The 72,089-nt window shown below is 38.5% G+C and overlaps 1 protein-coding gene and 3 long non-coding RNA genes across 5 annotated transcripts in view; 2 read left to right on the top strand and 2 right to left on the bottom strand.

Annotated features, from left to right (window-relative positions):
* LOC111923809 (uncharacterized) overlaps window positions 1–7,580 on the top strand; it is an 11,979-nt gene extending 4,399 nt beyond the window's left edge. Inside the window, exons 1-2 of one of the 2 annotated variants that reach the window (XR_015290338.1) lie at window positions 1–2,036; window positions 4,815–7,580. The exon at window positions 1–2,036 is cut by the window's left edge and continues 4,399 nt beyond it. Coding sequence is in view for 1 of the 2 variants with exons in the window: in XM_086901515.1 (XP_086757641.1) it covers window positions 1,035–1,799 (765 nt within the window). In the remaining variant the exon portion in view is untranslated. Of the gene's footprint in view, window positions 4,773–4,814 lie in introns of those variants that run through there. The other variant, XM_086901515.1, reaches the window with a different exon arrangement.
* A 34,179-nt stretch (window positions 7,581–41,759) lies between these two features.
* On the bottom strand, window positions 41,760–47,974 carry LOC111923977 (uncharacterized). Its single transcript, XR_002861385.2, has 4 exons — window positions 47,824–47,974; window positions 47,624–47,731; window positions 42,754–42,849; window positions 41,760–42,135 (listed from the first exon to the last, which is right to left on the bottom strand). It is a non-coding gene; the product is annotated as an uncharacterized LOC111923977 (long non-coding RNA).
* A 12,142-nt stretch (window positions 47,975–60,116) lies between these two features.
* On the top strand, window positions 60,117–64,432 carry LOC147655712 (uncharacterized). Its single transcript, XR_015290336.1, has 2 exons — window positions 60,117–60,325; window positions 60,762–64,432. It is a non-coding gene; the product is annotated as an uncharacterized LOC147655712 (long non-coding RNA).
* On the bottom strand, window positions 62,286–67,281 carry LOC111923978 (uncharacterized). The gene is made up of 2 exons (XR_002861386.2): window positions 66,695–67,281; window positions 62,286–64,814 (listed from the first exon to the last, which is right to left on the bottom strand). It is a non-coding gene; the product is annotated as an uncharacterized LOC111923978 (long non-coding RNA).
* Window positions 67,282–72,089: the final 4,808 nt, after the last annotated feature.

Below are 72,089 nucleotides of genomic sequence, written 5' to 3'. Positions count from 1 at the left end.
AAGGAAAACAAACCTGGAGTCCAGAATACCTCATCCTCCTTTAGTGCTGTGCTACCTCCCTGCTGACTGTCAGGGATGGGAAGGGCAATAGGTATTGCCCCCTGTAAAATGGGTGAATGGGTATGTTTGGTTTTGAGGTGGGAAAAAAATGCCATCCAATCCTGATATTCATTTTGAAGCTCAAAGATGACATAGAAACTGCACGCCAGGGAGGAATGCCCACTGAGGAGGAAGAAAGCAGCCCTGCACTCCTCTGTGATTGGGACTGACTGTGTTGTTGCTGGGTGGAACAGCGTAATGCTGTTGCTGCTCCTGCTCCAGCACGGTGATGTTTCTGTTCCAGATTGTGCTGACTCACATTCAAGAAAATATGATACACAGACACAATGCACTGTAACTCTTTTCCTTCCCCTCTGTAACCTCGGTAAGTGTTTGGTTTCTTTTTCCTCTCTTTGGCTAGTGTGGTGCTAATATAGCTTTACTGTTAGAATTAATAGGAAGGGGAAAGGCAACCTTGTAAACAAACTGGTAGCAGACAGATTAATCTTGGAGAGGGCATTTAAATGCAACCTGCTGTTTGTGGTACCTCCACCTCCCTTTAAAGCTGATCAATCCCGATAACTCACCCATCTCTACAAACTACACTTGTTAGAGCTGTGTTCTTAAATGGGAGAAGTGCTTACAATGCCCATTTACAACTGTATTCTCTTTAATTAGTCAGCACAGCCAGTGCTGCAGGGATAGATCACTTGCCTTTAAAGATTTGAGAATGTTAATAGTACAGTAAATCATTTTAATTATTATTGGATTAATGTTGTGTCTCGAAGAACATCTAATGCAAATCACAAGAAATGGCCTGAAGTGACCCAAGGGTTGTGCTTTATTAGAAAAGTAATAGGTCCATTGCTTAAATATAAAAAGAGGTTCTTTCTTCAAATGTCACTCGGCACTGGGCTTTTCCATGTGTGTATGTGGAAATGAAATCCTTTTACTTCCACTTTGTCCACAGAAAGTTTCTGTAGCTCATGCATTAAATGGCTGAGACAGCAGCTATAATATCAAGAGATGAAGAGGAGATCCAAAACAGCAGTGATGATGAAGACCTATTTCCGACTCATGATGCTGTATCAGCATCCCCTGGTTGCTCTGCCAGCCCTTCTCTAGACAGCCTTGATGAAGACAAGGGAAGCTCAGCAGTGCCAGAAAGACTGTCTGTCCTCTCCAGCAGGGCAGTGGCCCAGCTAAAAGCCCTGACTGGCCCAGAGATGGGTAGTGGTGGCCAGGCACAGAGGACAGCCCCGGGGCTGGCTGAGCGTCCTCTGGCAGCCGTAGATGCATTGTTAGGTTCCTCCTCGTGCCCTGCAGCAGCTGATAACCTGCTGCCTGTGGACCTTGCCTCCCTGCATGCCAAAAGCGGAGGCAAATTGCATTCCGAGGCGCTGCAGGCCCCAAGGGTGCCCGGTGAGGCCGGCGAGGCCGTGCAGGCTGGGACTGACACACAGCAGGCAGCGAGCGGCATCGAGGGCAACGCGGCCTCTTGCGGTTTGGGCCGTGTGGTTTGGATGAAGGCCACAACAGTATTGGAGACCTTAGAAAATAAGAAAAAGGAGGAAAAGGAGAAGTACCGGCTCCAGCTAGCTATGTACCGACGGCTGCTGCTGCTGCGCTCCATCAGGAGTTTGCACAGACAGCTGGAGCAGCAGCAGGCCAGGCTGCAGGAATGCTATGGCACCGTGATAAATACAAAGAAAGAAGTGTTGAAACACATTTGCTCAACCTCGCCCTCACCTTTGCCATAATCGTGTTGTTGCCTGCAGAAATGAGCTTTGCAATGCCACCAGAACCCCCAGTAAGCTTGCATGCCATAGGGGTGGTGTCCTCCTGTGCGCCAAGCAGAGAGGAAACAGCAGCAACAGATCAACAAGAGAGGAGACAAGGCACAGCATTGGCCACTGAATTTATCTGGAGGAAAAGAAAAGAAGGGTGAACTTGTGCAAGAAGCTGAGTCCTGATGCCCGCCCATTCAAAGCCTCAAGGTGAAAAAGGATTTTTTTCAGCCAATAGGTTTGTAAAAAGAAAAAATCACTGCAAACTGGGAACATACTCTGTCACCTGATGCATAAAGGTGGCTGGATGCAAGGCTGCTGCCTGCTGAATATGTGATGTGGTACATCTCCCTTCTACTTTCAGAGCCAACAAAATTTGAACAGAATTACGGTTTATTTGTCTGCAAGAATACCTGAATTTTTAAAAAAACAGGATATTTGAAACACTTAGGCTCAGGTTTGATTATATCTACCTAACTCCCTGTTTTTCACAAAACTGCTAAGGACACTGTATGTTTGCAACATCTACTTTCCTTTAAATTTTTTGTCAGATTAATCAGAAATTATTGTGGGAAGGTAGGGCAGCCAAACACACACAGGGAAAGAGTGCAAATGCCTAAGCCTGATTTCCTCAGGAAAGTAAGCTAAAAACAAAGGCCTTGTAGTCTGATGTTGCACTGGAAACTCAGGCTGGCAGTGCCAGGGGAATGTTCAAGGTCTGCACAATTATTAATCTGCTGCTAATTCCCAGTGGCACTAGCATCTGCAAATCAAGCATATTTTGTGCCTTACTGCTGTCATTTAATGGAAGTTGGTGACAATTAGCACTTTTTATCCAGGTGTATTAGACATGTGGAAAACCCTGGAGCACTGTTTCTCCAATTGCAAGGTTAGGATGCCTGCAGGGAATTTGATGTCAGTATGCAACAAACATGCAGGGAAAAAAGAAAACAAAAAGATGCAACTTTTTTGTATGCATTTAAAAGGCAATGTGTGTCACTGTTACTGAACAGCAAATTAAATAGTTTAATGTCCTGTTTTAGGATCAGATTCTAGAAGAAAAGATACAGAAAAGTTTACTATTCTAGGATTCCAAGGGATATGGAAAAATCATATTTTTTTCAGATATTTATTTCTGATCATACCGGCTTTCCTTTCCCCATTGTTTTTTATTGTTTTTTTTAAAATATAATAGATTAACTAGATGGACAATCCAACAGCTTCAGGTGTGGGGTTTTTTTCTGCATAAAAATACATCCTATCTGCATGAGAATAACGTGCTATATATAGGAAAATTTTTATTCTCACCTTTTTTCGGTGCATATACGGAGCGGGGTATGTGTGTGTTGGTATATGCACACACACACAACTCCCTGTATTCAAGAGGTTGTGAAAGGCTGGTGCTTCTTTTTCTCTAGCAGAAGCAGGAATAATCTCTCAAAATAATCTCTGCTGTCTACGAGGAGTTTGGTTGATTAGATTCACATGCACACATCTGTGAGCAAGGTATTGAAGTAATTCAACAAATGAAGTGCAGCACAACATTGTCATTATTCCGTCTTTGTATTTCTGCGCACCCAAAATTATGGAAGCCCCCTGGGTATGCACAACCTTAGATAGGTTCATTCATTTCCTTGGGCCCTTGTGTAGCCTCTCATGCAGCACAAACCAGTAACTTTGAATGCAGAATTACCATAGAAACATCCTTGGAATCAAGGAGATATTTGAAGGAGCATCCTCTACTGCCTCATTTGGGGAATTCAGGTTGCCAGAGGCCTTTAGTGGGCTACAGAAGAGAGCTGGTGGCCGCATGTGACTGGGAAACATTACTCCTGAGCTCTGATCCTGTCTAGCTCCCTGCTCAGCCTTGGGAAAGCTGTTCTCTCAGCAATGCAGGTTTCCTAAAGAAAATATGCTTAAATACTAAACTTGCCTCTAAGGTAATCTGTTCTTTCTTCACGTGCCTCTCAAGAAGGATTCAAGGAGTTGATCATGGCCAATAGGGCCATGTAAAGATTTTTATATCCCCTCTCTGTACTTCTTGAACTGGAAAAGCCATTTTGTCATTGGTTAAGAGTAACTGTTATGTGATGAGCAAACCACTACGATGTCACATCCTTTGGGGAAAAATGTCTTAGAGAAGGGTCACATCTTAAAAATATGGCTGCATTTTGAAACCAAATGTCAAATGGTTTCCATTAGAAAGAGAGTCAAAATGGATATTGCTGTTAATGTTAGCCGACTTTTGCAGTGAAAAAGAATTATATTTTGAAATGTATTCAGGTTGACTAATACTATCATGTAACTTTCCACTGAAATAAAATAGATCAATGAATATACAATATTCCTCCCCCACAAACTACTAAAAATTCCTGTTAAAACAAAGTAACTGTTTTTCCTCTGTGGCTGCTGAAGTACAGCATTGTCCTGCATTTGCTGCAAGAGTGCCCTGCATTACTGCATAGAGCTACCTATATTGTCATATTTGCATTAAAGAGTGACTAGAATAAGATTAAGAAATACTTTTCACATAACAACCAGTGCAGAAATAGTTAGTCTGTCAATCTGTCCAACTGTAAATTCTTTGTGGCAGAATGGTGATAATATTTGTTTTCTACAACATCTCATAAAATTCCTTGATCCTAACTGGGATTAGTAGATGCTTCTGCATTATGAATATTAAATACCAAAAGATTTGTGCATGAGCAATGCTGTCTGATAGCTGGCAGGAAAATGAAGCTGAGAGTTATTCTGTGTGTGCACACTCTTGCCATGTAGTACTTCTATGGATACATGAAAAATAAATATTAACTGAGGAAATAACATCAGATTTTGCAAGAATTTTTTTAGCTGGCGTTTCTGGTGTGATTACTAATAAGTGCAGTTAGACAAACCAGTTAAAAGCAATATGATTTTTAAAATAAATTATTTTAGAACCTTGGAAAATGTGGCTTAACAGCTATGTTTTTTTTTCCTTGTATGTTTCAGTGTATTTTGGGACTCGAAAGCCAGTGAGAAAGTTCCAGAATGCCATGGGTAACTCTTGGAGGTGTTTTCAAGCATATCAGATTGAGCAGCAGTCTGAGGTTGAATTAAAGTGTTTCCTCTCATATTGTTTGACCTCCGCATGTTCTTAAGAAGTTTGGTCATTTGGGTGAGGTCCAAAGAAATTTCTTAAAATTTGTATTTTTATCTGAATTCAACTCATGGCCCTCAAAGGAACTGGGCTGATGATGACAAAATGAGGAGTTTCAGTAGGGCCTTTCTCCTCGTTATCTTTACTGGCTGCCAGAGATTGCCAAACTAATGAATTCTATGAGAAATTTTTCCTGCAACCCAACAACTTGTGTACTTTTACAGCAAAGGTTGAAGATAAATGATATTGCCTGAGTCATAAGATCCTGCTGCTCACCTATTTCTGAAATGGCAGAAAATAAGAATGGGTTTACTGTGAAAGAGTGGAATATTTAAAAGCTGTCAGCCCTCTTGGAATGGAAACACTAAAAAAGTTGTAGCTTGTGCCAACCTAAACCCAAGAAACATTCAAGAACAGAATGGAGTTATACATACATACATACATACATACATACATATATGTATATATGTGCACATATATATATACACACACACTTGAGTGACAGAATACATTACTGAGATGTTCTTTAACACAAATGCTTTTCTTCTGCATCTCCAGCATTTCAGTTAGCTAATCTGCTGTCCTGGAGTTCACAGTCAGATCTGTGGTTTTGCTGTTTCTGTCCTTGATGGTCATGAGTCAGCTAAGATAAACAGCCCACCTTAACATGTTTGCTTATTACCTTTTGTGATGTAGCTGTGTGAGGGATTTGTTCAGTTCATCCTTCCTGAGATTTTCCTATGTGTCTAACACATTTTTTAATTAGGATAGTGACAATTTTATGTATTTAAATTAGTAAATTAGTGATGTTTTGGCAAACTTATGAGCCATGTACTACTAAATGCAGATCACCCTGCACTGTTCTTGAAACTGTGAAAATTGTGGGCTCTGGTCATGACATAAGCATACAAAACATAGATTTAAAGATCAGGTTGCTTAAATCTTTCCTGGATGATGAGTAGACTAGGAGAAACCCTTTAGAATCCTTGTTGCAGTCTATTTCTATAAATGTTATGAATCTAGGATATAAATGAATCCAATTTTCTCTAGAATTGGAGAGGCCTTTTGCTTATAACTGTTGAAAGCAGCGCAGTAATACAAAGTTAGTTTTGGGATACACTTGAGTTGGACTGTACTCCAAAAGCATTCAGCAAGGAGTTAGTTTTAAAACTCAGAGATTCAGAGTGTGATATCCAAAACCCTGGATGGTGGATGGAGGAGTGGAACTACAAGGATGAGAGGTTTCAGGGTCTGATTTTTAATGCAGCATGCAGAATGCCACACTGGAGTGTTCCGTTTCTCAGTTAAAGATAACCTTTTACTTCTTCTCACCCCTGAAAAACCCTTTTGGATCATTAGGCTAGAAGCCTTCTAACAGTTGATTGTGCAATATGCAAGTTGATACCCATCTCTGAATCTGAGTGGCCAAAATTTATACGTATAACTTACTCCCCTAAACCTGGCTGCCAGCTAAATTGTAATATATTAAAGTTGAGTGTCCTACTGATTTTCAATGTCATTTGAATCTGTGCCAGGACTTTGAGGTATGCCTTATGCATGTTCCTTCTTTATTTTGATGCATTTCTATCTCCTGGTGTCTTAAAACAACTACAAATGTCTCGTGTGGAAATAATCTTTGTCTTTCTGGATTTTCTGCTTTTGGAGAAGGCTTTCCCATAAGTCCCTTGTGCAATTGAAGAAAGAGGAGTTAGTTGTTTTTTATTTAAAAATGTAATTTAGTGAAAACTTGAATCAGGGGAGAGGGTTCTGTGAAAACATTTTTAGAGGTTTTGCTTAAATGTTGAAAATAACAGAGGTTCTTACAGCTGCAGATAAGTTTCCCTAACTGTATTGATCATCTTCTCACACAATTTTAGCCAAGTCTACAAAACAAATGAAAAAGTTCCCTCCATATCTGACAAATGAATTCTCTAAGTCCGCAGCCCAAAGTGACTTGTATGTGCATGAGAAGCAAGAAATTGTTGACAATCTCAATAAAAGTTACATTTTCCCTTTGATGAGTGGGGGTTGGAAAAGAAAGGGAATTGTGTGACCATTCATCACAGCACCAGGCTCGTTAGTACCCAGGAACTTTCTACTCTAAATGACAAAGAGTTTCACTGTCACCAAGGAGAAATTGCTGCTGACCTTAGACCTCTTTTTGGAAAGTAAAATAATGGAGCACAGGAGCAGAGTTTGATATTTGACTGAATTCTACACAATTATCATGCATGTGTATATAATAAAATTAATTCTGTGTCTCTGCATTGTAGCCTCAGGCAAGCAGCGTACAATCAGTTTTGTATGTATAATAGATCACAGAGTTGTTCATGAATAATACAAATGCATTGAGCAGATACTAGTGAGTGAGGATGTTTGTCTTTGCATGGAATCGAAGTGAACATGTAATATTGTGATAATATATATTTGATGAATTCAGGTCTGACTTGTCTTTGCCATAGCCTGCTAATTCCCCGACAAGGGTTGCCACAATAATTGAGTTTCCAATAACATTATGATTATTTCCACATGATAATTTAATTGTAGGTATTTTTTAATATTGTAATAATGTAGATTTGTGATTATTATGCATTTGCATGCAGATTTTCATGGTGTCTTGGAGCACATCCCTACATTTATAACTTAATTTCCTCTATTATTGCATATATATTTTGGGATGAACTCATTAATGCAAACTAAAAAAAAGAGTAGGTCTTTTTGGTCATTTTGCCTTTATTATAAATGGTTGAAAGCTTTGCTCATTTTTTTAGAACAGCCTAAACAAGTGAATAAACAAAAGACAACTGTAATTCATGGATGGATTAATTTAAAATAATAATGTAATTACAAATCATGGCAGATTTGTCTGGGGTAATTGGGATGTAGACTGGTACAAATTTTGCTTTACTGAGACAAAGCTTGTTTAAATGAATCACCAAGTTTAGTAGAGGCTGTTTTCCATTCTTCCAGTTCCCCAATAGAACATGATGGCAAAGTAACGCTGGCTCAAGATTCTTGGGTGCCTGTACAAATGGGTATAACAACATAGAACCTGGAACTTCTGTATCTAGCTAATTATATTATTATACAATTTTATTATATATAATATTATTTTGGCAAGCAAAATATCCAGATAGAGTAGAGTTGTATATACAGAGTCATGACACCATCAGGAGTTTCAATCAGTTAATTTGTCCACTCTAGAAAGAGGCTGGTCGCTTGCCTTATAACAACCTTCAAACTGTGTTAGAGAACCTGGCCTGAAACTCAATGGGATAAAGGGAGGTAGAAATAAACTCTGTTTCCATTATTGGAGCAGACATTTGTGTGATCCTGTGAGCATTCTGCCTCAAATAGGAGAGTTCTCTTCCAGGCATATCAGATATCCAAAGTGGAGGAAATGTCTTTAGCTAAATATATCTGTTTTGAAAAGAAATTTCCCAGAGAAAATGACATGGGCTTTGGGTGTTGTTTGTTTTTCTGGTATGTGTAGTTGGAAGACTGTCCTTTTTTTATGTGTAAAATCTCAGCTCTCCAAAATGAACTGGGGTCACAGCCGGGTTCTTGGTCCCTTTCAGGCTATTCATAACTGATGTGTTCATTTCCTATTGCTTGCATGGCAGGAACATGCAACAGAACTAGGAGAACAGGCCTGGTCCAAATCTTCAGAAATGGAAGTTTAAAACTAGGTGCTGGAATATCTAACTTACTGCTCTGTCTTCACATTGCTTTTCAGTGCACATCAATGCTACTGTTTCCAGTTTGGTTTGGTATCTGCTTTCTCCCTTCAAATGTATTCCTCCAAATTAACCACAGACAAGACACAATGAGATTAAGTCCCTCTCTTTTGTCTTTCCTTGCTCTGTGGACCTAAGAGTTGAACAGAAAAGCTGAAGCCTGATTTAGGCAATGAAGAGAACAGTCATGATTCTGCAGTATAAGATGATCTCTCTAGGTTTTGCAGCAGAGCAACTACTTGTATACATAAATTAAATTCTGTCCTGAAACCCATGAAGCCTTTTACAAACTCCATATCTCATTAAGAATATCTTGGTAAATGGCTTCTCTTGAAGCACTGAAAGTATCAAAACATGAAGGTAGTCCCATTGACAGATGTTTATAAATCTGTACCCATACTTTGGTGAGATCAAGAGATAGCTCAAAACAAGATCTGGAAGGTCACTCTAACTGTTATTTTATTTTATAATGGCCCACCAGCATAAAATTAAGGATGTCTTTTACCCTGTGGCATTAGATCTAAAAATTATCTCAGGTGTCATTTGTCATACATGACAAATGACATGGAATATGAACAAATCATTCTCTCCATAAGTCTTGGGTGCATTTTACAATTCTTGCTTGTTGTGAAGAAACTTGACATTGTGTCAGATAATAAATTATTTATAATTGGATGATTGTCCTCATCTTCCCTATGTTTCTGATATTACTTACACAGATATGATAGGTGTGTGTACATAAAATTAGAAGAAAGCCTGTTGAAAAGCACAGATTTGTGTCATATTCATGTGTAATTTTCTCTGATGAAAGAAATTGAGACTAAAAATTTATAATGCAGAGTATGTATCTGTCCTCAACCCTTTCAGCAACACAGAGGTTAGTACTTGGAAGAGCTTAGTAGCTTATCTACCTTTATCTGGTGGGTTTTGAACTTAAGTCACTCATTTACTCAGAGATGACAGAATTATTCTGGTATTTTAAACTGGGGGAAGTGGAGTCAGACCCTCAGCCTTTCCTATCTGTTCTGCTTCTCACTTGGTAAAAAAAAATTGAATGATCCTTAAGGTTTCTTCCAACTGAAACCATTCTATGTTTCTGTGTCCCTTTCTTTGCTCACAATGTGTGACAATGAAACATTTAATTTCAGGGCACTTGGAAGAAAGGCTTCTTTTGACACAAAATCATTTGTTGTTGCTGCTTTGTTCCTTCAGTTGAATAGGAAAAAACCCCAACAAAACACCTTCAGTTTTCTTGCAATGATTTTTTTCTATTTGTAGCTGTCTCTGAAGCAGTGGGACTATGCCAGTTCTGTGTGAGGCGGGGATATTTTTTCTTGTGCACAGACCAACACTTCCTGGCTTATTCTTAAGGAAAGCATTCTTCCAAAATAAGGAGGTATTTATGTACTGCCTATTTTCTCTAATGCTTGAAAAATGCATGATTCATGGCCACTGGTTGTTCTTCTCATAGTAGGGGAGGTTTATTTGCCATAATCCTGGAAGTCTGGAAGTCCCCTGTGTGTCAAATGATCACTGATTGTATTGGGAAAGGATGGTTCAGTGACAGCAGGCAGCCCCTGGGCAGAAAGAGGTGTCCCTTGTCCCTGAGCAATAACCTGTATGGATGATTGAGACTTGTTGATAGACCTCCATGGAAGTCTTACCTAGTAGTCAGGGCTTAGCAGCGTCTGGCTAGTGAAGGATCCCTCAGTACAGGATGCTTGAACTTGATTTGTTGCTCTCATCAAGGAGGGCATAAAGGTAGGCAAGAACTGAACATGCCTTGAGGCCCAGGCAGATGCAGTTTTACCACAGCCTCTGTCTTACGGGAGAGAGAGAGAGAGAGAGAGAGAGAGAGAGAAAGAAAGAGAAGGCTGCTAGAATTTACAAAATATAGTTATTGACTAATTTCTTCATCAGCAAGAGCAGTAAGAAATCAGTGAGGTCTCTCCTGGGAGATGAGTGGTGTCACCTCACATTTCCTCAGGGTGCCAAATGGTATAAAACACTCACTTTGAAAGTACTGCACCGTGATAAGCTTCAACTCCCAAGGGATGCATTGTGTGTACATTTTGTTATATGTAATGACACACTGAAAGGGCAGTGGAGCTGTTAAGGGAATGCTGCATGTCTAAAAAGAACTTATTTTTCTTTCAACCAATAAAAGAAAGAAAGTGTCTTTCAAAAAAGCAGTTAAAATAATATCATTTAAATGCAAGAAGTGATAAAATACTAGAGAGAATTCACCTGTCGAAGAAATTTAAAACATGAGGTCTTCTGTGTAATATACACATTTCAAATTGGACCATTTTCCTGGTAAAGCAAGAGACCTCTGCAAAAATTTTTAAAAATAGTTTATATATATACAAAATTTTAAGGCTGCCACAACAAGCATAATGGCAACAATTATTTAAAACAGGAGATTTGAAGAATAAAGAACAAAATGCAGTAATTTCATGTAGTCATGCTAGACAATGTATGAGAGGTTGTGAGCTCCAACAAGATCAAATTTGGATGTGAGACTCTGAGTTTCTCAGCAAAGGTGATTTTGTAGAAAAACCATTCAGTGCATATAAAAAATACCCCTAGAAGTGACTACAATGCTAACAATAATATTTTGAAATGAAGCTAAAAAAGATTCATGTTCCCTTCAGCATAATTCCACATGGACACATTCAAAAATTCTGTACAGCCTCAGTGTGCCAGGGCCCATTTTCCAGCACAAATACTTTTGCCTAGAAAATATATGGAAATGTATGTGAATGTTTTCATGTATTTCCAAGGCAAAAGTAGTTCCTCTCCTTAAACCTGACATGGAATGAAATCTGACTGTATGAAATCTCAGTCAGCAAAGTGACAGAACAATTGGGCAAATGCATTTCTGATGAACTTTAAATGTGAAATTATAATTGGACAAATAATTCATTGGATATTATCCAGAAATAAACAAGGACTCGTAAAAAATAGAAAAGTGAATTGGATGGAATTGGGCAGTTATATCTACTATTACTTCAGTACTAGCCATCAATCACTGTCAGTTAATTATCATTAAGATTGCATAAAAAAAGAAGGCCCCTGTGGGAGCTGGATAGGCTGTGAGTTTCATTCTTTCATTAAAAACAAGATAAACAATATCAGCCTTGTTTTAATTTTTGGTTTTATTTGTTTTATTTTGGTTTGATTTTATTCATTTGGATCTTTTTGTGTTCAGAGAAATTATGTGAAAAGTTGAATCTTGAATAATTGTTCTGAGAGTTACCAAGTTATGGGACTCCAAAAATTAATTCTTTAGCAGAAAACAAACCAGTGTGAAACCCCATAAATATATCACTCACCAAAATTTTTGGAGCTTGTGATCTGATCTGTGGGGCCATGAGCACTTAGCTAAGGACAGAAACAGGAATGCAGTTGTGGGCAGGAGCAGCTACTGTTATTTCCAGGGTGTATCCCTGCACTGCTGGGTAGCTGCTCACACTCTTAAAAGTGTCAAGCTTTATCGACAGTGCTCACCAGCATCACAAACAGCGGCTGGTACCTGAGCTCTGCACAATTCCTGCCTGCGAGAGAAATTTGTTTCTGTCAGCTGGTGCTTGCTCAGCCTGAGGATCACAAGGCTCTCCTAGCCAAGTATTCTCTGCAGAGGCTGTAGAGACTAAATGAAGTTAAACTATGATTTCATTTATTTATATAAATTTATATAATTGTAATATTTAGATAATGTGTTATATCTTACTATATATATAACTTATTAAAATTATAAATTATGTATTTGTTTATAAAAGCCTTATAAATTTCTATAGCTATATAAATCTATACAAATTTATATAAATATATATAACTAAACTAACATGCATTTTTCACATCTTTGGGTAACTGCTTATCATGGTAAAATATTTGTGTTATAGGAAGAATCTTCTTTTTTGTTGGGATTTCAGTTTGGTTCTTTTAGTGAGGTCTCCTTGTTAACTTCTTTTCCTCTCAAATGACAGAAGAGCCTTATGAACAAGAAGAATTTAAAGTCTGAAACCTTCAGGGCCAAAGAACTCTCTGTTCAGCAAAAGAATAATTCAAAAACCCAAACCTTTGCACTTGGAATTGACCAGGTTGTGGTCAATTACTCAAATAAACCTCAGAACTGGAGATGTAAATGCAAGTGTGTCCCACACAGATATCAAAGGAGAAAAAGGCCTGTAAATGACACAACTTGAAACCAAAATGAAGTCAACACTGCTGAGCAATGATTTCTAATGAGGGCAAATGACTGACTTAAACTAGAGCAGAGCTGTCCCATTTAGGTCTCTTTAGGCTGAATTCAGCCCATCAGGACAATTCATCTGCTCCTTGTCAACCTCCTCCTCCTGGGAATACCTCTTTTCCCATAGCCAAACTGCAGGCAGCACTTAGGGAGTGATGGTCAGCCAGATGGACACAAGATAGAGACCGGTTTTTGGATCAGGCCAGGAAATTCACGTTTGTCCATGCATCCCATTTTATTTTATTGGGTATATTCTGATGCGTCAGGAAAGGTTATACTTTGGATAAAAGCTCATCACGGAAGTTCATTTCTATTCTCCAATCTTTGCTCCATCATGTGTGGAGTTTCATGCTTCTTATTTAGCTACTGAAGAAGGAAGATACTCCAGTGCTAATTTTATTTTGCAAGGTTGGGTCAATGTTATCATGTCTGTAAACTAGTAGAAAGGGGAATTAGGCCATAGCAGAAAGGGACAGTGCATCTTGAAAGAAAACTAAGATGGAAACCCTAACCTCTTCTAATTTACATATGGTGACATTTTGCAGAAATATTGTAACATTAGCAGTGGCATAATGAAATTCTGCCTATCAGCCGTGGAAGGAATAATGTTACTGTAAAGGTAACCTGTCCACAGTTTGTTATCAAGAAAATATTCATGGCAAGAAACATACATTTACCAATGAGTGTTAAGAATAGTAGTTTTCCCTTATAGTTTTTCCTCATGGGCTATCCATCTTCCCCTGCAGATTTACTGCATGATCACTCCCTTTACATGCTAATTATGTGCTGGTCTGGTGAATTTGTTAGTAGTGACACTTCAGGCACCCAGTGGGACTGCAACTCATTATGTGGCAATGTCCAGATATATCAGATATTATTAGCTGTCATTAATCTGCTGTGGAAGCATTGAGTGCACAGCCAGGAGAAAGACCAGGAAATAGAGTAAAAATGAAGTCTGCAGTCACCCTGGCCCCCAGAAGGTCAGAGGGCAAATCAGCAGGGGAGAAGAATACACCTTAAAATGGCCAATGCTTAGCAGCAGATTTTTAACCCATTATAAACCAGTTACTTAGAAGATGAAAGACAAAAAGAAACTATACTCTTTATATTGTCTGTTTAACTATGCCTTACTGCAGGAAATAGGAATCGAGCATCTCAAATTATATTTTTTATATAAATTGTTTTGTAAACTGAATCAAAGTTATAAAAGTGTGTGAAAATGAAGAGCAAGCAGAATACAGTGTCCATCTGAACATGGATAGCGCTCAGGCATAAAGCTTTGAAATTACGTACAAGTAACTTGGAATAGGATCAGTCCTGCCCCTCCATTTGAAGGTCATATTTTATAGAACTGGACCAGGCAGTAGAGAAAGTCCTGCAGAAATGAAGAGGGTGCTCTTGCTGTCCATCCAGTCCTGTAACTTACCTGTGTAAGGGGCTTGCCTCTAGACTGTGAATTCAGTGCTGATCCGCCTCTGCTATGCAGCTTAAAAACACAAATCAAAATAGGCTTCATTTTTGCTATTGATTCTGAAAACTAGTCACTTGTAAGAGCATGCATATCTATGTTTGTGCAGAATTTATTACATCTACAGTGACTATGGAAATAAAAGCTGAAGAAACATTCTTCCCAGAAAAATCCACAGTCTTCCAATCTCCAAGATAACTTGCAGAGTACTGTCCAGGATTGTAAGAAGAATATTTTTTTTTTCTTTGCATCAGCTACTAAGGCTAGAAGAAACCAATCAGGCTTTAAGGCAAGCAGTCTTCTCTAGTCTGAAATTAAAGAAAAAACAGAAAAGTAGAGGTAAGAAATCTATGAGTTTAGTGGTGATATATTATCTAGACAATTTTCAGAGCAGTGGAAAGGTAATAGGTTGGTTAGTCTGTGTGCATTGGTAACTTACAGGTGCCTTTTGTTACCTGAAAACTCAGGGACCTTAAAATAGAAGGATGAGATAGGGAGATTTAAGATAGGAAAAACTGCATTTTATCAAGGAAAATAAAAATAGGCTTTTGTTTCCAAGGTTGCAGGGACCCATGCTCCCTTATATAGACGTTTCAGTGCTTTAGTTAGAAGGTTTATACAAAGACTAGAGGTAAAAAATCACCCTAAAATTCTTCAATAAATGACAAATACTTGTTTGGGAAGCCAGAGTGAAGTTCTTCATCCAGTTGCTTTGATATTTCCCAGTGAGCCACCCACCTGAGTTCCCTGAAGGAATTTGGGAAGTACTGGTTTTGTTCCCAATGTAACGGGTCTAATCTAACGCTTCACAATTTTTCACATACTGTGACCTTTCTGTGCTCTTATCCTATCTTAATGAGGGTAATAACAGGAAGAATAAAAAAGGCCTGATGTTTTATTTATAGCACTGTCTTCAATGAGACAGACTCTGATAAACCCATCAAAAACAACCACCATGGGCTAAGTTTAAGGCTGTCTTGAATTCTGCACAATCCCATGAAATAGAAAGCAATGTTAGTATTTGGTAAAATGGCTCCCATTAAGACTTCCTAAACTAACAGTCATTCATAAACTCAGGTCCTAGGAAAAGATTTAAAAGTGATTTTTGGTGATTTTGGTGGGGTTTGCAGAAATACCCTGAAATGTTAGTGTTAGCAATGGGGCAGGTGGCGAGTACCCAGGGAAATAATGAAGAAGTTTTATCACTGGTTCTTTGCAGTCTTGGTTTTTAGGAGGATTGGTTTACATTTATGTGAAAACAATGAAATATGAAAGTAGAGTTACAGTCCAATGGTGCTAATGTGGACAAAAAAAACCCCAAAAGCAAACTGAGAGCTGTATGAACACGTTCAATAAGTCATTCATAATTTCTTTTTTAGTCTTTTTCAAGTGTTTATGAAATTTTGCACATATGGCATGGCTTGCCTTTTTCCAGGGAAGTGGAATAAAAATTCATTCCAGTTTTTTTTTCCTTTGAGTTCTTCAAATAACTGAATATGAGGTGAATACTGTTTTAGTGGTAGGTTAATGAGTTACAGGTCAGACTTAGAGTGGAAAAACTGCAGTCAGCCTCCATGGTTCTCTTTGCCAAATTCACACTGATGAAGCTGTTATGGCAGCTTTTTTTATTTCATGGAGGAACGTTTCTGTGATTTGCCCATCAAGATTATGCTCTTTTCAGTGCCTGTATTGCTCCTTAAGATCCTGCAGGCACTTATTTTCACATTTAACATGATACGCGTGAGTAATCCTCTCTCAACTGGTGAAACTGGTCAGGTGTAAAACTCTGATGAGTGTACTCTTTAGGGCTGGGGCCTGAGCAAATTCCACAGAACACAAAAGTATGTTACATTTTACAGCTCTCTGCATCATTTCATATTCCATTGTTTATAATGAGATGAATAGTTAGGTCTTATTTAGAGAAATCTATATCAGCAATGCTAACAGATATCTGCACAGCTGTCTTCGTTATTTATTGTACTGAAAATGGTGTGTTAGGTATTCAGTCTTTGAAAAGGTGATCAATATTTGTACTCTTTCATATACCTACACAAAAATGTTTTCAGAATAAAATCCTAGGGATAAGTTTAAAATTATTTTAAGTTGTAACATAAAATTATTTTAAGTTGTAACATAATGGCAGGAGAAGGCCATCATCTTGAATTTGGATTATGGAGAGTGCTGGAATGCCCTTCTCCTTGTGGCTCAGACCCCTAGCAGCAGTTCTACCTTCCTGGACAAGCATGAACACTTTCAGGAATATCCAACTGCACTAGATATTTTTTCATTATCTGCTTTGTAAAAGCTAATAATAGAGATTTATAGTGTTTAAAGTGTGCACAGTTAGTTGGAATTAAGACTATATTCATCTTCCTGAAAGTTAAAATCAGTATCAGCTCTACACTAATATATTTTATTTTCCCAGGAATTGCTTCAGCCTGTGAGCTGTTAGATCAGTGGCAAACACTCTCAGAGGCTGTGGGAGGGCTTTTCCTCCTGAATTTTAGGATCATGACATGAGCATCTGATTCTGCAACTCCTTTGCAAATGTCTTCAAGTGGCAGGGCTCTGTCACAATTCTACTGCTCATACCTCATGCAGCACTTTATAGCATGCAACACTGCCTGCACAGTAAGTGGTAAAGTGTCATAAATTACCCCACCTGAGGTAAAGGGATCGATACTTGGGCTGATTCACTGTTTTTGTGATGGTTTGCTAGGAAAAAATGTAAAGAGAAATGTGTTAAAGTTTAGAGTCACTGCAGTTTTCTGATATACCTGGTCGTTTACTCATTATTATGATGATAATTTAGGTGACTTAGGCTCTTGCAGAATGAGGTACTGGTTAGCCTGAGTGAAGAGAGGTGGATCTGACCTAAAATTAGGGCTGTGAATTGTCGTTAACACTTTATTTTAGAGGATTGGTGCCACTGAGATTGGTGCCACTGCTGCAAGGAACAAGAAAATGCAACAGAACAGTAATGCAACCACTGAAGCTCAGGATAATGTTTCAAGATTATTTATTGAAAAATCTAAAGATTTTCACTATATTTTCCAATGTCACTGATTTCTTTATAATTGCCAGTGCTTTTATTTTGTTAGCACTAAAAGAATGAAAATCAGAGCCCTCTTGCTTGTCTTCTATCTAGAAAAAAGGTAGGCGTGTTTTGAACAATAACAGAAAAATAAAATTTAAATGGATGAAACAGTAAAGAGAGACTGTTTAAAGTGTGTGGAACAGTGAACATTTGATAATTCATGTTTTGCTGCCACAAATCATTGCAAAAATTGTGTTGCACATGTCTGTGCATGTGTCTGTGTGTTTATATGTACTGAAAATACATATCACTGGATCAAGAGTGAATAACAATTTCATAAGCCTCCACCAGACAGCTGTAAATACTCCTTCCAGATAAAAACAAATTATTTCACAACCAAATACAGAAAAAACCATACCTTAAATTCACTTGAATTTCTTTTAGTTAGGAGTTACATTATGCAGTACCAAAACATAATAATTTCCTAGATTTATTGTAACATGCTTTTAAACACATCAGGTGTTTACTGAGGTTTTGTTTCCTTAGACGCATTGTGGCTATGCATTCAACTTTTGAACCTTGTTCTGCAATGCTGTAGAATCAACTGCCTCTGGGAAAAAAAAAAAAAAAAAAGAAGAAACAAACAAAATCCCCCAAAGCAACAACAGACAAACAAACACAAACCAGAAACTCCAAAACAAACAAACAAAAAAACTCTGTTAAAATTTTGTCAGGAGAAAAAGGTTTAGAGGGTAGCAGGAATTTTTCTATTTCTCTTAGCAAAGCCAAGGTTCTTCCTGGTGGTCTGGACCTGGATCTAACATAATGCTGCATTAGGTGGGTGCCTCCTCTGGATGTGTTAAAGATCCTAGTGATCTCTCTCACTTTCTTCCTTCTCTGTGCACCCAAACCTAGCTTTGTTTTGACGGCATCCCCTTTTGAACAGCTTTGTGTGATTGCTTCCATCCATGGGTTACTTTATTCAAGTCCATTTTCCTCAGAACACTCGCTCATTAGCAAACTCGTCTGTAGCCTGCTTTAAAATCTGCTTATGGTTATGTCCAGATAAAAGCATGTGAGGTCAGTTTGGTAGAGCAGAGACAAAATGCTTTAACATAAGGTTTTCTATTCTGTGCAGGCAGCTAATAAAAGTGCCCGCAGGTGTTGAGAATTATCCTTCTCTAGGAGATTTCTTTACAATCTGAACCTAATCTTGGCGAAAGCTTTGGCAAGGATATCTGGCACATTAATTAAATGAATTTCCCTCCCCCACAGGTTTTATGCTGTAACTTTGATTAACCACCTCTGTGCCCAGGAAACAAACTGCTGGATAGGCACTATCAGTTTTACAGGTGTATGGATGTTAGAGATAACTTGGGATTCCTCCTTTATCTGGATAGATGCTCCTTACTCTTTCAACACTACACAGCTTTTTCCTTAGCTACTGCTACAAGGATCCTATTGGCATATGATGAGATTTTAGTATGAAGATCTTTTTATTCAGTGTGTATCTCTGGATGGCCTCTGCTGAGAAGTTTCAGATCCTTAGGGGGAAATGCCTAACTCCTCCAAATCTCCCCCTGTATTTAAATGGCTTTTCCTTGCTGCAGTATCACAGCTGTGACACATCAAAGCTAGTAGCTAGTAGTGTGGCAGGACATGCATTCCCAAATCAGCCTCAGTGACGAAAGGTGATTTGCAGTGACGGGTTTCATATCTTACGGTGTCATTTTCATGAATGGCTTGGTTAATTAAATTTAATGTGGAACAAGAGCTTGCTTACATTCTGCCAGGCTTAAGATGTTCTTACTCACACCTTACTTAAAGAACAATTCCTACTGTTGAATAAGGGCTCCAGGATTTAGCCCTCTGTTAGCAGTCTTCCATAAACCCTTTGTTTTCCTAACATGTTAAAAACCAAGGCTTAATGGGTTCATGATGACATCAGGTATCAAGATTTGTGTGGTGTTGGCAGATGTTGAATTTTCAGTGGAAAACCATTAAACAGATTTGAGTCAGGGCAAGTTTCACAACATGCACGTATTATACCGGTGGTTACATGTGTTGACTTCAGCTTTATTTATTACAAAGGAAAACAGGCCTGTACTTATACAACAACAGCAATGAGAAATTAATCTTCCCAATAGGAAAATCAGTCTTGTCTTGTTAAAGGTACTCAAAGTTACTTGTTGAGCATGCTGAGCTTGCAAAAACCATGTCTGCAACTTTCAAATTTAATAAATCTAAAATTAAATATTAAAAATAAATCTAAGAGAAAAAGATTTTTGCTTACCTGGGCCTTTATTTTTTGTATCAAGTATAAAGAAGGCAGTATTTCAGAAAGTGTTGAATGTCCATTTTCTTGACAACCTTTCTTTCCAAAATTTCTCCAGTTTATTTTCCTGTCAGATTAGATTTGTTAATTTTGGATACTCATTGCCTGTTAGTTCAGAACACTCCAGTTCTGTACTAGTTGTAATATTATTCAACATTAAAAAGTTGTTTTTTGTCATGTAAGTACAAATTTTGCCCACTGTTATTGTCTAGACCAAAGATAGTGTCCAGGCCTACATGTGGTGTGCTTTGTGTGTAAGAAATATATGCCAAACACTGAAACCAAATACATGGTGAGAAATGATTCTTTAAATAAAAGCAAGGTCCAATGTAGGAAAAAAAAAAAAGTGAAATCCCACAACAAACAATGGTGATAACAGCAATAAAAATCTAAGGAGAGCACTTTCAATTTTGTGTATGTAGTGATTTGAAAGGAGATGGATTTAGTTGCTGCAATGTTTGGTTCATACATTAATTAGGACTTCAGTTTGCAGATTTACTGGTGCAGTGTACTGAAACAAAAATCTATTATGTCTCCTTTTCTATTCAACTGTAAACGTGTTGGAGACTGTATTTTCTTGGAAACAAAACTTCACACAGTTTTACGAATAACTTCAAACTCTGCTTATGCATCAGGAGGCATCTAATCCTTTTGTTTTACCAGTAAATGTGCTCTTGTAATGCACCTTTTTCACACCTGAAGTTTTTTCTTGAGTCTCTGACTGTTGACACTGCCAAGACATGAAGTTTTCTGAATGCCAAAATTCATGCTGACAGTAACTAGAAGGTTTCAGGGAGTCCGTCAAATTTTTTTCAGGCTTATGGCTCATTGCAGAGACAATCATTTAAACATCAAGGGGTGGTATTTCACTTCTGTGTGTTTTAAAGTAAGTAATTAAAACAGAGAAGGAGAATCTAAAATTCTGTCTTATGAAAAAGAACTTAATTTTTATATTTTTTTAGACACTTTGAGGAAACTTTATTTTTCGATATGCTGATTTATAAAAATTAAAACTCTTTCCAGTATGGCTTTTATTCAGAAAATATTAAAAATAATTTCATATTGAAATATTTCTTTGATATTATGGGATTCAAATATATTTTTCGTTTTAATTTTGTCAGCTTTTTAGTTTATTTTATTCCCATTTGTCTTGTTTAACATTATTGCTGCACAAAATAAGATCAACGTGTTTTGAACAAGTAATGGAATTTTCCTTCACTATTCTTTTCACTATTTAAGTTTAGCTCCAGGTTGGAGCTGAGTCAATTTTTTCTGTCTTGCAGTCCTGTATAAAATGAAACTTTAACTTCAATGGAGGGCTATTTTTCATCAGGCAAAAAACCAAAAAAGTCCTTTATCGGATCTATGTAAAACTATAGTTTCTTCATCAGCACAACTTTTCCAGTACATTAAACCAGTCACCTGATAATAAGGTTATAGCAGATGATAAGCTTTGAATTAGGACCTCAGTTTGCACTAGCTAAAGAACAAATGATCACCCACAGATGCAAGCGTGCAAAAGAAAAACATTCTTTCCCAAACTTTTCAAGTGAAAAACAAATGATGAGATGTTGGATAATTATAATTTCATGAGTTATGTGATCTCAAACTTATTACAAATGGGTAAATAGAAAGACTCTGATTATTTACACTGCTGACCTACCCCAGGTTTATGGCATTTATTATAGTCAGTAATGTTTATAGCAAAATTTTTCTTAACAATAACATTTATAATATTTTAATGTGTGTGTATGGAGGGAAATAGTACATGAAAGAATTTTAGTGCAAATAAACCTAGGCCGTTTTGCATTTGGAACTCCTCTGTATTATTTTAGGACCCAAGTTCTCAAAACAGTTATGGTTAGCTTTATTCACACAATTCCAATGGGACAACTCATATGTAGAAAGCTAAGTCTTCTCTTAAGTGTTTTCTTGTATCCTTTCCCATCCCACCCTTCACTTCCTCATGTGCATGGGTTGGGGTAGGAATGTCTAAACATATTCCCGAACACACTGAACTGTTTCTTCCTTCTCTGGAGCACATAATTTTAATTACATAAATATATAGGGGTTTGTGTGTGGATGAATGTACAGATATTTGCACAAGTGTTAATTAATTTATTCAATGGGTATCAAGTAATTATCTCTTTTGCTGCAAGGGCAATTCGCTGCCATACTAAGCAGAAAACATTCTTTCCCCAAACAAAATAAGCACGGCACCACTTTCAGCTGTATGCTGAAATGTGTGATCAGTATTATAATGTGTTAAGCATGGCATCATTATTCTAAAACCAGCCACAGAGATATAAAACGCACTGTGAGACTGCAAACTGAGCACAGTTTGATTGTAGGACACCCGGGTAGAGGGGTTTTGTATTAGAATATACATCGCATTTATAATGCCTTCTTCTCTAAAATGTAATTAGTTTTTTTATGAACTGGTAAAATATAGTAAATAAAGGACTCAGGGGATTTCCATATAGCCACATTTATCCCCACATGTCTTTCCAAATCATAAATGGTTGTCTCCCTTAGAAATGGATTAGGACAAATTGCATTAGGACACGATCATGAATCTGATTAAGGTGGAACCATGATCAGGTTTTTTCTTTTGGGCAACCATGTTTTCTTATAACAACCAGAAGACAAAAAAGCCTTTGGCAAGATGTTTCAAAAGGCCTTTCTCATATGCACATAAAAGCAGTTTTCATGCTAATTCAAAAATTGGTCCACACCTATAATTTCTTTATATAGCCAAGACAAAGCTTTGGGCAAAATTTTTCAGTAGTATATATTTCAGATACAGACTTGCGGTTTCAGTGAAAGCTCCTAAAAAGGAATTTCCATGCATAATTTCCGTAAGGAGAACACTCTGAAGGCAAGCTGCAAGAGAGGCAGAAGATCAAGCATTGATTCCAAATTGGTTCAGGGAGAAGAATGCTGAGAACAAAAACATCCCCAGTGGAAAACTTATGTAATACACAGAATAAACACCTTTTATGTACACACTCTTAGAAACACCCCAGCTCCTTCTCTTCCTGTGTTAGCAAGCATCCCAAACTGAGCACATTATGTGACATTATTTGACAAAGAAGGAAACTAGAATGGATGCGTCTGTTGTTGCACAAAAATGCAAATGTGTTGAAAATTCCTACCTCAGCAGAAAAAAGGCTGTTACTTTCTTCTCCATTCCTCCCTGTTTAACTTTTTTCTTTAAACAGTAGTTTCAGCTCCATATAGATAAAGGGAACTTAATTGCAGTGTTGTTATCACTGTGTCATAGTCAAATCTGTGGTGACTTGAAGGGTCTGGGAAGAACATCTTTGTTCACTCCCTTGGGGCTCCACGGCACATGAGTATTTTGGTGTGTCACAGTAACATGTAGGATTCTGCTGAGAAGAACTCCACTTTAAGTCTATAGAAATCTATACAAAAAAGGAAGTTCCCTGTCTCCAAGGACTAGTGTTTGGCATATGAAAATAAAGTGAATAGATGTGTCTAAAAATGAGTTCTGGAGGCTAAAGGAGCTCCATAATCTTTATGCTTAGTATTGTAATGTTACAATGGTCAAGTAACTCTATCCATCTGCTTTATGGTTAGTCTCAGTGGGTTTTACTTGTTTGGTGTTTTTTTTTCCAGTTTAGACCAAGATTCAGCAATGTTTATTTTAAATTGTTCTTCTTTGACTCAATACTAGCATTGTTTTGGCAAATACAAATAAGAATTTGAACTCTTCGTGTGTTTCATGCAGGCAGAGATCAGACAACAAAAATTCAGATCTGCACTGTGGTCTAAATTTCAGAGTGTAGCCATCTGAATTAGAATTTTCCTCAGGCTGGAAAACATCTAGCTATCTCTTGTACATTGTTCTTGGCAACTTGCTCTGGTTTAATCCAGAAGCTGAGGACCTGATGTGAATGTGGGTGGAAGCTAGAGCTAGTGACCCAGCATGTGAATCCTGACTATTTTCCAGGCTGGCATTCCTTAGGTACTCCACCAAACTTTGCATGTTTATATAAACTGGGTGTCTGGAAGCATTTTGATTCAGTAATATTAGTTCATAGTCTGGCGTAATAATGACTGGACAAATGCAAAAACCCTTTTCTGTCTCCTATTTCCCCTGGCATTTCCAAATGGATTTGCTCACAGCTGAAATGCTCAGCACAGCTAGGGGAAGATCCTGTTCAGAGGGACTGAAACCAGCAGTGATGGGGCACACTTCTGGATTTCTTGGCAAAGCTGGGACTGAGCTCTGAAATAAAAATATGAACGTTTTACCTTGAGCACTTCAAAGCAGAGGTTCAGCTACATTTCACAACAGTAATTTTCAGCTGAAACGGGAAAGGTGCAAAAGCCCTACCCTGATGTTCCCCAAACCTTCTGTATGACAACACCCTGTACAAGAGAACATGCTGGCTCATGTTCACAGAGTCATGATTTGTACAGTTCAGGCCCTACCAAAATTGTTAGAAAACTCAAGGTCAAAAATAATTATGATGAACTGGGAAATAATTGTGTTAATCAGAAATAAAACAAGCTAAAATGGGAGAAAGAAAAGGTCAGACAAAACAGTAATACCTAATCTTCCTAGCTATTGGAGTTTGTCTCAGATTTCTGAACAAGACACAGATATACACACACACACTTATATGTATGTAAAGAAGAAAATGTTGCATTCAAAAATCAAAAATTAAGTTATTACAGGATATAAGAGACAGAACCCCTCTGGCAAATTATTTAGATGGATAATCTGTCTATAATAGATAAATTAGATTTAGATAAATAGATGAATTTATTATTTTCAGAAAATGTAGCTGCTTTTTTTCTCAGTAATAATTAGACTCTTCAGTGCAAATTTTGCTTTCTAGAATTTGTATTTTGTAGAAACTTAAACATTTCTGTGAAATGTAGAGCTGGTTGAGAAGACAGACAAATTACCATGAAAACAATTTCTTTACATGTATTTAAAGGTATATCCAGACATTTTCAGGATCCTTTCAGCTCTAAAGCTGACTGAGCTGTGTACTAAAAAGGCTAAAAAATTCACATTGTCACATTTATTTTTCTTGACCATTTTAGCTTTTGTTTTAAATTGACAATGGACCATTCCAATACAACTGAGATTTTTTTTTTCCCTAAAATGGAATTTTATGTCTAGAATATGAAATGAAAATATTTCAATTACATGTCATGTTAACAGTGTTTATATTTGATTTTCCCACAGATTCTCTGCTTGGAAAGTTTCTTTGAAAGTTAAATAGTTCATACAATCTATCAGAACAATCATCTCAATCATGCAGTTTTCTTACTTTCTCTGATTGGGAAAAGTTTTATAAACTACTTTCACTTCTGTCTGAAGAAAGGTTTATTTGTTTCAGAAAAGTATTTTCATTTCATGAATGAATTAATCTCAGCTGTAGACATAAAAATTCATTCTCTTGACACTGTGTTCACATTATTTCTTGTGAGACGTAACAAAGATGAAGCAAAATTCAATGTTTCTTAAAAGTGAAATGTTTATTTTTGCTGTTAATTCACTGGTACCTTATAGCTTGACCATCACTGCAAGTCTGTTCTTTAATTTCTCTACAAAAAGAGGTAAATTAGTCACCAGAAGGCCCTGCAATTCAAAGTATGTACGGAAAGTGATTGGAAAACCTGGGCTCCTGGTTGTAATTATTCATATGATTTACCTGCAGTCATGTCACTTTTATGGCTCTAAAAGATATGTTATATCTATTTATTCAGCTAATTGTTCCAATCAATTTCTGTGACAAATGTACTTAAATCCAATAGGGTTGGGTGCTACATTCTTAGCTAGCTTAAATCTTTGTGGAGTTATGTCAGATGGAAAATCTGGCCAAGGAAAAGAAACAGATCAGAATAATCCCTGAGATCCTTTTTCTCTTTATATTATTCCAGTTACATTTCAAATAATTTGTAATGATGAGATGAACTGGAAAGACTATCAAAGTAATATAATGATGGGTCTGGAAGGAATTTAGGAGGTCATCTAGTCCAGGTCTTCTGTGGAACATCAATCTTTGGTCTATCCCAGTGGGAGAGTCTCCTCACCAAGAGTCTCTTCAGTTTATCCCTGTCTTGTACTGAAGAGCCAAAAAGTAAAGACAGTAAGACATGTCATTTTTTAAGTTGTTATTTGCCATGTCTGATGGCTACTGTAACATAAAGATGTTTTGTTTAGGTTTATTCCGTACTGCTGAGTTTTTTGCAACTGGAAAAATTTCCAAAGCTGTCTCCGATTTCCAGTTAAACATCAATTATAATATTGGAGAGCTCTTTCTCTGTAGATATTTATATAAACAGATACAGTTGCCATATGCCCTCTAGATATGTCATACATGCACAATCCTGCCTCTTTGACTCAAAGACATCACAGGTGTCACGGAGGAAAACAAAACTCTGTTAAAGGAGGCTGTGAAAAAAAAATTTGGAGCAAGGCAATTAAGGTGGCAGTATCTCTTCTACTCAGAATGAGTGATGAGTATGTCCCTCTGACCTGATACACAGGCCAAGCCAATGAGTAAGTTCATGAATGTATCACCCATCATTCCCTCCTGCTACCACTCCAGCCTCACTGCTAAGGAATTCTTACACTCTCAGCATCTAAAGCTTTCAGTGAGTTCTGTGGCAGCATCTAGTACATGTGTCTGTACAACAGAATATATGGTACATCCACTGAAATTAGGAATAGGCCAAGAGAAAATGACTCAGAAAGAAAACCAAGGTCATGACAGAAGAGTCTCAGACAGCTGATCTACAGACTTTGAAAGCAACTGAGAGGAAGTCATTTTGCTAAATGACTGAGTGAAGGCACACACAAGTGCATATTAATGTGTGTGTATACATGTGGATCCATATATGTGCACACAAAAGTAAAAGTTTATTTTTTCCTTCCTTACTTCAGCAGTTTGTTTCAAAAACCACAGAAATTTAGGCTATCAAATACACTTTATTTAATCATTTTGCAATTACAAAGTCATATATATATATTAATATAAAAAAGTCATAAATGTAGGTCAGGCTGATAATAAGAATTTAACTGAAGGAGTTCACATGATTTCTTACAGCTACATATGGTTAGAAACTGGAGTTTTCTGACAAAACTGTTACAGAATAATTATGGGATTAAAAAGCTGGAATAAGGTTATTTAAAAAAATGGTGTAAGGTAATGTGAGCCAGAACTCTCAAAGTCCCTTAATAGGTGTTCTTAACTCAGTGTTAATACTTTATTTAACATAATGCGCTCTGCACTCTTTAAATTGTTAGCCTGGAACAGATGATTTATGTTGCTCTTGCATCCAAACAAGAATTAATGCCCTGATCCTATTTGACTGGAATTGTTAAGCACTTTTGTTCTCAGGCTTGTATCTGAATGACAACAAAAACATAAAATCAGCAAGCTTTTTAATGAATGTGGGGTTAATTTGAAGTGCCCTGATTTACAGATATTAGAGTAATGCACTCTTTCAAGTATTTAGTGAGGTGTTAGAAAGTTTGTGTTCACATTTATCTCAAACATTTAGTTTTGAAACAAACATATTGTTTCCAAAATATTAGAAGGTTTCAGTTAAGAAAGCTATTAGAACTATCACCTTTTTTATTATTTTTTACAAACAGTGATATCTTTCATCATATTTTGAGGGAATCTCAAATGAATGCCACAGGTAGTTCTTTTGATCCTATTCAGATCTTGGTTTTGTAGGTTTCTGTTGTTTTCCAGGTGTTGTTTTTTTCCAGCCCTCCAATATTTTAATTTTATGTCTTTCATACCTGCATAATGGTTTATTCATCTGCTTTAATTACTTTTATCAGTTAATCTTGGTAGAAGTGGATTCTTCTAGTGTAAAAGGCAATCAGTGCAAGCACAGTGATTGATGCAGTTACTTGCCAGTATTTCACTACAGGTGTGCAATATTATGGACAGCTTTTACTCCAGTTCTTTTTGTTTAACTACTGAAATAAATGTAAGCACTGTCTTTTCTTTGCTGATTATTTTCCCAGCAGAGTTTTGCTGGTAAAAGTGTCAGGCAGTCCTCTGTCCTACTTCTGCTAGTTAAAGCTGTTCAAAGGAGCTAATGAGTAGGTTCATCACAAGTTTGGTACAAATTTCAACTTTTATTAAAAAAACCTTATGAACCAGAATGTTCAGAAAAGCTAAGCTGTTTTTATGATCTGGCATGTAAAGCAAGGGTTATTTTCACCTTGGCATAGTTTTGGCTTAATAGAACATCTTACAAGAGCTATGTAGAGAATTTAAGTGATGACATGCTTACATATATTCTTTCTAAAAAGAAAGAAAAAGAAGGGAAGAAATGTTAGCTAATGAATTCTTGATGTGCACACAACTGAAACGAGGAAGGTGAAATAAAAGTTCAAGCCATGGCAATGAGAAATGACATTTCCTATGGGCATGGTAAAATGTACAGCTCATCCATGGGAAATTTCAATGAGAACCATAAGTGGCACTACTGAAATTGTCTTAAGAGTAAGAGAATTTCTAAAGCTGGTGGGATGAACATTAACAGACAGTCTGATGTTTTTCCAAGGTCTATTAGACGACTTCAACTTCCCAAACTCTGCCAAACTTGTCTGAATATTCACCAAAATGTGATTTCTTATGATTGTGAAGGTTTAAATCCTACCTCAGCTTGACCATGAGCAAGAGATTGGTGACAATAAAGAGGACATGTGTACTATACTTAAATATCCTACAATAGCCAATTTAGCAGATCAGCAGACCTTGGGTCTGTTTGATTTTTTAGTCTGATATAGTCCTTATCTGAATTGATTTTTTCAGTCCTAATATATGTTCTATTTATTTAACACTGCAGGAGAGTGAGATTGCAGTTGCCAATTTAGCATTAATACCTGGGTTTGAGAGGGTGTTTCTTATAAATCAATGTAAATTGCTCGGAAAATCCCTTCATATATAAAGCATATGCATAAGCATATCACTTCACTTCCTACAAGTATGAAGTTCTTCAACTTGTTCAGTGGTTATCTCCTTGCTTCTTCTGCCTCAACCATCCAAAAATAGCTAAAGCCCTGATTTGAGAGCTGAGAAATAAGGGAGAGATGAAAAACACACTTTTCAGTTTTGTGTCCTTCAGTCATTAAGTGTTTTCCGTCATGTGATGGGAAGACAGTTGGGATCTGATATTTTAGAGCTACTATGTCACTTACTCTGGAAGACTTATTTGTCTCAAACTGGGCTTCAAAGACTCTGGCAGTCCATAAACCCAAAGTTTTTTTAGAGAAGTCCTGGAACAGCTAACAAATCACACTATATGTATGTTACATCAAACAACTCTGAAGCCCTGAAAGGATCAATATCCAGAGACTCCATAAAGTCCCTTGAGACTTTTACTTTTGCTATTGGTTGTACATGCAAAACAGTCATATACTCTGGAGATGAGAAGTAGAATGAAAGCCTCAGGAAATAGCATCCATTTCTGAAAATGTTACAATAAGTGACTTTGCCAAGGTCATGTGGGAAATGGGAGTCAGACTATATAAATCTAAAGTTTTTAGTCACGGCCCTCGAAAGCAGCCTTTCTTTTTGTCTTTTTTCTTTTTCAACTGGAGCTGCCACAATCCACATTTATATTCTAGATGTTGTCTAAAAGAAAGGAGAAATGAATTTTCAGATTTTCTTTCTGTTGCATTGTCTGTTCATTACGCACAGTGTTGTTGCACATAATGCCTGGATGTAAAATGATTCAGGGACTAATGTCTTCAGTCATAACGTGGGAAAACAGAGAAGCAGTTGGATGTAATTTCTCACACTGTTCTGCCATGGCAGTTCTTTCTGCTGTGATTTAAGAAAGCACAGGCAGTGGAAAAGGTTCCCTTTGAAAGTGTTTTAAATGTCAAATATAAGATTCATTTCTATACTGCTTTAATCCAAATGCCAGAGCTCCTAGCTAATCTATCAATCTGACCAGAGCTTCATGTCTTTTACCTATCTAAACAGCTATCTCTTGAACTACAAGTCCTGCTAACACAAATGCATAATGCCAGCATATTTTTAAGAAAAGACTCCCTTAATTTCTTTGTGAATGTGTGCTGTGGCATCCTTAGGCTCATTTAGTAGGACCATATGTGACAGGGCCTTGGATATGTAGTAGCTGTGTTGTGCCTGGCTTTTATATAATGGAGCAACAGGCTGGGGATCCAAGAATATGGGAGGGAAGAAACCCCAGAATTATTCTGACAGTGGAAGTAAATGAGTAGTGTTAAGGATATTTCATATAGAGATGCTGAGTCTAGACCTGACCACTGCTGTTACCAGATATGGCCTCTGCCACAGGGACCCTGGAGCTGTCTCTGGTGCATTATCATCTGCTGATGCTCTGCTTGAAAGAGCAAGTCTCTCAGAAAATCAGTCAGCTCTGCCTGTGAGAGTGGATCAGCTGTTACTGAGCAGTCTCTCTTCAGTCATTGCAAAGGAATATATACCCTCCTGAAAAATATATGCTCTCCTTCAACTCAAAGTACAACTATTCCCAGCTTTTAGCCAGGAGATCCTAATTTCTCTTTTGGTACTAGATCTTCTGCTCCAGGAGATATTTACAGTTTTCTCCCATTTTTTTGGTCTTATTTCTCAGTCCTTTATTTGTGTGATTCTTCTAAATTTTTCCAATTATTTGACTAATTTTTTATGTATGCACATCAAAGTATATTCCAGAAGAACTTTTCTCATTACCAGATGCAGAGTTAATATCACATATTTCCTCTCCACAATGCCATCCCATCTGGGTCATCAAGTTAGCACAGATAGCCACTGCAGTACATTTAGTTTCCCCTCTCCAGTGTGTTCAGCATCTTTTTTTTCTAGTCTGCTCTTTTCCCATATCATGTAAGGTCTAAGGTCTACCTTCTTTGATAGAAATTTCCTTAAAGATGTTAAGATGTTTCTGTGAATTTTTTTTACTTTATATATATATATATATATATATATATAATTTTTTTTTTTGCAAGACTGATAATTGTGTGCTTTTTAAATTTTAATAGAGTGGAAATTTCCAGAAGAGGACAATAACTTTCTGATCTGTGAGGAGTTCTGGGGCAAAGTACTCAGCATGGAGTGGCTCAACCACAGAAATTGCTGACTGACACTTAATTCTACTAAAGTTTAAAGGCTGTGCTACAGAGTCCATGTTTTTGAATGTAAAATACAAAGATCCCAAGTTCCTGGAAAAGCTTTTTAGACATACAGGGATCATTTACCTGATTTTTTTGATTTTTTTTTTTAACCAAAAAGCTACATAACCTTATGATTTACCTAAATCATAATGAGCAGATTAAGGTTATTCAGCCACTCTCCTTCCAGGAAAGGCTCACTGGTTTTCTATTGCAGGAAAGTAATTATGTTCCGTGGGAACCAAATTTTGAGTCATCAGAGTGGTGAAGGTAAGGAAAGATCTCAGATCTGGTGCATCTCACTGCACCAGTCTGTCTCAGTCCCTATATTGTGTCAGCTGTTTCTTAGCACCCATCTTCAGGCATGGATATCCAGGTGTGACTGTTCCCAGAAATTCTGCCAGATAACAGGTATTCCCTAGGGCTACGTTTGTTAGAGCAAGCCGTGTAAAGCAAGCATTAACATTGGTTTCAGGGGTGACCTTGACAGTGCTCACTTTCTCCCATTTACTTCACAGATATGTTCTGTCACCCAAACATCTTGCTCATCAACCCCAAAGCTCCTGCAGTTGGTGTGTAGGTTATTTCTGCACAGGCCAATTTGTTTTAGGTAAGCCAAGCTGTTAAGGTACTGGTAAATGAAACCTGAGGTGAGTCACTCAGACTGAAATTATGTTGACCACTTATGGGCTGTGCCTCAGTTAAATTAAGAGTTTAAAACCCAAACTAATTAAGTTAAAGTAGCTACAGTTTAAAATGGGGTCTATAGGGACTTCCATACAAATATCCAGATTGGGTTCTCTTTTTGAAGACCAGAAGACCAGTGGGACCAGAGACCAAACAACACCCTAGTCAGGAGCAGATGTGCTTTGTACAAACCTGTGAAAGTAAAATGAAAGAACAGGACCATGCATGTAGAACTACTCTTGGACAACTAACACCTTAGGTATTTGTTATTTTTCTCTGGTGAAATCAAATAAAAAAATAATTAAAGGTTCCCATCATCTTCAAGCTTTCTTTAATAAGCAAACCAAATGCTTCTGCAAAAGTTCTATGTAGGCATGGTGAGAAGAGGAAGGGAGGGATCAGATTATTGCACAAGCTGTCTGAAGTTTTCTTTTAACCACAATTAAAGTCAAAGAGCCAATCTGAGCTTTATGTAGCAATTTTTCTTCATGGGAGGTGTGTCATCCTTAAAAATTAGGACGTAAAATACTGATTCTGTTAAATAATCTGGAGCACTTCAGATGACTCAGGAAGGTCAAATATTCATCCTGAGCACCTAGAGTCATATTATGTCTCTAGTACAAAATCCAAGATTAGACATTTGTTGAAGTCCTTATTTTTTACTGGTTAGGTTTAGCACTTGGGTTTGGAAGGGACTTTAATACAGAGACTGATTTTTATGTGGGTTTTGAAGTAGAAATAGGAGATCTGGGAGTAGTTTTCTTTTTGTTGTCCTTGTTATTTTTAATAAATGTTGAAAAGGAGAACAGAGAGCTTTTAGAGTTCTGCATTCATTTTCCCTTTCTGCTGAGAATGTTCTCTTATAGAAATGCTTACCCAGGTTTGAAAATAATCACCAATAATCCAAAGATTGTCCGTATCAAGCAAGTGTGATAGTACATTTATGTTGCATTAAGATTTGTCCACTATCCTAGCTATCTAGTTTTCTTTTTTATCTTAGTTTGAAAAGGCTTTTCTTTTCTTTTTTCTTTTCTTTTCACAAGGAGTTTTGTAAAGCTAAGTAATAAGTGTAATTCTTGTGGTCAACAAAAATTAAGGCTTGAAGCATGTGAAATCTGGCAAGATGCTGAATTTTGGTTGAGTTTTTGTGTTTGGTTAGTTGGTTTGGGTTTTTTTTTTGTTGTTGCTGCTCTTTTCTCTTAAAGTGCAGTTTAAATGCAATAAGATGTTTGTAGAGCCAGCTCTTCCTCTGGGAAATCTATGTAAATCTATGTAAGCACAGCCGCGTCTAAAATAGGACTTTTGGGAAAAAAATCCTATTCATGAATTTGGAAAAGTAAAGACCTAATCAGAATGTGGTGGTTTGACATTAATTGATATTTAGTAAGAAGGAAGAAACCACCCAAGGAAATACTTGATACTTGATTTTTATTTTTTTTTTAACAGAGAAATTTTTAAAACCAAAAGCTAAACAAAATATAAGGGGTGAGTCTAAGAGCCCAGGCCCTACCTTGTTGTATTTACTCACATAAATACTTCCACTGAGTAGGGCAAATAAACTACGTCTTAATGAGCTCCTTTAGGGGGAGTGGCCCTATCAGAAAGCCGTGTAATCTTTGGAAATGGCAGGAGGAGACAAAATTTCCTTTTTAACAGACAGGCTAATCAGTAGCAATTAAGAGGCAAAGTAGCAGACTAATAAAGTATACTTGTCACCCGTTGTCATCTTAGTGATCAATTCACACCTCCACAACTATAACATCGACCCTTCAATGGTCTAATGACCCTGAATCCCCAAAGTGACAGAAGGATTAGGGAAAAGATAATGTGCTGGAAAGGTGCTAATGAAGTGGTGGGATTACAAAATGAGTTTCACCCTTGATAGACAGCAAAAGGGAATGTTCAGTCCCACTCAAGCTATGAGATTCACATGGATAAACTCTCATTGACTTCCGCTTCCAGTCAGGATCTTAATTTAATTAATTAGGGTTTTTAATTCCTTAGTTAAATTTGAAACATGCATCTTGGTGTTTTCTGAAAATAGCAGATATTTCTTAGGTAATTAAATTAACTCTCATGTTATTTTTTAACTTATCTCTTATGTTGTCTTTAGCATACCTCTTATTTATGTCAGCTTAAGTTGTATTTTGCAGACATCTTTGCTTGTAAAATTTTAATTTTGTGCAATTATTTTTACAGAGATTTTTTTCATGTGTGTGTGTAGAATGCACACAACTGCTTTTTCATGCACTGATTGTTTCAAAAAATGAGAAACAGAGTAATTAGAATGTATAAAAATGGTGTCACCTTCTTGCTCAGAATTTCAAGTACATACATACATACATACATACATACATAGTATGGTAATAGCATTTTGAGGTGCTAATACAGAAATGGTGTTCTAGTAGATGTTGTTGAAAATACATATTTTAAAATGACCACAATGTTTAACTTATATTCAAAATAACCTTGTTCATTAAATGCTACCTGTCTCTTGTTAAATTATACTTGAACTATATCTGTGACCCATTTCAAAAGAATATGTTAATATTAAAGGTAGGGAAAAAGGTGCAACAGGCCATTTATGGTATTTTAAGCCTCCGTCTTCATTAGATGTCACTCTGCTTCTTCGTTGTAGCTAATTAACTTGTATGTTGAAAACCCTTTAGAATGATTTGATACAGGAAGATGTGGGAATACATTGTGCTGGGATTAACACATTTATATTGCTGTAGCTGTGTGCCTGCTGTTTGGGTGCAGGGGGAGGTAGCAATTTGCAAATTTAGCTATATTAGTATCATTTTCAAAAGGTACAAATTCTATTGCTAGCAATTTGAACAAAATCTGCTTGACTTCAGTGGGAGATGTACAGATAGTTTGCACCTGCACATTCTAGTGCCAGATTCTGCCTTGAAAGTTTAGTCTGGAGAAGCTTTATTTGTTTTAGTTATTTTGTGATTTGTGTGTGTGGGGAGGGAAGAAATGAAGAGGTTTCAAAATTCTGACATTAGAAAGTTGTACTTTGAAACATGATCTTGCAACTTCTTTGATAACCAAAATGAAATTTTAAATATGTCTGTGTCATGCCCTCTATTTCCCTCAATATCTTGAATTTCCAGTTAAGCACTCAAAAACTAGCTGACCTTCCTGTACAATTTTTTCCTATTGTGTACTTGAAACCATGCAACACTAGTCATAAGTCTGTGAAATATTGCACGTGTGCTAATTAATTAACTCTTCATGGAAAGCTTAGCTTTGTGTGGAATATTTGCTCAAAACTGTTTTTTTCCCAAATTTTAGGACTAAAAAATGAAAATTGATTGTAATGCAGAGCACAGGTGTGAACTTCCTCATGCTGAGCACAAGCCAAGGAACATGGTTCAGGCATTTATGAGAAAAGTCGTGACTGTTGTGTTTTATAGCACCAGTAGTGCATCCATGAAGCAGCATAAATATGAACCAGGAATGAATGACATCTTCTAGCATATCATACGACCTTTCTTTTTAATTACCTAAATGACTTTATATTGCATTTAGGGTTGTTCATAAAAACAAAGAAATAATTTCTGTTCCAGACCTTGGCCTAAGCTTGTAGCATTAATTTTAAGGCAGTTTCTGTGATGTGTCATTTCCTTACACCTTGGGGGAGAAATGGAGTCACAAGACCTGTTTTGTACAAGCTGCAAAAGAGTTTCTGAAGAGAACTGACTTTTTGCCATTGTGAGGCAGGGACAAAAGAGAGCTGATAGTCCAGCCTAGGAGATGAAGGCAGTATCTCCTTGCCAATTCCTACCCACATGTCAACACACTCTTATGAGAGGTAAATCCTGAACTGCAGGAGTTTACTGTGGGCTTTTTTTGATCAAAGGTGAGATCAGATCCTGTAATTTGTAAGGCTGTTGAGTTCACTACATGCCAAATGAGAGATAGGCAGCATATAACAGTGAATATCTTTATTGCAGAAATATGGCCTGAATTTAATATTCTATATCCATACATGTAGGCCCTGTAATTTTCTGTTACAAGACAGATTTGATCTTTCTTTACAGATGCAGTACATTGGGGTAGAGATACTTTTAATTTCACTTTGATGCAGCATGGTGAGCCATTTTTCAAACAATATGTTCAGTCAGTCTTTTATTTATTATTTCTTTTTATGCTTAACAGATTGCCCATTCTAATGGAAGAGCATGAGCACTGTTGCCTCGTCAGTCACCTTGCTGTGAAGTTGCAATGTAGCAAATGGCTAATGTATGCATACATGTGAGCGCTGTTTTAGCCCACATTTCACACCGCCATAATCGATTCGTTGGTTTTGAAGAGCAAAACAAAAACAACCACCCTTGCCCAGCTGCAGCAGGCTAGAGTTGGGACATATGCTGGTGTGAAAGGGGGAGCAGGGCTGGAGACCCCTGCCGAAAACATCAGAACAAAGGGAGCGCAATCGCCTTGGCAAGGCGTGGGATGACTTAAATGCGCTATTGTATGAAATATGAATAGGTTGGCATTGTGAATTGCGGCGTGGGGGGCTCCTCCGTGCCGCCGATTAGCCACACGATTACCCAGATTACACGGGGAAACGGCTAAGGTAAATAAAGCCAGCCTTCTGCCACCTCCTCTGCAGGGCCAGGAGCAGGCTGGCCCGACACTTCCTGGCTACTGGGAGCTGGAAGGGACAGGGATGAAGGAGAAGGGGAGTGAAGATTCAGATAAGTCCTGTGGATAACAAAAAAAAGGATTTCAAGGGCAACAGTGTTAAAATGTGTTTTGTGATCAAGTGATGTATCAGCATTGTTCCCTGCTACCACACAATGTAGAAGTAAACTGGTTAGACAAAAAGAGACCTTGTGTCCTCTCTGTTGTCTCTCTCACCTCCCAAGTTAAGGGACAGCCACTGGGTGATGATCTTAAAGAGTGTGGCAGGAGCAATCTGTGTCCCTTGATCTTCTCTCCCTTCCATAATCTTTTGCACAGATTGGTTCTCCCATTGCTCCTCACCATACAGCTCTTACAGCCATGGGGTAACACTGTGAAAACAGTGTTTATCCAACCCAGGGCAGCTCAAGGAGAGATTATTTCCCTATGCTGGAGTTTTAAGGTACATATAATCAGCTGTGATCCAAAATAAATTAATATCTATATTATCTCAGCCTCAAATGAGACTCAATGTATACATGTTTACAGTATGAATTGTATAATGCGAAATATGTGTGTGTATATGTTATGGATTTCAGGGTGTCCAGCAGTCCCACTGAATCACAAAATCGCAGAATTATAGAATATGCTGAGCTGCAAGGGATCCACAAGGATCACTGAATCCAGTTGGTCCTGCACAGCTCCTGGCACAGCACCATCCCCAAGAGTTGCACCATGCACCCAAGAGCATTGTCCAAAATCTTCTTGAATTCTTTTAGGTTTGGTGCTGTGACCGGCTGCTGGGGACCCTGTTCCAGTGCCCAACCACCCTCTGGGGGAAGAACTGATTTCTAATATCCAACCTAAACCTTCCCTGATACATCTTCAGATAATTCCCTTGGGTCCTGTCCCTGTCACCACAGAGAGGAGATCAGTGCCTGCCCCTTCTCTTCCCCTCACGAGGAAGTTGTAACTACAATGAGATCTCCCCTCAGTCTCCTCCAGGCTGAACAGACCAAGTGACCTCAGCTGCTCCTCATACAGCTTTGCGTCAAGGTTCTTCATTATCCTTGTGACGCTTCTTTGGATGCCCTCTAGTAGCTTAACATCTTTTCCATATTGTGGTGCCCAGAACTGCCCCCAGCACTGGAGGTGAGGCTGCCCCAGCTCAGAGCAGAGCAGGACAATCCCCTCCCGTGCCCGGCTGGCCATGCTGTGCCTGATATCCCCCAGGACAGGGCTGTCCCTCCTGGCTGCCAGGGCACTGCTGGCTCGTGTTCACAGGGTCCCTTCCCATGGGGCTGCCTTCCAGCCTCTCATTCTCCAGTCTGTCTGTCCATCCAGGGCTGTCCCATCCCAGGTGCAGAATCCAGCACTTTCCCTTTTTGAATTTCATACCGTTGTGGATTGCCCATTTCTAATTTGTCAAAGTCTCTCATCTCTGCCTTTGACAGCTCCTCCTGGTTTTATATCCTCTGTGAACTTGCTCAGTGTCCCTTCCAGTCCTGCATCCAAGTCATTTATGAAGATGTTGAAGAGCACAGGGCTGAGGATGGGGCCCTGTGGAGCCCCACTACTGACAGGTCACCAGTTTGATGTCACCCCATTCACTGTAACCCTTTGTGCCTGACCCATGAGCCAGTTGCTGTACATGTAGACTTAAGCAGTCTTAAAGGAAAAGACATTTTTGTCTCAAAGAAACTGTATATTATTCTAGATTCTCAGTTGAAGGAGCTTCTAATGATCTAATGTTTGTGTGTTTTGTAGCATCTTTTACAACAGTAATCTCCATCTCTTTTCCAGAATCATAGAATTGCTAAATTGGAAAAGATTGTCAAAGCTACTGTTAACCCAGCACCGCTGTGTCCACTACTAAACCGTACCTCCGAGTGCCACATTTTTCAAACACTTCCAAGGATGGTAATACCACTTCCCTGGGCAGCCTGTTTTGGTGCCTGACCACCCCTTCACTGAAGAAAAATGTCCATAATATCCAACCTAAGCCTCCCTTGGTGAAGCTTGAGGCCACTTCCCCTCATCCTGTCACTTGTAACCTGATAAACTTGCTACAACCTCCTTTTGGGTAGTTATAGAGAGCAATAAGATTCTCCCTGTCCTCCAAAAAAATTTAACTGGAGGTGCAGTGGGATCTCCCACCTCATTGCAAAGGTACTGTCAGTGCATAAATGAAGACACAACATCCTTGCAGGGAGGAGCCTTTGCACCAGGAGCTCTTTGACCCAAATGATGTTCCCAGCTGCAAGGCAATCAAAAAACATCAGGATTTGGTCTCTCCCAAAGGAGACCACAGCTCCCTGGGTGTTTTTAGGGAAATTTTGGTGTCTATAGGTCACAGTTGCTCAGAAAGTGTTTAAGTGGGTTAAATTGAGACCTGGTTTTCCCTAGAATGGAAAATAATCAGTTTGAGGCAATAACTGGAAACATTATTTAAAATGAGGGAAAAGGGGTGGTTTGACTCTTGTGATTTTCTTTCTTTTTAGTTTCAGGTGACCTACTAACAAAATTCAGCACAAGTTTATGAATAGTTTGTCTTGTCCCAAATTTGCATTCTTCCCTAAATAAAATATTCAGCTAGAAATTTTTGCCCAAGACTAACTTATACTGCTACATTGAAATTATCAGTTAATGGCAAAACAGATTAAGAAAACTATTGAATGAGAATGGTAACTCTGGTGTTTAATGGATTTTTATTCATAAATATGCAAATAGTATTCTAGTTATGAAAATACAAATCCTAATGGATCACAGAGAAAAAGGTGCAACTTTCAATTTTGCTTTGATACACAGTTGGAAGTATAAAACAGATTTCATATCCTGCCTCACTGCTACAGAGATCAAACAACTGAAGTAGGAAGAAAAACCTCAAATCCAAAGTAAAAAACACTCAGCAGAAATGAAAAAAAAATTAAAATTAAGTGAAGAGCAATTTCTTCTAGAGCTGCATATTTTAAATCTTTATATTTCTAAATGTTAGAGAACCCCCCCCCCCAAAATATAATGTCACAAAATTTAATCCTTGACCATCAAATAGAGTGCTTGTTGTACTTTGCCAGAAGTTCTGGGGACTGCGAGCTCCTTGCCCTTTCGGTGCTGAAAGCCAATTTGGCTAATTTCATCATTTTATATAATCTAAATGTCTCATATTTTTCACTTCATGCCATAATTTGCTGAGCAGTGTGACTTTGTCTAGTTATTTGGTGTTCATGTTTCACTCAGCTTTGGGTTTGTACCTGTGTATGCGCTTGTACTGAAGGTGCAACCTATCAAAGAACTTGTGTTTTTCTAATGCTACATTTCCTTACATTTTGGATTTGAAAAGACATCTTGAATGTACTGAACTTTGTTGATGGTTTCTGGTGAAGTCAAATGAAAAGTGCCTGGTTTACAGCCACTCTTTATTTGAAGACAATTTTATTCTTTCTGTATAACTGTCTCTATTTGCAATCTCTGGATGTCTAGAGCTTTGGGTATGGGCACTTCTCATTATCTTTATCAAATTTAATCAGAACAGCTCAGTGGGATAAAACAGTTTGCAAAAACTTTATGTTGCCTAAAATTGGTGCAGATTTTCATCACATCCTTAATTTTAATTTGACTTTTATATTGTGAAATTTTGCATGCACTTCTGGTTTAACATATAGTTCCAATGGCTATCCAAAGATCTGCACTGTTACTTGACATATAAGCTCAGTTCAGATTTTTCTGTTATCTTAAAAGTCCAATTCTCTACAATATTGTTTTGACTGTTTGCCGTGTTTGTGTGCTCAGAAAGGGCTTGGCAAGCCAACCATATGTAGCTAACATGCCAAATAATTGGAGAGAAACTCTGTAGGCAGGTTCCTTTCCAGTGATCTGTTTGCTGTTCAGGACATGCAGAGATTATTGATTGAGCAGCGAGAAGGAAGGATGAATTGATCTGATAGTGAAATGATGAATTTTTTGCTGAGCAGGGGATTTTTCTGATGGAGAAGGAACAAATGGACTTATTGGTTAATTGAAGGAGAGAATTGACTGAGAGAGCCAGTGAGAATTTGATGAATGTCAGCTGCAGAAAAGAAGGATTCTTCAAATATAGATATGCATAAACATTTCTTTATTTCCTCATTTGTCTGCCTCTTACTTAATGTGTAATAGAGACGGGCAGCTTTACTTTGACTCCTTTTGGCAAGATGGGTAGGCTGACTTTGTGTGAAACTTTTTCTTCTTTTTAAAGATGACTGAAAATGTTCCTTCATTGGAGTCTGCAAAACTTTGTTGCTGCTGTTTTTTTCCTAAAGCTGTGCCTTCTGTTTCAGTTTATTAAGTCTGCCAGTGTATGTGTACTTTCTTTTTCACTAGCTGCAGTTGCCAAATACTGGCCTAGGTTTTAATGCATGTTAGGCACCTAACTTCCACAGGAAACAATATGAATGAATGCATTTTTTTTTTCCCTTTAAAAAATCTTCCAGTTTTCACTATGCAACTCTCTGTATTGGTAGGACCAGAACTGCTCCCATAAGTACAGCCATTGGTCTTTCACCCTTTGGAGAGGGGACTGTGTTTTGTTCTGTTTTGCTGCTACAACTGTGGTCTTATCTGTAGTGAGGGCTTCTAAGTGCTACAGTAATTAAAAAAATTAGTAAAAGTGATACCAACAACACTCATACTAGTAGTAATAAATAGTTACATATTGGTGCCACATACATATTAATTAAACCGATGCTTAATTTAAATTCTAATTAATTTTGAATTAATTTCCTAATTTCTCTCTGGATGAGGTTGCCATAATCTTCATATGGTGCCTTTAGGAGACCAGAAGTGCTTTTATTCCCATTCTATAGGAATGGCATTGAAGGCATCCAAAACTGTCTTCTGAGGACTCTTAACTCTTAGAGTGCCCTCAAAGAAGTTTCTGTCCTCTGCTTGGGAAGACTGTGTTTGTATTGGGTTAGGGAAGGAGCCTATTCAGGAACTTTTCCATGTTGTGGGGCTGCAAATGGCAGAGTCCCCATGGATCAGTGTGGTTATTGGAACTTAGTGTTGCAATGTTACAATAATTTTGCTCTGGCAATGACATCACCATGGGTATTGAGGGGAAACTGAGGACTAGGAAATGATCTGTCTTGTGAAGAAACTGTCTGTCCTCCTTTTCTCTGTACCCTTCCAGACTGCTCACATGTGCCATGGCCTTATTTTTATCATCATTAGGAAAGATTCAGCTGCATTTACAGCAGGGATATTGTAGGAACAGGCTCTGTGAAGAAATAATAGTAGAGATTTTAAACTCCCAAGAGGGGAAGGAAAGACCTTTAATTACAAAATAATAGGTTTAGCCCATAAACTACTCACAAAAAATAAAAAAAGTCACCAGGCATCAGAAAGAAGTGAGATAAGAGAAAATCTTAAAATAATTTACACATAAAAAGAATTCTTGTTTTCATTTGGGACATTGCTTTATTTTGAAGTACATCTGGTATTTTAAAAGATATAGGAACATCTTTGCTTGAAGTCACTCATCCCAGACAATGACACTTAACATTTGCATATTGAAACAACACCAGAGGTTGGTAACTTGGAGGAAGGGTGTTTGGGGAAGTTTTTGCCACTGGAAAATCTCTTCAAATTTTAATTCGTAATGGAAAACTTATAAACACAACAGAGCTGAACAAATATTTCAGTGTGAATAATTTATATGACAGTACCCCTCATAATAGCAGGCTGCTGCAGTTCTGTGGGACAGCTAGTTCTGTCTGACTGACAGAGGAGGAGAGGTGTCACCATCACATGATAACCCTTGCTCTGTCTTGCACCATCTGGGATATCACCTTGAACTGAGCCAATCCATCATCCTGCTAAAGGAAAGATAACAGCTGGCTTTTTCCATAAAACTAAAGAGTTTGATTGAAGAATGCTTCTCTCCATTTTCCTCCCTTATAACTTAGCAAGTTTTCCCTCGTAGAAAGTGGAACCTTAGAAAGTTTCCCACAAAATCAAAAGCTTGCCCACAGATTGACTGTTAAATGTGCACTGTGCATTTGTCAGGGATGCTCTAAGTGGTACTGAAGCTGACAGAATACAAGCAGGAGGTGACAGCTTCACTCCAATTTCAGATGATTAAAGGCTGCAGGGGCCTGGGGGCCCCATCTTGGAAAGAGGACCTCTGCAAATTCACCAGAGCATTTCCAGTCTGCATGTTTTGCATTGGCTTGCTCAGAGTATGCCAGGTATTGCTCTCAGTAATCAATTCCTGCCTCAAATTTTGGAGTGCTTGGGAACAGATAAAGAAAAGAAGCTAAAAATGCAAATAAGGATTACTTTTTATTATGTATGTACATTATATTATGTGTGACAAATGACAATATAAAATGTAAAAATTGCATATGTGTGTACATTTAGAACCATTGTGGCTCTAAAGCATGAGTTAAATCTTGAGGTGGGGTCCTCCCACAGCCTTCTCCCCATTCCCATACCTATCACTCATACTGAGTTCTTGCAGGCTGAGCATGCAGTTCTTCCCAAGGGCCTCTAGCCAAGGTGTTCAAGAATAACCAGAGATCCAGCATGATCTAACCAGAACCATTAAAAAAAAAACAAAAAAAAGAAAGAAATAAATTATCAGGATCAAAGAGTGCTTGGCACTGTCTGGACACAAGAGAGAGACAACGGCTCCTGCTTTTCTGAGTGTTCTCCCTTATCATTTCCAACTCTAGCAAGTGTGCAGTCTGCTCTATATACCTTGTGCTTTAGCCTATGCTGAATGAACATCTAATTGGGGAAATGTTTTCCTCTGTGTTTCTTCTTCTTCTGTTTTTTCATGGTGGTGTTTATCTTATTCCTTCACTAATGAAAAGAGAACATCCCAAACAAATATCCCCTCCCAAATATGGATAATAAAATACCACCTTTTAAAAATTTTATTTTACCAAAATAAATAGAGAATTTTCCTTGCATTATTTCTTCCAGGCTTTTCTGTTAAGCAAGACAGCCACAATTCCCGCTTCTACCCTAAATTTAAATTTCAGTCTTGCTTTATTAGCACCAGAAATCAAATTCTTAAAACTGCAGAATAAAAAAAATTCATGCAATCTTTGGAATACTTTGGCAAGGTACTTTTTAAAACACTTGAAAATAAATCAGAACTTGTGGCCTAATAATCAGAACTGCAGACACAAAATATAGAAAGTTAAGTAACAGACATTTGTTAGCTTTTTTTACATTAATCCATTATTATATTTTTAGAAATGTTAAATATTTCAAGCTCCAGACCGAGAGCTATTCTTAGGGTGATTTCTTCTCTTAAGTTGAGCTCAGGTAATGCTTTTGATCTCCATTTCAGTTCACCTAACTGGATATTAATTTTTCACAAGTGGATATTTGCTGAGAGGAAGACACAGAGGATATGCCTCCAAATAAAAAGAAGTAAGGAAATATATTTGTCTTGATCCCTCAGTTGTTTATAAAAATTTAGACAAACTGTTGAACAGTGTACCAGCATATCAGCAGAACCTTTCCATAGTCTGAGTCCTCTTGTATCAATTTTTAAAAGGAAGACCTGGGAGGCTTTTAAACTTTAGAACTCAAGGAATTTGATAATTTCCCCACACTGAGCAATAAGGACCCTATATAGCATATTTCAGTGTGTATGTATGTGGCTGTATGTATGTGTCTGCATTTGTTTTATATACATACTCATTACTTAAGTATGACATATATGTGTGTGTATATATATATATAAATATAAATATATATATATATATATATATATGTGCTCATGCATGCAAACATGCATACACATACATGCATTCTCTTAGTCTACTTTTCTCCCAGTCTTCTTTGAGCCTGTCTTTCTTTATTTTAAATCACTTTTGGCTCATTTAAGGCTCTGCTGGGCCCATTAAATTCTGCCTCAGATGGTCTATCATGCTTGCTTTAAATTAAAAAGAATACAAAAATAATTTTGAGATAATAGAGAAGACAGATAATACAAAGATTACACAAAGCAATAACAAGAGAATATAATTTCCATTACCGGAATAGTTTATTAAGAAACAACAACAACAACAAAAAAAAGCACAAATATGAGATATAAATTAGAATCCTCACATTAAAAATGTGTCCACTTCTGAAGGGATGTTCTGATGTTTTGAGTAGGATTTGAACAGACAAAAAAAAGAGGATAAGTGTATCCTTGTAAAGAGACTAGGAAAGAGAGCTTAGGAAAGCAAATGTGCTCTGCAGAAGTAGTTCAGTTTGCATAATTTATTTTAAATATGGATCCTCTCTGGTGTGTGAGCACTCCCTCACTCACCATCCCCACCCCCCTCTTTTATTTTAAAAATAGGAATTTCTCTGCGGCTTGCGTTCCAATATTCCAGTTCAAGTAGGGTGCCTGATGGTAACTCGGCACTTGTGTACTTGACTACCTACTGCTGGGGAGCCTTCCTTGCCTGTAGTCTAGATTTATGGTAAGTCTACCCTTTCCCTTCATCTACAAGGTCCAGGGACATTCGGGTAGCCAATCTGCCCTTAAATATGTCTCTGAGGAAATGGTGCTAATTAGTATTGGAATTTACAGCCTTTCATTTTATTGACTTGTCCTACTTTCTTCGATAATTAACTAATGAGTAAAGTAATGAGCTATGTTAGTCAGTCATGATGTTCAATTAAACAGCAAATCAATTATTGAAAATAGTTTCGGACAGCTCTGGTGTCGTCACGGGGAGTGTGTGTGCGTGTGTGTGTCTGTGTGTGCACACGTGCTTTAAATGTGTGCCCTAAATGTGGCAGTGTCCCTCCCTGGAGGGCACCTGGCTCCTGGAGGGCTCTATGCTCACAGTCAAACCAGACCTGTGGTCCCTTGCCTTGCCCACAGTCTGCTCAGCTGTGCTACACAGTGCCCTGATGCTGCACCTTGACAGCCTGAGCTTATCTGTGAGGGGTTCCCAAAGCCTGAAAAAGATGATTGCTGTAAATTAAGGAGCACTTTTCCTGATGAGGAGATTGGATGTTACAAAACAGGTGTGCGACCCCTCTGCTTCTTCCTTGGCACATGCCATGTTCCCCACCAGTGAGCAGGGTCACCTGTCCCAGAGCTCGGTGTTACAGCAGCAGGGACTAACACACAAATATGTGTGTTACCTCTCTTCTGGCTACAGCAACACCCATGAAAACAGAGAGGCTGGCAGGGAGTTCAGGATTTTTCCCCTTTGAAATCTTTGCATACCAGCCTGAGCAGAAGCTGTCCATGCAAAGAGGCTTCTTGGGCCATCATGTCCTGAGTCCCCTGCACCAAACCTGGGGAAGCACTGCAAACTCACTCTTGTGTGGCCAGTGGAAGGTCAGGTCACAGTTTTCTGGAGCAATGCCATGACATTGGGCCTGGTACATCTATCTATCTCTAGAGCACAGACAACTTCATTTGGCATGAGCCTGGCAAAGATCTTGTGTTGCCAGGATGAGAATCAGGCATTCATTATCTCCCTAATGTGGCAAGTTCAGTTTTGTCCAGGAAATGTAAAGGGCACTTCTGGCAAAGAAAGGCGTAGCTGGCATCATCATTCACAAACTTGATAGCTCTTTAGGTCTAATTATTCTTCCAATGGAACTTTTACCCACCCTGTTTCCTTCAGGTCTTTTGCTTCATCTTCTCTTCCACAGGAGCTGGTAGCACAGTTGTACCTGCTACCCATGGCTCTTCAGGCTTTCACACTCACCTTCCTGGCCCCCACCTGTGTTAGGTGCTAGAGTATACCACAGCATCCAGCAAGCAAACCTGTTCCAAAACCTCAGAAGTTTGGGAACAACTCTAACTGTCCTGTGCTCTACTCACACAGATAAATTTTGACTTGCCCTGTCAAAATACCACTTCGTTTTGGACAGCAGAGGCTTTTAGAGAAGACAGTAATATTGTATAGATTGCATTAATCAGAAAAAAATGTTAAGGTTGTTAGATGTAAAGTTTGGGTTGGGATTAAAATTTTAACCTAATATCATTTAGATATGCTACCAGAAAGAATATTCTGGCACAGTTTTGAGTAGAAAAGCAGCACAAATACTGCCATGCCATGCTCAAATGTTCTCTAGTCATAAAAATAGTATTTCTTAAAAATAATAGCCATCTTACGATGTTTTTTTCTCAAAGAGAGTGAGAAGGCAGAAAGCTCCCCCCTAACTTCCAAATTCAGAAGGAAAAGCAGGCCAGTGAGCAAGCTGCATAAATACAGAGAGGAGACTAAACGCGTTGGCCTTAGCCATCCAATTGAATCATGATTCATTAGAGAAACAGCAAGCCAAAAGAAATCAAAGACAGTTCAAAACAGGCAACATAAAGTTTTCATTTCCAAACAGTTTTAATTCACTGTTTGTGCTCTTTACTGAGAATATGCAAGGAACACAAACATTCCCATATGATTCAAATTACAATTTACATATGAATTACATTAGAAATATGAGCTACACTAAAGAGATAATTAGTGCTGTCCTGGGTTATGTGAGCACAAACAAAATTAAATAAGAACAATTTCAAAGCCAAGTTTTGCATTGCCTTTTCAACTAAGCTGGTTTAATCAGTGATAATGACTGAAATAAATCCACCACATATAAAACAACGCACAACATATCATACTGTGTGAAATGTCATTACTATATCCCGTGCCTTGGTAAATCTCACAGTCAAAAAGGAATACAACGTCCCTGGCAGGATGCTACACAAAATTTGCTACTGATGGGTGCCCAGCACTGGAGGTGATGGTCCCTAGGGCTTGCAAGGAAGCAGGACCCACAGCAGGCCAGCATTGCTGCACAGCATCACAGTGAAAGCAGCAGGGAGGGGAGGGCTGCAAGGGTGTGTGACAGGGATTTTTTTTAACGTGACATATGAATGAGAAAGAGCTGCCACAGGAAAAAAAAACCCACCAGTGTTAGCAGAGAGCAATGAGGAGGGGAGCAGGAGAACCAGGGGGAAGAGGGGGGAACACAGGGGAAGAAAAGGAGAAAGTGAAAAGGATTAAAAAAATACCACACAGAAGCAAAGTACCTGAGCATCAGTGTCTCAGCCCCTAAATAGAGCTATGGTTTATGACTACCTTGCCTAATGAGCTAAACTCTGGTGACCATAAAACTGAAATATAATTATGACATTAAAGATGCCTATATTTGAACTTAATTATTAATTAATTTAATGAGAGAATAGGAGGTTGTAAAATTGCTAATTAAACGGCTCTGTAAAACTGCAGACGGCAGAGGATTTACCAAATGATGAATCCCACAACAGTATTTGGGCTATATCAATATTCTATTAATATACAGTATGCCAGAGGTACTGGCTAGTATGCTACTCACAGTTAAGACGATGTGACAGGCATACAGAGTGAAAGAAAATGAAGGACATAAAATTCCGGATGACAACAACCTTGAAGACGATCTCTGCCCCCACCTCTGTGGCAATTTCTGAAATCAGTTAAATAAACTCAGAAATGCAGGATAAAAATCAATCTTACCATCGCAAATGTGAATAAATTGGCTTGAAGGAAAGGACCCACCTATGGTCCTTAGGCACCGTGGTGCTGTGTCGCTCTCCGCTTGTGAGCGGGAATGGTCAGAGAGGATCTGGACTTAAGTGCAACAGAAAGGGAGGGATGCAGCGTGAGTGAGTGTGTGTGTGTGTGTGTGTGTGTGTGTGTGTGTGTGTGTGTGCTTCTCAAGTGAAAGAGAAGCTGAGCAAGAGCAAAAAATAACTGTCCCCGTGTGATTAGTGAAATTAAACTCAAGTGAACCTTCAGGGGCTGAATTCGAACCTACGGGGGACAATTTTAGAGATTCCCACATTGCACTATCAGCATGTGAGGAATTTTGCTGTAAGATTTGAGTGGCAATGCCATTTGGATGACATTCATTTAAAAATATAGAGGAGGGGTGCAGGGAATTGTTTCCTTTTAGCATTGAGCCTAATTCAAGGACTGTCAAAAGAAAATGCATTGAGATATCTTGTCTTACATATCTCTAAATGTCAGTCATGACTAATTACTGGGATAAAAGCAAAAGAAAAAATTGAAATGTACTTTTTGTAGGAAACAATGAAACACCTCTGGGCAGCGTAACAGAAACCATGAATAATACTAGGTTAATTGTAGGAGGTACTTTTTAATAATTGCATGAACCCTGAGAACTGTTGCTTTTTATACTTGCCATGTGGCACAGCTTTTCCTTTTTATATTTGAGTTTTTAAATGCCCTTTTGACAACCACAAGAAAGATTTTAACAAACAATATCAAGAAAATTTTGTGGAAGAAGACTTATCTTTCACTCTAAGGGAAACAATATGGTCATCACAGTAACATCTTCCACATCTGGAAAATTAATGGACAATCTTGACAGCAAGGACAGGAGTTGTATTCCCAAGTCCTTTGGCAGTTCTAAAGAAGCTACATAAACTTCCAGTGCCTTGGTTTCTACTTTCTCAGCTAGGAATGACAACAGTTTTTTGCCATTCATCGTTCATGTTTCAGAACAGTAAATGGAAGCTTGCACATAATTTCTGAAGAAGTGATCTCTAGAAGTTGTTCTTAATTGACTGGTTTGGGAAAATAATTGTTTTTAGAAGTGTCACTTCTTATCCTCTTTTTTTTTTTTTTTTAATGCCCATCTTTGTCTACATGAACATGGTAATTTAAAGCAGCTATGAACTTCACATGATAGTCTTGTTACCTTGTCTCAAATACTTACACAGTTTTCAGTCTCTTGATGCTCAGAGACTTCACTGGTGGGTTTTGTGTGAGGATCTGCAGCTGAAAGAGCTGCTGCTTTAAAAAATCTTGATCCAGATTTAGAAAACTACTCTGGCTGGTTTCTATCTTATAATATGTGCAATTAATAAATATGAAAGTTTCTATGCATTTATTATCATTGTATCATGCCCTGCAGTTTTATAGATCCAATTTTTCAAAAAAGTGACTTCATCTACCAGAAATAAAACCAGACAGAATTCTTCTATTGTATAATCAGCTATTGAACCTGCCCCTTGACTGAAAGCTTTTGTGAGATTTGAGTGTTCTTACTCAGTTTTCAAGCCCAAGAAAACAGGCAATGAATTAAAAGTGACGGGTTTACAGTAAAAAGGAAATTCCAGATGGCTCATTATTATCACATTGAAGGTTACACATCTAGAGCACCAAAGAAATTGCCTCCATATCTCCACCAGATCTACCCCATGATTAACTTTATTACAGGTAGGTCTTTGCTAGAGAAATTCAACCTGTAGCAGAGTGCCTGGCTTGAAACAAAAAAGAAAGAAAGGAACAAACTCTGGGAATGCCATTACCTTCAAGTTCCCTTGATGAAGCCATTGTTGCAACTCCCTTTGAGACAGAAATATTTGAGAAAGGGTAAATACTGTTTAGTTATTGCCCAACCAAAACCTGGTTGATGTTTTCTGTGATACTTGCTGCCTTACAGTTATGAGGAAACCCTGGGCAGGAATGGACAGGGACCTCCTCATTGCAAGGAGCATGAAAGTTCCAGCCAATAGGTCTGAACCTGATGATCAGGGTTGTCTTGGTAAGACTGGTCTCTATGGGCCCTGGGAGAAAATTATTTTGTCTCGTTTCTTTGCTCTGGGTGCTGGGGGCTGGTCCCTGTCACCTGACAGTGATTTTAGGGCTCAGCAGGGACAGGGGTCTCTCTGGGTACCAGCAGCCATGGTAGCAATGCTGCTCCCAGCCTTGTGTCACCTGTCACCCTGAAGTGGGTCACAGCTTGAAAACCTCTGGGATTGTACATTCCTTAAACACTGTGGGTAAAATCCAGCTGTGGCTCAGAGCTAAACTGTGTGGCTGACAGGGGTGCCTGTCAAGCTTGGTTACCAGGAGAAGGGTCCAAAGTGAGAGCAGTTGTGATTAACCATCACTGCTATTGCAGGTGTATGTCAGGGTCTCACTGTGATATGTGTGACAAGATTACAAACCCAAAGCTTTCTAGGATCTGATTTAACTCCTGAGGATTTAAAATGTTTGCTTTAATCATGATTTAAATCTTCAAGGAGGTTAACTTGGTTTAAGTTATCTTCTGCTTTTGTTTGCATTTGTCCTTTTTGTGCCCTTTAGAAAGGTTTCCCTTTCTATCAATTGGTTGGTAAGCTGAAAAATATGTGACTAAATATATCCTACTAAGTAAGATGCTCATTTTGTGTATTTGTTGCTGATCAGAAAGATATTTTACATATTTGCCCATTCAATTAGCCAGGTTTTTAGTTTAATATAATTTAACTTCATCCTTTTTTACATTTCAGAATGTTAGAATATGGTGTGTGGTATAAGTCCTTTCCCTTCAGTGTACACTATTTTTGTTTTGGTACTTGTGTTAGAAAATGTTTATAAACACCTCACAACATCTTTACAATTGAAGGAAAAAGACACTTTAAAATAGCTCTCACTAAGTAAATAAATCTGTCTTTAACTCAATGGATATGTAGAAGGGAAAAATATATCTCCTTAATATATTAAGATAATATATTAACAGATATTGTTTTCACTTAATTTCATATCTACTATATGCATTATAACTGAAAAACAAAACCAAGACTTTTTTAAGCTTCCAACTGGTTTATAATGGCAATTGAATTATTCATTGAAAAGAACTAATTGAATTAATTGAAATCAAGATAAAAACTTTTTCAATTCCTAAAAACAAAATTTCTGCAGTAAAAAATTCTAAACTGAAGTAAAAAATTGCTGGCTTTATTTTTTATTTCTTTAGTAGTGATTTCAAATGATCAGTGATTTGAAAGTTTTTAAAACCTGTGTGTGAGACTAGCACCACTTGCAATCATCACAGCATTGCAGAGACAAAAACATGGGGAAAACACATAAACAAAAGTAATAAAAAATAACCTTCTTACTCAGGCAAGAAGGCTGCAAATCTGAAAGTTGTAGTCTGAAAATAGAGGATTTGTATTTATCAAAAGACATTTGCATTAGTTCCCATTACTGCAAACTTTCTTTAAATCAAAAGAAACAGCACAGAATGAATCAGAGAGGAAATACATGGATTCAGGTTTTCCATGTCAGGAAAACAGGTCAGTTATTAAGATCTGAAAGGTAAAAAGGTGTCTTCCCATGTATGTGTACTGGCATTTCTGTATATGGCAAAAGTTTGGAGTGGAATTAAATTAGCAACTCTGTTGTTCCATGAGGTGAATAATCAAGCTGGCCCTAAAAACTGACTGAAAGAGGTTAACAACAGTAAAATACATAAGCATTTTAAAAACACAGGGATCAAGTAGATCTGTGCAGCATTGAGGTGACAGGTACCTTAGGAGTATAGGATGCTGAGAGATAGAAGTGTTAATTTTTTATTCCTTTTCCATGAGATCACAAATTCTTCTGGAAGAAAAATTGAGAACAATTTTGGGGTCTGTAGTCTACAGAAAACTCTTTCCTTTCATTTTGCCATCAAGATCACACCTTTGGATCTTTACCCAGCTGTCCTCACTGTTTACCTATGAACAGCCTGTGAACTTTCTATACCTCATTTAGATAATTATCAAAAACCCTCCTCCAAATGCAAGTGTTTAGAGGACACCAAACAGGTTTCAGCTGCTGAAGTAAACTGCTGTGACCTCTGTGAATATCTTTCTTCAAGGAATTACACAGATTTTCATATAATGCCATGAGGAAGGTTGAAGCATGGCAACCCTTCATGCCTGGCATGTCGTTGAAAAATTTAGCTGGGTACATCTCTTTTCTTCTAAATGACAAACCAGGCAAGCATCATAAACAAAAATGAGTCAGCCTTTCTGCTCCCAAGTTCCAAATGTGTTAGTCTATTCCTGACTCTGTGAGTTTTGATTTAACTCTGGAGGAAAAGGAAGGTAAGGGAGCAATCTGACTGATGTTGGCTACACCCAGGTATCAAGCTGGGTGCCCAACAAGGTCTCACAGCGTCCTTCTGCTGTAGTATTGTGCTTTGACTACAGTTTGTCCAACTGAGAGAAGGCATCAGGAATAAAATCACTCTACAGTTGTGTCATGCTTGAATGCCAAACTTGTTACAACCCCAGCTGGTCAACGATGCTTAAAAACTGTTCTAAATACAGTTCCCCTGTCCTAGATTTCAGTGGGACTATAGTTAAAACTGCATGTCTGTGTAAGTGCTAGGCTGCACTTATAGGCAAGTTTTAGACCTTTGGCCCACCTTAATCTTTTGGGTTTTTTTCCATTTTGTTTTGTGAAATTAGCTAATTCTTATTTGTTGTAAAATAAGCTTCCTTTATGTATTAAAAGCTTACAGAGGAAGCCACAGTCATGCATGAAAAATATGTTAAAAAACCTAATAAAATTAAGTATAAAAAACCAATGTGGAAAGATATAAGTACTAGCTATATTAAAAAAAAAAAAGCTAAATACAAAGACACCTTATATTCATGTAGATACAGACTCAGACAACATTTTCTTCTGAAAGAAAAATCTAAATATAAGCTATATGACATAATTTAAGTAAATATTGCCTGAAAAAATAACAGCTGTCTGCTTTCATCAGATCCATTTGAGACATTAAGGATAAAAAGGAAAAAGCAAAGCATCTCAGAAGTGCAGGTGTTTCAGCATTTAAAAAAGTAATTCTGAATAACTACAGGAAGGGCTCATAATGCAACCATTTTTTTCTAAAATGTAGAGATGCCTTGAAGGAGGATAGGAAGGTAAAGGCATGCATGTCTTCTGTGAAAGACTTCTAATACCTAAAATATGATTGATATGTGGCTTCATCTTTGTGCTTGTGAAAGAAGTTATAAGAACTGAGAGATAAGTCAGTCTGTTCTCTGGGATGGGGTGGTAAACCCCCAGATTCTTCGGTTCCTACCAAAAATATGGCTGACACAATAAATCAGTTTGGAAGGAATAAATAACAATCTGGTCTTTGCATTATAAAAAGTAAGAACCCATCTTGTCTGAGTTTGCTTCTTGTTTACAAATGCCTTAGTCAGAATGAGGAATAGAGAAAAAAAGAGATATTGCTCTTCCTCCCGAACAAATAGTGAATCCATCTGATGATGCTCCTCCATCACAGGTGGGTCAGCAGGATGTCATTTATAGACAGCCATGGACATTTCTTCAGGAAGCTCCATGTATATACATAAACTTGGCCATGCCTAAGCTTTTCCGGTGAGATCATCTCCCTGAAAACATAGTTCTCTTCCTTTTGATGTATTCTGTCACAGTAAGATCTTCTTTCACTGCATCATCAAATTATATTAGGACACATAAGAGCAGCCACCTAAGCAGATGACCTCACTCTTGCCCTACTTTGATCTAGCTCAGTCATTTCTGGTGACTCAGGTGTATAAAACAATTCCCAGGAAATGGCAGAAAAAACCTGCTGTTCACATGGGTTGCATGTGCATTTGGGAATACCAACTGCAGTGAACAACTGGGCAGCACAAGTTCAAGTTACACAAAGCATTTAAATATTATGCTGGAAAATACCCCAACGACAAGCTGAAAGGCCTCCTTTTTTTCCCATGCTTTTTTCTTAAGGGGTCTAATTTGAAAGTGCAACATGCAGTCATGTTAAAGATAATAATGGGTCAATCTAACACCCTTCTTGTTGCAATCAAGGAGGAGGAAAGCTTTATGTGTACATGTGATTAGAACAAACATACATATCTTATAGCAAAGCTAAAACAGATTCTTCTAGTCTGCCTATACACCTGTGATGTCAATACATCTACACACATGTTTATACTCATAAATGAGAGAAAAGTTTATGAAAAGAGAGAGTAAATGAGTAGTATCAGTTTCACATTTTAGTCTCTAAGCCACTTTCAGGAGTAGTTGGAGAACAAAGGTTCTGAATCTTGCTTACACTAATAATGTCATAATGCAAAATAAACTTGAGCAATGGTGGAAGCTGCATTTAATCTGTTCAGCCTGGTGTAAGATGGAGAGTGGTATTAATAAGAAAGCATCTTAGATGCTCTCCCTCTGCAAATTGTTTAATATATCAGCATCAGGTGCAGTTTAGTTATCCTCTAAACAGAAATGACATGGTGTTGTACTGGAATGAAAGTTTCCATTAAACGGCTTGACTTGAATACAAGGAAAACCGGAATATTTTGCTTCCTCATTTTTTCTCACTTATATCAGTTTCTCTAATGAGAGACATTGCCTTTCTCAACATGCCTTTTCTTCAGTCTCTTTACACCAGCATGGCAGCAAGAACATTACTACCATAAAATTATGTGCTACATTTCAAAAATGCAGCAGGAGAGAAAATTTTAAAAATCATTTTTCCTTCCCCTCTCTCCCCATGCTCCTCAAGCTCTTTTGTATTGACACTTTCTCCTGCCCCGCTTACAGTGAGGTTTATTTTTTCTCCAGCAATGCGTTTTAGAGGCGAGTGGATCACAGTTGTGTGTTAAATCATGAACAAAACCAATCCCTCTCCCTCTCCCTCTCTCCCCCTGTCTTCTTGTCTGTCCTTTTTACTTAAACATAGCTTCTAGGTTAATGATTCATTCTTCTAAAAGGCTGCTGTGCCTAGCAGATTATACTGTAAAATCTGCCATTCTGTTTATGTTTAAAATACAAGATTAAAGCGGTGGTCATGCTGAGGGAAATGGTTCTCACACAGAAAAAGAAAGGATCAATCCATGTCTGCCCAATCCAGGCTGCTTTAGCAGAGTCTGCCGTTTTGGTGTGCTGCCAGACCCCAAAGAAACGCTGGTGAGCTTTGAAACTTCATAGCCATTCTTAGACTGAGCACAGCAAGTACCTAAAATAAGGCTTATCACATGATAATGTGCCTCTGAAAGTAACAGCAGCCTAGCTGTCTCTAAATTGCAGAGAAAGCACTTGAGAAATGAATTATTGAGTCCTAATCAGAAATGAAAAGGTGAAAGATTTTAATAAAAAGTGGTCTCTATGGTACCTTTAAAAGTACATGGGGCCTGAATTTGCCCCTGGTCCTTTAGGATCTATATCCAGGTCATATATAGCTAAATTATCACTGTCAGTAATGCTCTTTATATATTGTGTCATGCATTAGTATAAAGGCAAATCAGACCCAAAGTTACCTTTTTTTTTGTGTTCCTACAGTGTGACTTACTCACCAGATCAAATAGGTTGATCCATAAGAACTAGTTGGGCATGTAATGCCAGCCAGATATTAGATTGGAGACTTGTATACACTTGAAATTTACAAAAATAGCTCATTTGAAATAATTGCTCTGAAACAGCTATTTGGGCAGAAAAGCTGTAGGGATATTTCTCAACCATTTCAGATTACTTATCTCAGTAAATTTCTAAGTATAGACAGGCTCTCATGATGTGTCCTGCCAAATGAAGATTGTTCTATTCAATTAGCTCTCATTAAGGAAGGCAGAGAGGGGTAAAAGTAGATTCTCATTAAATATAAATTTTCATATTTATTAAGCAGAAGTGAGAATACACAAATTCAAATTCACATAGATTTTGTACTCATTAAGTGAAGCAGGCCTTCTAAAGAAACCGTGAGCCTACTCACCAGAGACTCAAAACATGTCTGGAAAAGCTTGTTTGGTGTCTGAGGGACCTGGGCTGATGGGGACACTGCCTTTTGGGTGAAGGTCTGAATCATGGTTATGGATCATGATTATAAATTACAGTTATTTCAAGGAAAGGCCATTCTGGAAACATCTTATGGTTTGTTAGAGATATTTTTTTTTTTTTCTCCTCGAAATTTTTGGCTCTATTTTTATGCAGGACAGGGAGTAGCTTTAAGTAACAGGTAGGGACAGCTACTTTGAGGGGCAGGGAGTGAAAACACTACGTCAGGTGTCAGCTTCCCCATAAAAATCAAAGTCATCCATAAAAAGATGACATCTTTTCTAACTGTGGTGTTTAAAGCAAAAGTGAGTTTAAATACTGTGGAAGCATGGTTTAAATAGGAAATCTAAACTTCCAGCCATCATGTCTGTGAGCAGAAAATGTTGCTGCTATTTGTTACTCAGAGTGGTCCTTGGCGTTGCTGTGTTGAAGCTGCTTTCCATCCTTGCACTGACCTTCCCCTGTTCCAGAAAACACGTCTTAGAGAAAAAACACCTACATTCTTTCTAAAACCTCGTGGCTAAAGAGGTTGCTACATGCATACAGATTAAAAGCTAGACTGTTTATTATACATATTTAGATCTGAATTGGACATAGATTACTATCCAGGCCAGACTAAACACTTTTAATTTAACAAAGCAATGCTGGCCATAAAGAGGGGGGGAAATAAATGTTTAATATATCCTATATCATCTTTCCCCAAATGGTTTCTATTTATCATCCAAGTATCTAATCAATGTAACTACATATAAAATCCACAGATTTTATAGTCCAGTAATAAGTACATGCAAATTATGTTGTCATATAAACATACTGGCACAAAAAGATGTATAATACCTATCAGACTAGTTAGCCATTTTCTTAATTACAAAAGGATTATCCCTGTAAAGGCAAGGCCATAATATAATAGGAGTTCTGAAATATGAACAATCTCTAGCTATGTTTACCATTAATTCATACTGCACTTATATTTCCATTTCCCTTTTCCTACTGTTTATTTTTGTTAATGTTTATGTGCCCCTTTGTAAGCAGCAGTATGGTACAGCATCCCATCAAATTCACCGTGAAAGCTCCAAAGAGCCATCCTAAGTATATTAATCCTCCATAAAAATAAATAAGCTATATGAGAGAGAGCATTTCTGTAAGGCTTGAGTGTTAGTACTGGCAGCTGGACCATGAGGTGGCGAGAATGTCTGTGCCAACTTTGAGATTCATGCATGAGAAAGCTTTTTGCATGTCTCTTTCTGAGATGGGTTTTGTTGGTGAATTTTTTTTTTCCTCTCTCAGTAAAATTTTTTCTGTAATAATGGTGCTGTCTTTATCCCTCTTTCTGTGGAAGTCAAAAATGCTTTCTGAGGGGCCGGCAAAAGATAGACAGGTCTGAAAAAGATCAGGTCACACAAGAAAGATGTTTCACAGTTGGGAATTTGCAAATACAATATAGGAAAAACACCAAATATAAGTAAAGCTTCGTATTTTCCTAACATTACGTTTGCCCTGATGTATTTTCTGAAAGCCGCCCAAGTATAACTATTTATTTTAACTAAAGTAATCAAGATTAATGTCAGCAGTTATGACACACGCTGTTTGCTAAAGAACACATAGAACAATTGCTCAAGGCAAGCTTCATTAAGAAATCAGATAAAATTAGTAAAACTGATTATATTTCAAAACTCAGCAGCGGCAGCAGCTCAAATTGCCATTCAGGAGCCTCCAATTAACACAATTGGTCTTGTTCACAATCAGCTTTGTAATCTCATTAGCCTATTATATTTTAATCATTGGGATAACTACACAACAAAACTTATTTTATTTTTGCACTGACTGCTGATAGTATAAGTGAACGTGCAACATACTTTTTCTTTCTCTTTTGCTTTCCTTTCTTTTTTTTTTCCCCCATCCAGAGAACAATGCAGACTCCTTAGAGCATTATCCTGGTTACAGATTATTACCATACACTCTGTCAGAGCTAGGGAACGCTGACAGCAGGCATCTAATTTGGCATTAATTGGCAGGGGACTAATTGCATAACTGACATTGCTAGTGAAACTTAGAGAATGTAAGGTAGGGAGAGTGCAAAGTGCCAGAAGAGAGAGAAAGAGAGGGGAGAAAGAGCAAACAAACGCCTGCAGACAGCTCTGTGGACACACGCACATAACTCATTTGCCTCCTTGGTGTGCTGCCTTGTTTCGTAAATGTGTTCCAGAGATATTGCCCCTTGTAAAAACACAAAGTCTTTCTGTCCTTTAGGTACTGGCAGTCTGCAAATGCCTACAATACCAGTGTTTCATTGATATTGAGTATTGCCTGCTGCAATGAGATTATGTTCTATTGATGGGAACTGGGGTGTAACATAGCCATCTACAGAAAGCAATAGGTTGCCCTATTTTCAAGCTGAAAATGCTATGTATTTTATGAACTGCCTCTATCTTGCACACCAGGGATGTCTCTGTGGCTAAAGCCATAATAGGATTTTCCTAAATGATACAGAAATACAAATATTCTGACTGAGCACTTTTCTGGGCTCGTCTTATTTACCAGCAAGCTTTGATACAGTATTTTGCTTCCATCTTTTAGAGGACATTTTCAATTTCCCATTTCCCTTATGAGTGCTTCCTGTAAAGGTGTCAATAACCACTAATTGCGTTCTGCTTGGCCAGTCTGCAAATCAAAACAGCAGAGGCAGCAAGCCAATATGCATTCAAATCCCTTTACTTAGCTGCCTCATTCTCAACTGGAAAGATATGAGAAGGCAAACATTCACACAATTGTATGCCGGGAAATTTGGAGCTGCTCCTGTGATCTCCAAAGATACCTGTGTGGCTGCTGTTAATTCTCAGACTTTTATTTTAAGAGGGTTACTGATGGGGGTATTTCAGTGTTCTTTCTTTATCTTCAGTCCAGAAAATGGCATGTCTTGGATCAGAGAAAATGTGAGAGGAAATAACTCTGCAGTCAGAGCACAATTTATGCAATAACTAAATTAGGGGCTTGCTCCCACAGGCAGGCAGGCCAGTGACACAACATGGAGATTTCCCTCTTTTGGTGTCCTAAGCAAGGATAGGTGGGATTTAGCTGTGCTGAATATCATACAGTGAAACAAGACAGTGATTTGACTTTTGCTCTTCTTTCATAACTTATATGTCACCAGACTGTTGATTTTCTTAAATTGATTCATTATGCCAAAGTGTTAGCTGCCTAATTTCTGCTTGTAATATTCAGCCTGGAGTTTGGTTGAAAGTAGTCTGTTGCCAGCATTTGCTTCTGCAGTTCAAACTGCTTCAATTTCAATGTTATGAAAGTCAATTTCCTTTCCTGGTTTGAGGAATAAGCTGCCCACCAAAAGAAGTTCCAGAAACACTTTTCACAGATTTTTTTTTTTTTTTCCAGTTTCACTTAAAATGTTCATCTTAGGCAAAGATTTCCACCAGAGAAAACCATACACAGAGAAAACCCTTACAGGAAGGCTGTCCAGAGGTGCCAAGAGAGCCAGATCAGGTTGACTGAAAACACCAGGTGCTTGTGTGCAGGACAATCCATTTCAAAGCCTGTTTTGTTCTCTTCTGACATGGATGGGAAGGAGAGGTAGCACCTCTCATGTGTCTCCCCACCACAGCCCATTCTGAACCAACCACATTTGAAAGAGTTGCTTGGGGGCCACATGTTCTATATTTCTGGTGACCGTAGGGATGACCCTTCCTGATGATGCTGGAGGACTGCCGAGTCACAGGCTTTTTGTCCTGTAATCCTGGATCCAAAAGCAACAATTTGTCCTTCTTCCACAAAGCATGTGAGCAGAAGTTTGGAAAGATGATAAATTAGCATTGAGAGAGCATGGAGGATGGGAGATCTTTCCTTTCACCTGCTGCCTAGCATATCTGACTGTGTTTATAGCAACTAGAAGTTTAGAAAAGATTAAAAGGTTATTCCACCATCTTTTTGAGGGGCAATGCTTTGAAGAGATGATGGATTTTGTCATCATTTTGCCTAAATAACTTCCACTATTAAATTTTTGTTTAGTAATCAACTTGTCACCTTCTACCCTATTCTGCTAGCTTTCTGTGAAAGACATAAAACACACTTAAGAAGGTGGACAAACTACTGATAGAATGCTCATGTTCAAACTAAAAAATGCTAGGAGGGGAACATAAAAGTACCAGTTCAAGCTGCTGCTTACCACTAGATGTCCTACAGTGGTACAAATGGCTAAGGTAAGTCAAGTCTGGCACAATGTTGTCATTGTGAGATATTCAGTGATGTTTCTTTTGTTGTCACAACAGACATAGGAGCTACTTTTGTCTCCTTTCTTCACACTGTGTTTGGCCCAGATCTTTGAATGAAAGCGGGCTCCAAAGGGCGTTGATCTCTGGACTGATGTGCCTAAACATATTGATGCATCTGCTGCCAGGCCTCCACCCCATTCCCTGAGTGTTCTGCATTGTCACTTCTCTGCACAAGTCAGCTGGTGAGGAATTCTGCTTTCCTGTAAAGGCTTGCTGGGGTGGGAGCAGAGGCCAGTTCATTCTTAGTATCAAGTAGTGCTGCAGTAGGTAGATATTGCAGAGTGTCAGCCAAACCAAGCTGATGCTGTTTAATGGTATAAGTCATGGTTTCTGACAGCTGCTGGCTTATTGGGATATTTTGTTCACTGAGCACATTTTGCATGACTTGCAAAGATGATGCTATCACTGGTAGTAAGTGGACTCATCATGGGAGAAATGCACAGGCAGCAGCAGAGCACCAGTGCAGCAGAAAGAGTTGAGGGTTGAAAGCTATTCTGTTTAAATGGAGTTGAATTCTGCTTCAGAATCTTGTGAGTGAGCATTTCTGACCTGTAAAGGAGAACTTCTGCTGCTGCTGTGCATGCTGACTGTACCCTTATCTCTTCCTTTGCTCTTGAGGCTTCACCTTGTTGACTTCAGCACATTGTGGAGCAAGCTGCTTGTCACCATCTGCAGAGTATGTGTGAATATTCGCCCCACTGCACCTGCAAGGTGTATTGGAATGAGGCTAAGCTGCCACCTCTCACACCCATGAGATGAGCAAGCTACTCCCAGGCAACAGACTGAAGTATTCAAAGCTGTGGTAGTGCCTCCAAACAAACCATGCCAGCTGGAAATGATCTCTGTCATCTTCGTGGGATACACCACTATGATGTGATGTCACCTGTCTCTGTGGGTTTGAGAGTTAAAATGCATTCAGTATTTAGGGACTTATGAAAATATTCATGGCAATTGTGAAAGGGTGGTGTAGCTTTATAAAAGTACCTAAAGACAATCATTTATGACTCTATTGAAAGAAATGGCTTTTCCCTTCACAATTGAGACTGACATAGATTAATTTATTTCTTTGCCCTTTACCAAGGATCACATTGACTTTATATCAGGTTCTTTGCAGTGCTAGCCAGCCATTTTAAGCCTGGGAACAAAGCTAGTACATCTCATGGCCAAGCTGGATTTTAAAATGCCTTCTACCTTGGTAGAATCATCAGGTTTCTCCCTTACAGAGAAGTTTCTCTGCTCAGACCTAGGCTGGTTGGGTACCATGTGCCCTGCAGCCATGTGTGTCATCTCCTCTGCATGCCTCGTTCTCCCCTTGCTGTTCTTTGTTTCTGCCATTTCCCAGTCTTTTTCACTACTGGTCTGGGCACACAATTACTCTGGAAGACCATAAGCAAAGCAAATTAAAATGCTGTGCCTTGGATTTTGTACCAGTGGGCCTCAGTTCAGTTTCAGAAGTTCATTGTTATTCTTTTGGTATGATAGCGACTCCCTCAGCAGCTCAGACAGCAGCAGCAGATGGGCCTAAGAGTTATGTTTCTGAGTCTGCCTGCCCCTCCTTGCTCTTCCTGTCTGTCTGAGTGCTCACATTTAGTGTTGTAAAATCACACAGCGTGTATCCTGACACCACCCCCAGCAGCAACAACAGAAAAACCCTGGGACCCACTGAAAATGTATCTGTGGGACCAAAAGATATCTCAGGATCCCAGGATCCTGCTTTCTGTGGTCCCAGGTTGCATTCCCTAGTTAAGCACCATCAATATCAATACTTAATGGTATTCTCTAAGCTCAGGCAGTGAAGAAAATAGGGTTGTTATCTATCAAAGCACATTTTAGTTTTTGACAAGTAAAAAGCAGCATGGGGAATGCAGTAAGTCTGAAATGAAAGCCTAAAAGAAAACTCATATAACATCTGGTGTCATTTATCCCCTGTTGGCCTTCCATAGTGTGATATGATGAGCTTGTTCTGATTTAAGATCAGATGATTTGGTTTGAAAGAGGGGAGTGGGGGATGCAGGCAGTCTGGCAGCAAATTGGGATACAAAATCTGCTCAAATAATTGGAAACACGACAGATTTTCCTTAACTGATGCCAGTGGCATCTTAGTTTATCCATCTCTCTCAGCTGAATTTGTTAAGTGCATTATCTTATTGGTTTTAAAGTTTTCATCTCACTTATTTGCAGGGGAAAATGTGAGCAAATCAGTCATGATGGATTGCCTAATTTTCTGGGCTGAATAAACCAGTTTTATAAGACTGTTGATTCCTGGGTTATTAGTTAATAGAAACATTTATCAATTTCTTTATAGAGAAGGGGAAAAAAAACTTTAACCAATGATTGCATTTTAAAACTTTCATTAATGTTTCCACATAATGCTTAGTGTTGGACATGAATATGGTAATCACAGATTTAAGGTTGGCTTGAAGCAAATTTTTTTTCTGTCCTTCCTCTCTTCTTTTTTCTGTAGAAATTAGGAAAAAGAAAGTCAAGCAAAAGGATGTCATTAGATTGGTAATTATGTTGAGTGTTCTTTGATCAAGAAAAGGGGCAGAGGAAGAGAAAGATCATTTCCTAGTTAGCAAATGCAATGCCTGAATCTATTACCAATTTTCCCTACATAAACAGGGCCTGATTCTGTGAGCTGGAGCTCCTATGACTTATCAGTCTCTGTCTCCTTTTTAACTCAAATGTCAGCTGGATGCTAACCCTCACTTCTGTGTGGCTTGAGCACAACATTAAAATTGTACCTAAAGGTATGCCATGAAGCCTTTGAGGTACTTTGAGGTACCTAAATTAATAAACCAGTTTTTGCGTGGTTCACAATGAAAACTCTAGAAATGTTGATTTGCTGATAGAGATCCAAGAGATATAATCGCTGTAGTGACCCTATTATAAAAAACAAACCACTTCTTAATGAGAAAAACTCTCCCTTCAGTCTTAATGAAGTGTCACCGCTATTTGTTTTGAAATGCAATGTCTGCAAGCAGATGAAGACCCAGTGGGCGATGTAGCCAGGGTACTGATAAGATGTGGCACTATTCACTGCCCCGGCTGATGCTCACAGGGACAAAGAGGTGTCCTCTTGCTCTCATCGAGGTGCAGTTTGCCCTCACCCAGGGTACAGCTGTGCCTGCCATGTTACCTGCACATTATAAAGCCTTTTACATAAAGGGCCTTAATATAACTAAGAATCTTTGCACATTGATCAAACCGAAGTATCATTTAAAAAGACATCAAGTTCAGAGCAAGAATACATCATGCGTGGACTGGTGAATAATGAACTCATGTTCTAAATGAGATGCAGGATGTCCATTAAATTTTTTTAACACCTCTATTTCCATTTCCATCTCCTTTTAAGCATCTCGTATACCTGTGTTGAGCAGTGGTTCCAGAAGTGCAAAAGACACTTCCTTCAGAATAAGAATGAAGGGAGTTAAAAAACTTTTATGCAAGTAGACTTTGCTGTGAAATGTTATCTTTTGTTAGTTCAAAGGTTTCTGAAGATATAAATTCTTCACAACTGCCCTGAGGTACTGAGAATGTAAATTGAATACTTTACAATTTGTAGACTGTTCCTGCAGTAATGTGTATCTCCTCTGTGAGTGAGTGTTTAGGGATTTTTCAATTACTGTAGTCTGAAAACTCTCTGAGATTCTTTAGGGCAGAAAAAGGCTTCCTTCTCAAAGTTGAGTCACTGATGTTCAAATTAGCTGCCAAAAGCATTCTAATGATCTGTGTTCCAGATTTTGCTAAACAGGGGAAAAAAATTGGCCCATTTCACCAGGGGAAAGAAAAAAACACCCCAAGCCTTTCCTCCCCCACCAGAAGTATCCAAAGCTTAGGCATTTTGCCAGGGTCAAGAGTGAGATGAATTGTTGACAATAAGTACACCTTGTTCAATAGGTCAAGGTCATTATTAAGGGATTCAAATGAACTTCTTTGCATTTCCAGGGCTGTAGCATATGTGTGGCCTCCAGGCTCACCGTGTTGTTTAATAGCTTTTGTGAAGCTGTAAGTTAAATGATAAATTGGTTGAATATGTCTTTAAATCCAGTCCATTCCAAAACTGTATACTCTTACACTTTTACGTACTGTGATCAAGTGCACTTTACAGAGCATGGTACAAATTGTCCGAAATACCATCACTATGCCAGCTGATTATGATTTAGCAGTGTTTACCATGGACTACTCTTGCTACAGTTTATTGCTGCTAAGGTCAATAACTAATACAATTTAACAGCTATTGCATGGCTAACATATAATAAAAGATCCCAGCGTATTTCTAAATGCAACGTGCATCAAAAATAGTGCAGTTAAAAACACCGGGGGTGATAGAAGTCTATAATATTAAGTAACTCATTAGGACATCATGAGGATCTTCTGTGGCAGCCAGCAGGGGTGACCATCCTCATCCCTCTGACTTTGCAGGGTTGAGCTACCTGTTGTTGGCTTCAGAGCAGGTGGGTGGGTGATCTACCATACCAGGCTGCATCATCTGTGGGATCTTTCCTAAACCCACGCATTGGTCATTTATTTCCAGATGCAGCAACCATGTAATTAGTCCCCAGATGATTTGACACACTTCGTTTGTCAAGGTTTGCGCTGCTCATGTGGTTTCTGCACCGTGATTGATCATTTGGAGCCACTTCTGACACAGAAAGTGGGGAACGTTCTCTGAAATTAGAAGGCAGCAGATTAAAGTGTGTTGAGAGAGAATATTTATTAGAATCACAGAGTCCTTTAGGTTGGAAAAGATCCCTACGATCATGGGACACAACCGTTTACCCAGCACTGCCAAGTCACCATTAAACCATGTCCCTCAGTGCCACATCCACACACCAGGGCTGGTGACTCAACCACTCCCCTGGAAAGCCTTTACCAATGCTTGACTACCCTTTCCTTGAAGAAGTTTTTCCAAATATCTAATCCAAATGTCCCCTGGCTCAGTTTGAGGCCATCTAGTATGGCACAAGTGGTAACTGATGGAATCTATTACCACAAAGGGACGTGTTCTGAGAGAAAAAAACTCAGTTGTATTTGAAAACTGTTTCATTCTTGTAGCCTTCAGATTGTTCGGCCTTAATCTGCTGACTTTGAAAACATTTAGTGAATATTGCCAGTTAATCTCCTCTCAAGTTTTTTTCCTGCCCCCGAGCCTGTTGCTCTCTGGCTTGTATTCTTTGTTCACAAACCTTGTTTTCATTCAGATCCTACCTATTACAATCTACAGATTCGCCCTTTCCTATTTCATTACTCCCTATCCACCAGTATTAATTTGTTCCACTGCATGCTTTACTATTTAGCTTTGTGAGACTTTCTAGTCATCTCAGAGACTTTGCAGCCATTTAAATTATGCAAAATGTGTATGCTTTTAAAACAAAAAGTACACAGCCTGCCCTTTGCAGTCAGTTTATGAAATGGTGTTATCGAAAATGAGACCTACGTCTTTGTAATGTATAAATTCAGTTCACAGTCACTGGTGAACTTCTCTTCCCTGCCTCCAGCTCTGCCAGTGGCCCCTTTCTGCACCCCCAGTGGGCTGGTGTGTTTCTGGCCATGCTGAAGGTGACATCTACTCTTCTCTGCAGATCTGCCAAGGGTCAAAAGTCCTGCAGCGTGCTCTTCATAGACCATCTGCACTATGCCTGGCTTTCAAGAGTGTGATCCACAGGGAGGAGATTTCTCTGCACAGGAATTCTTCATAGGATACAATGAATGCATAATTAAAGAGGATTTTAATGCAAGAAAGTAACAGAAGCATAACTTTGGCCATCCTGTCAGAGCTTAGGCACACCAGAAGCTTTACTGTGACTGAAGAAAAATAAGTCAAAACTGATAAGCTTTCCTTAGCTGATCACTTCTTAAACAAACTCCTGTGATAATTCCCCATTGATAACATAGGAAACAGGGAAATAAGGACACTGACAATTAGGTTATATGCCACAGTCAGACCCCGTGAGAGCCAGGAAATAAAGAGTCAAGAGCAGTTTGATGAACACACAGCACCCACAAGAGTATTTTCCACATGGGTTTCTTTGCAACCCAACTTTTTCACCCTGGGTCTTTGCCTTTTCTCCGGCACTATTTAGTTGCACAAATTATCCAGGATAAACTGAGTAACTGGGCCAAATTACGCAGTTTGATGTGTTTATTTCTGTGTGAGCAGTTTCTGGGATCTGTTCATGTTTCCCGGCTGGATTATGGAAATGCCGAGTTTCCCCCTTTCCTGAACAGTTCGGTGTTCTTCCCCACTGGTCCCTTGCCGGCAAGGATGACATAATCTGCCGTCGGGCCCGTTCCCTGGCAACCATCCCATTTCTTGGCTCTTTCCAGCTGAAAGCCAGTCTGAGTCACCCTGCACATTTCCAGTGTATCAAACAGACATAGGCTCGAGTTAATCTTGTTAGCACAATGAGGCAGTTTTCAAACATTGCAGCAAATCAAATCATCCCTAAGGACCGGGAGGGAGGAGAGGGCGGAGGGAGGGTGGGGGAGAAGGAGGCGAAGGCCAACCATCAAAGGTGGAATAAGCACAGAGGGAGCCCGGCTTCTACCTGGACATCAGGCTCCTCCATCAAGGCACCGCCAGATGCTGCTCTTCTTCCCAGTGCCACCTCCCTTCCCACCGGTCTCCGCATCCGTGCCGTGCTCAGAGCGGAGGCAGCAATGGGCAGCGAGAGGGAGAGCTCATCTATCTGCGAGGAAAGAAGCAGCTTTGATGGTTCCCCAGTGGATGTAATTGTGCTCATTACTGCCCATTTACATTTCATCACTCGATTATCGCAAATGCCTCATTACTGTTGATAAGGGTTTGCTGTTGAACTACTTGCTAACTATTCATTCCTGAGCTTTGCTGTCATCGCAGACCCGTGTGAGACAGGAGAGGACTGGGGAGGGCTGGGGGAGAAGGGGGGGAACATTGAGGAGACATGAGGAGGGGGAGGAGAGACAGGAGGTGAGAAAGGTCTTCTATCAGATTTGATTAAAGGCTGTGATTTAAATCGATATTTAATAAAGTGGCTGCTGCCACATAACGCGTGCAATTCCCCATGCAGGCAGAATCATGAATCCGAGGGCCTTGCTGCCTGCTACATAACTCAATTGGGTTTTGTGCACTGGTCTGGCACCTGTGTCCCTGAGCACAGCGCCTCCGAGGTAATGGGTTTATGAGCCGATGAACAGAGCTGATAGGTTCTAAATGGATTAACTAGGTGTCTGCAGCCTAGTGATGAATACATCAGGAAAGGGGAAAAAAAAAAAAAAGAGAGATAGAGAAAGGAAAAAGGAAAAAAATATTGTCTGCATAAGCAGAGAGTGATAGAATGTGTTGACAGACACTGTGGCTGTCACGAACCCCACAGGGTGAAACACTGCTCAGCTCCTGTCAGTCAAGTGCTCTTTGAAGAGCGGCTGAGACAGTAGGCAGCAGTGCTTCACAAGCCTGCAGGTGACAGGTAGCATCACCCTGCTGCTGCTCCAAGAACTGCTGCAAAAGGCTAAAGTGGAGCATGACTCATCTAAAAGCCATGGCCAGTCTGGGATTTCCACAAAGGCGCTGCATGTGCCGTTTTGGCTGGTGGCTCTGCCTTCCCCCTGTGGCTCAAGCACACGCTCCAGCCAACCTGGATGTGTATTTATATCCCCGGGAGTGGGTTATCACTGCTATTCTTGTGCTCTCACAGTGGTTCCTCAAGCAGGGTTGGATTTCTGCAGTGCTGAGCCCTGCACACAGACGCCCACTGTAAGGCACTTCCTGCCCCTAAGTGTTTTTTAAGTGGGTAAACCACAAGAGTCATGAAAGAAGTATTTTTGTATTCCCAGATGGGAGACAGGAACAGACAGATTAAATAATTTGACAAAGATTCCATAGGAGAACTGGAAATTGAAGCCAAATCTCTTAAACCCAGGTCTAATGCCCTAACTGTGGAGTCATCCTTCTTCCTGTGCACAGGGCCATGGAGCATCACAATCCATGACTGATCTACAGAATATGTTGAGAGTGGAAAATAAAATCAGATAGACCTTAATGATGACATCTTTTTACTACCATTAAACTGCCAAAAGTATAGTGTTAGGTTGGATTATTTTGTGGGTTTACAACTTTTCTACCACCCCTTGTATTGCCTAAGAAGATTCATGTTTTTTAAGCTCCATGATCTGCCACAGCACTGAAAAAAAAAAAAAAAGAAAGAAGAGAAGAAAAAAAAGAAAAAAGAAAAAAAAGAATAACAGAAAATAAAAAAGAAAAAGAAAGCCATGTTATTATATGCAGACATTACACAGATAAATGAACCAGTGTCTGTATTTGCTGTCACAGTTACACAGGAGTTAACCAGACTGCTTTGAAGTAGGTAGCTGTATTTTAGAATATGTTGCCTTTTTACTAAAAATTGAAAACTGAATACTTTTATTTGAAAAATACCTCCACAGTGCTTATGAGAGTTATATTTTGGATTTTTATCCCACCATTGTTCTTGCTGTGTGATTCTCCCCAAACACATTACATTGCATATAATTTTCACCTCTTGCTGAGCTGCTGCAATGAATTACAGAATCCATTGGATTCCTATGGGAAATGAAGTCAAAAATATCAGTACCCAGATATTTCAAAATTAAAATCTTTAGTTAAAAGAAAAAAAAAAAAAAAGGAAAAAGGGAGCCTTTTGCAAGAAATAGCCAAATTTCCCCTTTTATTTTTGTGAAAAATTGAGTAATTTTTAGCCTTCAATATGTTTAACATAGAACAAAGTAGACATATAAAATAGCTGCTTACTATGTTGTTGTACATAAACCACAATTTAAAACCACTGTCTGATTGTGTTAAGCCATGATTTCAAAAGTCTCCTCAGCCAGGGTGCATCCAGGAAAGAAAATCCTCTGGGGTATTGATCTGCACCCACATTTTCTGGTTGCTTTTTAAATTCTTGTTCCAGTTTTTAGTAAGGCTATTTCTGAAAGGAAAAAAAAAATAGTAATGGAATGAGGTTTTTTTGTTTTGTTTTTTTTTTACTTTCCTACAAAACAACTTCTACAACAAAATTGTATGTAATTAGAGTGGCTTGAATCATTCAGTATTATTCAGACCATCTGGGTTAACTATATAATGTCATCCCAGCTATAGAAGGCTTCATTAAAAATGTTATGAGAAGAAGCAGGTTTCTCTATAAGGATGCATTTTGGAAATGGAAAAGAAAGTTATGAACATGGAGACAAATACATCCATCAGCAAATGATCAGGTAAATGTTGGTTCTGTGTAAGATAATGCAAAAAAACTCCAATCATAATGCATGTCTGACTCACAGAATTTGTGAGGGATTACCTTCTCATTTTAAGGTCATTGTGTATAATCCAGCCAGATAGATATCTGAAGACTCTGGACACAAAAGTTCCTTCTGAGTTCTGAAATCTCTGATGTCTGTGACAATTAAAGATACAGTAAATGCCATGATTATACATTCAATAAGTCTACATTAAATGAACAGCCATTGGTAACAACCAAAGTGTTTCTTATTATATCTATATGTCTTAAGAGTTTCTTCCTGTTGGTTAGTTCGTTCTTACAAAAGCAGTTTAGATTACAGAATTTTACCCCCTGAAACCGACCACTGAAAACAAGAGTGTGACCCACCAAAAGGAAAAACTACTGTAATCTGAAAATACCAGTCTGACAGACATCATATGCACTGCTGTTTGCCTTACCATGGAGGGATGTGTTGTGGTGTGACATGACTACTGATAATTTTTAAATTAAATTTTCAGTTCTGATCAAATTCTGTTTGTTTTGCACTAAATTTTACTGTCCAATTGTTAATGTACTGCCTCTTACCAATGAACATTCCTGCTTTGTACTTGTCCAATTGAGTTGTGACTTAATTTCATAGAGAGATCACTTGTTCCAGCCTTAAAAATATGAATGTTGCCAACACTCCTACCATCATTTCCTCCATTGTATATAGAGTTAGAAAAATGTATGCACTCAATCAGTGAGCTCAGCACAGAGTAAGAAAGAAAATGTAGCTTCTTCTATTTGGCTGATCAGGAAATATCAAAATAAAATGTTATAGGGAAACAAATCATGTACCATTCTAATTCCCAATGCAATTTGGAAAATGTACAAGCCTTATTTTTTTTTTTTTTAATATTTTCATGTCAGAGTGGTTTCTTTTTATTAAAAATATCAATTAAATATTCCTGCCCTGTCCGCTGACCTCTCCCCCATGCCTTCCCTCCAGAATAAAAAGACTGTTATGGACAAAGAGTAGTTGCCTCCTGGCATTAAAACAGGGACTGTGTGCATCCATCTGTTCAATGGAAATCATAGACCCTTGAGTCATGCAAAATGGTGACTCAGAATGAGAGGGAGATGACCTTGGGAGGCTCTCTGTCAAGACAGTTCTGACGCTTTTCTTGTTGTTGTGATCCTTGATGATTCTTTGTCTTGCCTTCTGAAGGGTCTTTAATTTTGTCTTCTGGAAAACTGAGATCAGTCGGAAATATTTCCTTCCAGGAGGTAACATGTCGTAGGGAGTCCTTTGATAGTGTTTAGTAAAGGCTCTCGTCCTTCTGGTTGCTGCTCTCTGTGGTTGTCCCTCTGTGGAGGAGGTTTTTGGCCACACCACAACTACGATCCCTCCAGCTTGGCCCTACAAAGTCCTCTCAGATCCTTTAGCCAGCATTCACATCCTCTTGCTCATCCATTCCTGCAAAAAACTTTAAAGTCCTATCCTTTCATGCCTAGCCCCACAAAATATTAAGGATAGATGTATATATTTGTGTTCTGAGGAGTGGTCCAGGAGAGGTTTCTTTTGTTTTGAAATTTTGTGCCACTGATATATGCAAAAGTGCCTATAAAACAGCTTAGGGTGCTGAGCACTCACAACTCGTGCCTCTAGAAGAGCAGTGAGGGTGTTCAGCTTGCCTGGGTCTTGGCCATGGGGGCATAACACAGGAAGGATTTAGTCATACCTCTTCCAAGAAATATTTTGCAGATGCTGCTCAATGAAGGCATCTGGACCAAGAAAGATAATTAAACCAGGAAAGAAAGAAAGACAAACTCCTTTCATAACCTAAAGAGAATTTGACCAATTGAGTCCCTTTGTCTCTATCAGGTAAACATTCGTGTGTAGAAATCCAATGGTTAGAATAAATATTTGGTGCCTACTTGGTAATATTCATGAAATGTATTTACATGTTTAGATTTTTCCAAATCTGCATACCTAAACTTTAAGCATATGTGCAATCAGCTTCAAGTTTTCCAAACAAAAAAAAGACCAGGAAAGGGGGAAAAAATAGCATCTGCTCCTCAGCTAATCAAACCACCCAGGGAGATTGTCAATAAACAGTGCAAGGACCGGGTCCTCCTGCCGCTCCTTATTTCCTACGTGTCATATTCCGTAATGGCAGTTAACTGAAAGCAGATCACTGAAGATTGCTCACAAGGGGTTGTTGCTTTTTGGTTTTTTATTTAAGAAAGGCCCAAACGTGGTTGAGTGGGAAGCACTGGCAAAACACTGGGGTGAGGAGGAGAAGTGGGAGAAGCAGCTTCCTGATTATCAAAGTGAGAGGAGGGTAAAGAGTTGCTCCAGGTGTGAGAGTGGAGTCCCCTGCTGCCACTGGAGAGATCCTGGTGGGGCTAGTGGAGCTGGAAATGAAGTTAAAAAAGGGAATCAAAGGGTGAGAGTATTTTACTTTTTCTGCCTTTGTTCCTCACCTTTCAACTCTATTTTAGCTGGCAATAAATAATTAATAAAATAACTTATCAATTTATTTTTAATTAAAAGAAATTACTTTTCACCAAATCAAGTCTGTTTTATGAACATTGATAATTTTATTAATAATTTTTGGCAAGCTTTTCCATCTTATTTTTCCCCCCACTATCCTCCTGAGGAGAAGTAGGAGAGGACTGTGTGGCCAAGGTCAACCTTCCACAGATGGAAAGTCATGATGGC

This window comes from Cyanistes caeruleus, chromosome 1, assembly GCF_971803275.1.
Source record: "Cyanistes caeruleus chromosome 1, bCyaCae1.hap1.1, whole genome shotgun sequence".
In the NCBI taxonomy this organism is placed as follows: domain Eukaryota; kingdom Metazoa; phylum Chordata; class Aves; order Passeriformes; family Paridae; genus Cyanistes; species Cyanistes caeruleus.
Note: the sequence above shows the minus strand (reverse complement) of the source record. Positions and strands in the feature narration are given on the sequence as shown.